General features: G+C 44.5%; 1 protein-coding gene across 1 annotated transcript; it reads left to right on the plus strand.

Annotated features, from left to right (window-relative positions):
- The first annotated feature begins 10,785 nt into the window (after window positions 1–10,785).
- On the plus strand, window positions 10,786–45,652 carry KLF5 (KLF transcription factor 5). The gene is made up of 4 exons (XM_070943225.1): window positions 10,786–11,063; window positions 14,809–15,670; window positions 16,496–16,555; window positions 45,427–45,652. Exons 1-4 carry the CDS (start codon window positions 10,854–10,856, stop codon window positions 45,603–45,605), a joined length of 1,311 nt encoding a protein of 436 aa, XP_070799326.1. The 5' UTR covers window positions 10,786–10,853; the 3' UTR covers window positions 45,606–45,652.
- Window positions 45,653–71,884: the final 26,232 nt, after the last annotated feature.

Genomic DNA, 71,884 nt, shown 5'->3' on the forward strand with positions numbered 1-71,884 from the left:
GCCCTACTAAGCAGGTATATACAAAAGTATGAAGGCTATTGCTTAACGCATTGTAAGCCGCCCTGAGTCTCCGGAGAAGGGCGGCATATAAATCAAACCAATAAATAAATAAATAAATTTATGAAGGTTGCAGTGTCTCAGAGTCATGAGCTCCCCTTTTGCAACCTTCCAACACGCAAAGTCAATGGGGGACCCAGATTCACTAAATAATTTTGCTACTAATTTAACAACTGCAGTGATTCACTTAACAAATGTGGCAAAAAAAAAAGTCGTAAAATGGGGCAAATCTTAACAAATTTCTCAATAACATAAATCTTGGGATCAATTGTGGCTGTGGGTTATTTGCTGTCCTCCTTGGTCCATACATTTCCAACCTTCAATATTTGTCCTGACAGTAGCATTTTTTTTAGGCATAAAAATCCCCATTTGATACTCTCTTGACCACAGCTGAATAATGTCCACCTCCTCTTTTTCATTTTCTTTAATGTTTTCCAGGAAAGGAATTCTACTGCAGGCTGATGTCCTCTTAACACTGGTTAGACCTAAACTCCCACGAAAAATACCAGTTGGGAAATTATTGGAGTTACAACCCAGAAATCTAAAAGGGCAGTCCCAGGTCAGACAATCCATCTGGAAGGTCAGCAGAACAATGCATTTTCGTATCAATTTGACCAAAGTTATTTATACCTCCCAAATATGGAATTTGGTTTTATCCAAACCAGTGCCAAGTTCTGAATATTGGCGCACTGTTGTAATAACTTGGAACTGAGATGGAATCATCCCACTGACTGCTTTGGAGTCACAGAAAATAAGGAAAAATTATGGGGGTTGTGCTCTCGAACTCATCTTGAATTTACGATATAAAATATACGCAGAGACTTCTGCGAAGACAAGTTTTTGCAAATTGTCTCTAACTGGGTCAAGTACAGTGCAAGCTGTACCTTGTTGGTTTTTATGGGTCGAGTCAAGCCAATTTTTACCTGCTGCAGAAAAGGAATCCTAAGAAGTTGCTTGTGTATGAGACTCACTTTCTCTTGTGCTTTTCATAACTGGCATCCAGCTGGGTTTGAATAGCGCTTCAGGAAAGGACAATCTATGTAAAGCAAATTGATTGGCCCCAGGATCGAAAACAAAGCGTGTTCAGGATATTGTTGTTGTGTTACCAACCAGCAGAATGTAGAGCACAGAGAAACGTTGCTGAGAGCAATGAATAAGAGATGTGCAAACTGGTTTATCAAAAGTTTACTTTATAGGGAAAAAACAATCTCATAGTCTTTAAATCAATCCAAGTCTTTGCCAATTAAATCAGTCCAGTGATACAACAATCTTCTTACCACACAAACAGTAGTTGGGTAGAATAACAAACTCACTCTTGGTCACAAACCACGATGGTAGCAGATCCATCCAATGATGATAGCACAATGATAGCACATCCACACACTATGGTAGCATATCGTCAACTGAATACTTTCCAGTACCTTTCTTAAATACGTTTACAACCAGTGATTATCTAATTACAGCATGACTCAGCATTACAATGAATCAGCAGTAAAACTTTAAAGTCACACAATACATATTCATATTAAAGTCACAGAACACATATATTGCCTGGACAACTTGTTAGGCTCAAACCATATCCTAACAAAGCGTCTTTTGAAATCGAAATTGGTCAAAACCAACTCACATGTTCGTGCAGATCACCTGTTTGCTCGTTGCAAGTTTCATGAATCGTGGACAAAAGTGATTTTGGACTGATAAGGGTAGATCACAGAACATAGAATGAACTGTCTGATCCTGTGCAGGAACAGAAGATTTGTTTGTTCCCCATCATCACTCAGTGCTATAAGAGTTCAGGCTTACCTTTGTATGTGTGAGAAACTTTTTAAGAATGGGAAGAAAATGCCCCCCCCCCCCATGTATTTCTTTTATCGACCATGAGAGGTACCATCTTTAAAAACTCCTAATTAAGGAGAGAAGCAACCTAGAACTAAGGAGAAATTTCCTAACAGTGAGAACAATTAACCAGTGGAACAACTTGCCACGAGAAGTTGTGAATGCTCCAACACTGGAAGTTTTTAAGAAGATGTTGGATTACCATTTGTTTGAAGTGGTGTAAGGTTTCCTGCCTAAGCAGGGGGTTGGACTAGAAGACCTCCAAGGTCCCTTCCATCTCTGTTATTCTATTCTATTCTATTCTATTCTATTCTATTCTATTCTATTCTATTCTATAGGATGTAAAATAAAAGCTGTCAACTTCCTAGAAGTGATCCTAAACTTGCAACACTTCATTTAGTGACGGCTCAAGGTTACAATGCTCCTGAACAAAGTGACTTATGACCGTTTTTCACACACTTATGATGCTTGCAGCATCCCCATGGTCACGTGATCAAAATTCAGATGCCTGGCAACTGACTCATATTTATGACGGTTGCAGTATCCCGAGGATCATGTGATCATCTTTTGTGACCTTCTGATAAACAAAGTTGATGGGGAAGCTTAACAACCGTGTGACTAACAATAACTGCAATGATTTGACTTAATAACTGTGACAAGAAATGTCATAAAACGGGGCAAGATTCACTGAACAACTGTTTCGCTTAGCAACAATTGTGGTCGTAAATCGAGGATTACCTGTAATATCATTCTACGCAGGAATAGGGTTTGACCTCTCTTGGAGCAGTGTCTCATTGCACCTCAAAGAGGATATTCTGGAGCCGGGGAAGATCAAGGAGAAAGCAATAGATGCTGGGAGCCTTTGAACTCAGAAAAACAGCGAATAAGGGATAATCAGGCAGCTTTCAAATTGTGGCTGCAAGGAGGAATTGACAGAGAAGGTTTCCGCATACTAACATCCTCCTAGTTGAGAGAGAGAAATTTGGAGCAGACAAAATAGCATAATTTCTCCTGGCCCACAGTTGTGAAATGGGTTCAACTCAAATAATCTCCAGAAAGGAACCTGTTCTGCCCCAGCTATGGACCCCGAAGAACGCAGCACACACAAAGTCTGTACAAACCTTAGTTTACTAAATTAAATCAGTCTTTTTCAAATAAAGGCTGTTAATTAACTTTCTTAACAGCCTACAAGAATCCAAAGAATAAATAATCTTAATCTTACTATGGTTGGCAGAAAGCCCAGAAGCAATTTGCAGAGAACTAAGATCAAGGCACGAAGGAGAGTGAACGAAGTTGTTCCCTGCAAATTGCCTCAGTCGTTGTCCTTCCTTAAATAGGCTAAGGGAGTGGCCAATTAGCCCCAAGCTTTACTCTTGAGGAGACCTTCTCCTGAGGAGCCACTCCTGCCTTTTGGCAGCTCTGCGCACCTGTGCATCGAGAAGAGACTCCTCCTCTTCTTCCTCTTCACCCATGGAAGCTTCTTGAGGTTCTGAAGGCCCTGGCTGAATCCCTGCCTCTGGCACCACATCTTCTTCAGCCTCCTCATTGTCTGACTCGAGTGCCAGCTGCACAGGCTGCTGGCGCAGCACCACACCAGCCTCCTCGCTGTCAGAATCAGCTACCAGCTGCACAGGCCGCTGATGGGCCACAACAGAAGCAGACATACAGGGGTGCTATTCAGCAGATTCTGGAGAACCGGTAGGGGAAATTTTGAATAGTTCGGAGAACTGGCAAATACCACTTCTGGCTGGCCCCAGAGTGGGGAGGGAATGGAGATTTTGCAATATCCTTCCCCCAGGAGTGGGGAGGAATGGGGATTTTGCAATATCCTTCCCCTGAGTGGGGTGGAAATCAGGGGTGGGTTCTACTTATCTTTACTACCGGTTCGCATCGCGCCCACCCCGGCGCACTCTTCTGCGCATACACAGATCATCTATGATGACGTTCGGGTCAGTGGGCGGAGCCTCCCGCCGGTTTTACTACCGGTTCTTGCGAACCAGTCTGAACCGGGGGGCAACCTACCACTGGTGGAATGGAGATTTTGCAGTATCCTTCCCCTGCCATGCCCACCAAGCCACCCCATCCCTGTTAAGCCATGTCCACAGAACCAGTAGTAAAAAGGATATGAATTCCACCCACTGTACAGCACCCTTGGAGGTAAATACTTGTTAAGGAAAGCCTCTGCACTGGGAGGTCTGCAAACTTTCAAATCAAAGTTTCAAAGTTAGCTTGATGTCTGGTTCTGCTTCTCCGTCCCCCCCCCCCCCCAGTCTCCTTCAAACCCTTCAGCTTTCATTGCAAAGAGCTTTTGAAGGGAAATGTATTTTTGTGTTGGCCTGAAATCCCTTTTGGACTTTTCAATGCCTGTGATCCGAGAGTGACTCTCCCAGAGGTGCTGCCTTACAAAGGCTGCTCTAGAGCACATCTGTATCCCTAACCATCAATTTTCGTAATCTCTTTGGATCAGTTTTCTTTTTTTTTTTTTTGTTGCTCCCCTGCTTCCATTCTCCTCCACAGATGTTCAGTACAAGGGCCATCCAATAATTGATTTTGCAAAAGGGAGTTACTTGCCTTTCACTTTTTTTTTTTTTTGGATCCAAGATGTTCAATAGGGTTAAATCATCTCTGTAGGAGAACATAAATATGTCAGCTGAACTTCAAAATGTTGGGTTGTGTTATGTTCGTAGCCTGACGAATCACTGATTTTTTTAAAAAAGTGTTATTGAAGGTCTACATATTAGTTTAAATTTTCAGGCAGGTTTCCAATCCACTCAGTATGGATGCTTTTAAAATGTTGACCTACAATATTACAAAATATTGCTCCAAAAATCCCCAATTCTTTTGTTGTTATGACAGCATCTTCTAAAGTTCCCTGTTATGATTCAAGTATAAGGAGGAACGCCAGTAAGAAAAATTCCAAATCACACTGTAGGTAGTTAGCACCCACCCCTTTCCTAGAAGAATGAAATATTTTAGGAAATATTAAAAAGGCAGAATATATTTCCCTGGATGAGAAATGGAGAAACATGTTTTAAAGACAAAGCAGCTCCCACCTTCCTGCTCCCCCCACCCTTTGTCAGTGGACCATCATCTGCAACACAATAGGACCCATCTAGCAACAGAAACTAACACAATAAGACCCATCTAGCAACAGAAACTCACCACATGGCACCTGGGAAGATTACATCAGCCAGCAAGGCCAGCTAAGACCCCCCATCCCCTGGGAGTCTGACAACCAATCAGGATACTCTTTTGAGGCCCCAGGAAGTTCAAAGCCAGAGAGGGCATAAAACCCGGGGACTCACTGCATCTCGGCCCTTTTTCTGTTCAGGAACTCAAACCATGTGATCCTGTCCACCATTAAACCATCTTTCCAAGCAGTCTCCATGTTTCCAGTGTCTTTTTCCCCACTTGGAGCTGAACCCAGAAGGATATTTCTTCTAACAACACAATATAGGTAGTCCTCGCCTTACGAGCACAATCGAGCCCAAAATTTCTCTTGCTAAAGTTGAGACCATTGTTAAGTGACTTTTGTCCCGTTTGACACCCTTTCTTGCCACCGTTGTTAAGTGAATCCCTGCAGTTGTTAAGTTAGTAACTCGGTTGTTAAGTGAATCCGGTTTCCCCATTGCCATTGCTTGTCAGAAGGTTGCAAAAGATGATCACATGACCCCGGGACATTGCAACCATCAGAAATACGAACCAGTTGACAAGCATCCAAATTTTGATCATGTGACCATGGGGATGTTGGAAGTGGTCGCAAGTGTAAAAAAATTGTCATAAGTCCCTTTTTTTCAATGCTGTCGTAACTTTGGACGGTCATTAACAAATGGTGGTGGGTTGACGAAAACCTGTATAGATTTGGCATCTCAGCTTCACTCCCTGATATTGTAATGATTGTAGGCCTCTTTGAAATAACTATCCATGCCTTCCTCTAGCAAGGATGTACCCTACAAGTATCACAGGGCGATATAATACACCACTTTTGCCCAACTCTATTAATCAATTATTTTAAATTGACCAATTTTATTTTTTTAAAAAAGTTTTTTATTTTGAATACATTAAAACAAGACACAAACACACAACATTTATATACATGTCACTTTTTCCTACAGCTATTTTGAAGTGATCCTTTCTTGCTATTTACTTCTATTTACACATATTTTAACTTTGTCTTATTCAACAATTATTTTCCATCTTTCTTTATTTCGTCTACATTGTAACTTGATCTTCAACATTTTTATTCTCCCTCTCTCCTTTATTCCTCTTTCTCATTTTTCCTATTCTCCAACCATTCATACCATCTACCCCACACTTTGTAATATTCTGTATCCTCTTTCTCCTTGAGTTCTTTTGTTAATTTGTCCATCTCTGCGCATTCTAAATTTTTTCTAATTAAATCTTCTTCTGATGGCAAATTTTCCTTCTTCCAATTTTGCGCATAGACTATGCACAATATATGTAATATTAAATAATGTATTTCCTTGGTATAGTTTTCTATGGAAATCCCTAGTAGAAACTGCTCAGGTTCTCCCTTTATTGAGTTCTGAATTATTTCCTCTATCCACTTTTTAACTTTAGCCCAGAATTTCTTTGCCACTGGGCAGGTCCACCAGAGGTGATAATATGTTCCATAGTTACTCTTACATTTCCAGCATTTCTAGGGAATTACTAGGGAACATCTTCGCTATTCTAGCTGGTGGAAAGTGCCATCTATGAAACATTTTCATCTGGTTTTCCTTGTATGCCGTTGATGTTGTAATTTGACCAATTTTAATTTACTTAATTTTTTTTTTAAAAAAATAGAGCAGGCAACTGTTTTTCTGCTATGTTCTCCCTCATTTTCCATGTTCATCTATGTCATTTGTGTTCTCCCTTATTTTCCTTGAGAGTCCCCTTGGACAGAAAGATTCAACAAAGAATAGCAAGGGGTTTCATTAACCAAACTAGGTAACATAATCAGTGCACTGATGATACGTGTTACCTAGTTTGGGTAATGAAACCTCTGCAAGAAAACAACCAAACTCAGAGACCACCAAGGACCCCTCATTTTAACCCTGAGCTACAAATATTCTCTTTTATTAGTACCAAGAATATTTTTGGCAAAGAGACCTGGTTCTACATGAAAACAGAACTGGCTGCCAATCAGATGCCACAAACACCCAAGGAGGAGGAAAGAGAGAGAGAGAGAATGTCTTCCCATGCTTCAATTTCTCAAGGAAGAAAGTTCAAAGCCAGACAGCAGAGCAACATTGCCAAAGGAGACTATCAGGATGCTGAGTTGCATCTCTCCAGGGCCTTGCAGGAACAACAGAGGACATTAGCATCATAAAGCAAGCTGTTAAATTAGCATAACAAATCCCTAATAATTAATTACTGCTAGCGCAGTTCTGCAGTTCACAGTTACTGCGAGTCCCTTGGACTGCAAGGCGATCAAACCGGCCAGTCCTAGAGGAGATCAACCCTGACTGCTCTTTAGAAGGCCAGATCCTGAAGATGAAACTCAAATACTTTGGCCACGGAATGAGAATGAAGGACTCGCTGGAGAAGAGCCTAATGCTGGAAAAGATTGAGGGCAAAAGAAAGAGGGGATGATAGAGAACGAGGTGGCCAGATGGAGTCACTGAAGCAATAGGCGTGAACTTAAATGGACTCCAGAGGATGGTAGAGGACAGGAAGGCCTGAAGGAACGCTGTCCATGGGGTCACGATGGGTCGGACACAACTTTGCAACTAATAACAACAAACAAGCACAGTTCAGCTTTCTATAGGAGAGACACAGACGAAATTTCAGGGGCTCCTTTTGGCTAAAATTAGGCTGCCAGCTCATGGTCAGGTGATGCAGCTTCTCTGATCCAGAGAAAAACACCCTCATGTGGTTTTGGGTTGGATCCTTGCAATTTTGTTGTCTTGATTGCATAACCAAGGTTTACAGAATGTCCATTGTCCCGACTAGGTTTCTTAAGCTTATATCTGTTCTCCAAAGAGGTCCTTGCCTCGGTTGCAATTGGAGGCTAAACATGTTTCTGGCTTCTCCCTCCATTGGTTGAATGTATTGATTGATGGTGAATTTTTTAACAGAATAACTTTTACCAGAATAACAATAACTTTGGCAAAGCCGGTCCCAGCTTGGATGGAGACTCTTTGGAAGGAAAATTCAGCCTCGGTGGAATACACACGTTATTCTGTTTCTAATGTGTAGGGAGCTGGCATTATACACCCATTTGGAAAGGGGCTTTTGAAATGTGCGATTATTACTTTCGGCTTTGTGTATAATTTTGCATCGTAGCCACCGGTTGTGCTTCTGAGAACATTACAGCGAAACAATAAAGCAAGAATGTGTGTGTGTGTGCATGTGTGTGTGTAAGTATGTATTTCTCTTTAGCCAGGTTCTTCCTATGCAAACCAAGATTTTTATGCAGCCCTAGTTCAGTGAAATCACAATCCACTAGTTTCTAGGCTAGAAAGTAGTGGATTGTGGTTTCCCTGAACTAGGGCTGCATAAAAATCTTGATTTACGTAGGAAGAACCTGGCTAAAGAGAAATACACATAAAAGCCTAAGAAAGGAAAAGAAAACATATATACACACACACACACACATGTACATATTATAAAATATGTACACATATTTTATATGTGTGTGTGTGTATATATATATGTATATGTATATGTGTGTATATATACAGGAAAATACATACATACATACATATATATATATATATACATATACATACACACACACACACAATTTGTTTTTCTTTCTTTTTCGTAGGTTTTATGTGTATTTCTCTTTAGCCAGGTTGTACCTATGTAAACCAAGATGTTATGCAGCCCTAGTTCAGTGAAATCAATAGTGAATTGTGATTTCACTGAACTAGGGCTGCATAATATCTTTGTTTACGTAGGTAGAACCTGGCTAAAGAGAAATACACACACACATATACATGTATACACACACACACACACACACACACACAAAATATGTGTACATATTTTATTTATATAAAAAATAAAACAATCCAAATGGAAACAGTCGACACCCTCTTGCTGTCTTCCCAGACTGCAAGGATGCAGCAGTTCCTCCTTAAGAACAGGCCACGAAAGGCGGGCAGCCGGCTACATTTGGAAGGCTGGCTTGTCCCGTGTTAAACTGACCGTGGTTAAAGCACTTGGGGTGGGGGGTGTCCCAAAAACTCCAGCCGAGCGCCAGAACTGCGGTCCCCGGAACTCCGCTCTGGGTAACTATTTAAGAGCCTCTTTGTGGGGGGGGGGGGGGAGAAAAAAAGCCAGCAGCCTCCTGGGACTTTCTTAACGGCAGAGGGTCCTTGTTTTCTGCAGGGTTCAACACTCCCGTTTCTTTCACATCTCACCTCCGCTACGGCAAAATAATAATAATAATAATAATAATAATAATAATAATAATAATAATAATAATACTCTACAAAAAACCACCTTACTCGGAACAGCTTACATCCTCTGACAATACCTTAACAATTCCTAGGTTCTTGGTTAGGACTCGAGCTGCTGAGCTATTAACCAGCCTCAAAGGCTGTGAATGTCACTAAAGATTAAATAATAATAATAATAATAGTAACAACAACAACAATAATAATAACAACAACAACAATGACGACGATGATGATGATGGAGTGAAACCCCCAGGGAACCTTCTGTCCCTTGGGCGAGGGGCTTCCTCTCTGCCTCCCCGTCCCGAGAGGGGGTCCCACACTCACACGGCGTGGGGCAGCCCAGCATCCCAGCGTTGCTCTCTCGCTTGGCACCCAGAAGCGCAACCTAGGGCCGGCCTGTCCCCTCCCCTTAACCCGGGGGATCCCAGCCCCAGCGCTCCCGGGATTCAGAAGCCAAAAAGAGGCGCCCCGTGACAGAAGAGGGCAAAGGAGAACGCCAGCCAGCGGGACCCAGCGATCTCTCCTGCAGCCTTGGCAGTGCCCGGCTCTGCCCGCGGAAAGTGGGACCGGGCGCTGCTGCTGGCGCTGCTGCCTCTGAGCGGCCTGCCTTGCCCGATTGCCGCTTCTCCCAGCGGAGGGCGGCCCGGCAACCGGAGAAGGCGGACTGCTGGCCCGAAGGACCGCCTTCTGCCGCCGACAGCCTCCCACCGACCAGTATGCTCCCACAGAGAGGGACTCCTCAGGGTGCCATCAGCCAGGCAATGTCGGCTGGCGACCCCCAAGGGGAGGGCCTTCTCTGTGGCAGCTCCTGCCCTCTGGAACGGTTTGCCCCCCTGGAGATACGAAGGATATCGGATCTCCGGGCCTTTCGCCGTGCCCTAAAAACTTTTCTTTTCCATCAAGCAGGGCTGGCGTGAAACCCCCCTCCCCCTTTTTTAGCTTTTTAAATTGTCAATGGGTTTTAGTTTGAATGTTTTAAATTCAGGGCCAAAGTCATGTAATTCTTTTCAAAATTTTAAATTTTGCACTGGGATGTGTTTTAGTTCTGGCTGCGCACCGCCCCGAGTCCACTAGGAGAAGGGCGGGATACCAATTGAATAAAATAAATAAATAAGAATAAATAAGGGAGGAGCCGCTGCCCAGCACTGAGGTGGCGGAGGGGAGGGGAGGGTGGCGGCCCGCCTGGCAAGAGGGGGCGCTCTTGGCCCCTCCTGCTGCCTGCCAGCCAGCCAGCCAGCCAGCCAAGCAAGCCTCCTCACCCCCCCTCCTCCTCCTCTTCTCTCCCCAGTGCAGGGCAGGGCGGGGCGCCGGGCGGGCCTCCTCCTGGGTGGAGGCGCTGAAATAGAGGCGGGCGGGCACGCGCCGGGGTCCGCCAAGAGGGAGGGAAGGAGGGAGGTGTCGGCCAGGTAGAGGAGCCCGATGCGCGGCGGCGGCGGCGGCAGCAGCGGCGGTTTCAGCAGCTTGGGCAGGAGCAGGAGGCGGAGGCGGAGGGCGTGAGCCGCGCAAAGGGCGGGCCAGGCGCCTTCTTCCCGCAGAGCTGCCCTTGGCCCCATGGCTACCCGGGTGTTGAGCATGAGCGTCCGCCTAGGGCCCGAGGAGCCCGTCTTCGCGCAGCTCAAGCCCGTGTTGGGCGGCCGGGAAGGCTCCATCTTCGCTCCGCCGGCTCCAGAAGATCTCAAGCCGCCGCCGGCTCCTCCTCCGCAGCAGCAGCAGCAGCAGCAGCCCAGCGCTGCCCGGATGCCCGGAGAGGAGATCGTGCAGGTGAGGATGGCGTCCGCCCGTAGGGATTGGCTTTGGCGGCGGCGACGGCGACGGCGGCGGCTCTGGGACAAGAGTTCCCCGGGGCATGGGCAAAGGGCGGGTGGCGGGACCCGGCCGCTGGGCTGTTTGGGTGTGTCCCGGCCTCGGCCGAAGCACGGGCTGGGGCTGGGTGGGGCAGGCAGGCAGGCGAGCTGAAAGGAAAGTGAAGGAGAAGGAAAGGAAAGAAGGAAAGGAAAGGAAAAGAAGGGAAAAGAGAAGGAAAGAAGGAAAGGAAAGGAAAAGAAGTGAAAAGAGAAGGAAAGAGAAGAGAAAGGGAAGGAAAGAAGGGAAAAGAGAAGGAAAGTGAAGGAGAAGGAAAGGAAAGAGGAAAGGAAAGAGGAAGGGAAAGGAAAAGAAGTGAAAAGAGAAGGAAAGAGAAGAGAAAGGGAAGGAAAGAAGGGAAAAGAGAAGGGAAAGGGAAGGGAAGAAGGAAAGGAAAGGAAAAGAAGGGAAAAGAGAAGGAAAGTGAAGGAGAAGGAAAGGAAAGAGAAAAGGAAAGGAAAGAGGAAGGGAAAGGAAAAGAAGTGAAAAGAGAAGTAAAGAGAAGAGAAAGGGAAGGAAAGAAGGGAAAAGAGAAGGGAAAGGGAAGGAAAAAAGGAAAGAAGGAAAGGGAAGGAAAGGAAAAGAAGGGAAAAGAGAAGGAAAGAGAAGGGGAGGGGAGGAAAGGAAAGGAGGAAAGGAAAGGAAAAGAAAAGAAAAGGGAAGAGAGAAGGAAAGGGAAGGGAAGAAGGAAAAAGAGAAGGGGAGGGAACGAAAGGAGGAAAGGAAAGGAAAAGAAAAGAAAAGTGTCCCGTCGGAGCCCCTCCGGTCTTCCGCGTGTACAAGAGGCTCATTCCGCCACGGAGTAACGGCTGCTTTCCAGGGGCTCGTCCCGAAAAGGGCTCTGCGCCTCCCCCCCCCCGGTTGGGCAGCCGCTTCGCCGGCCTCTCTTCTCGAGGATGACCGGACGGGGCTTTCCGTCTGTCCCACTCTAACCCCCCCCCCCCACCACCACAACAACCTCTCCGTTCCAGCCGCTTTCGGACCTGCGGGCCGGGCTCCGCGGCTCCTCTTTCCGCACGTGGCCGGGCGCACGGGGAGCTAGCTGGCTGGCGGGCGGGCCGGGTTTCCCCTCGGCTCGGCCCGGGCCGAGTGCCGGCGTTGGCTTCCCCGGCGCGCTGCCCCTCCCTGCGGCGGGCGCGGGCGGAGAGCGAGCGGCGGCAGCTGCCACCTTGTGTTTTGCCCGGCCTGGCCGAGCGAGGCGGCCCCGCGCGCCCACGCAAAAAAGTCACTTTAGACGGGGCCCGGGGGGGGGGGGGGCGAACTCGGCCGGCTGCCCTTTGCAAGCGGATCCCCGGCTCGACAGCTGGCCAGGCTAAAGTGGGAAAAGCCGCGCAACCCGCCAGGGACGCTCGCTTCCACTCGAAGCGCCTGTGGGGAGTTTTCCCCTCAGCTTTTTTTTTTTTTGGCGTGGGCGACGGGACCCCCTAAATGGTTGTGGATGAAAAAAAGCCGGTGGGTTCATGCAAAGCGGTGCCCCCGCGATGGCAAGCGAAGAGAGGCTGGAGACCCCTTTCCCTACCCCTAGGAAGATATAGGGAGAATCGTGCTCAGGGTGGGCCAGAGACTTTTCTTCTGTCGCCCCCCCCCCCAAGTCCCCCTCCCAGCAATTTTGCTGGTGCTAAGCAAGAGGGTGGAAGAATCATAGGTGGTTTTTTTTTTTTAAAAAAAAAAATTGATTTATATGCCGCCCTTCTCCGGAGACTCAGGGCGGCTTACAATGCGTTAAGCAATAGCCTTCATCCTTTTGTATATTTATACAAAGTCAGATTATTGCCCCCACAACTGGGTCCTCAATTTACCTACCTTAGAAAGGATGGAAGGCTGAGTCAACCTTGAGCCTTGGCGAGATTTGAACCTGCAGTAATTGCAGGCAGCTGGTCTTAATAACCAGCTTAATAACAGGGTGCCTTAGACCACTGTACTACCAAGTCTCAGGTGGGACAGACGGGCGGGCGAGCAGATGTGGGGGGCTGGCTTGGGGAACCCGCAAGGAAGCCCCTTCTCAGTCCTGGCCCTGCTGTAGGGGGCCGGAGGGGAATGCGGGGGTTCCTTCCTGAGGTAGAAGACCGATCTGGGTTCGTTCATCATTGCTGGCTCTCTGCGGGTCGCGTCGCTGTCCGTGGAATCTCTGGATCCGCGCAGCGCCTTGGGTGATTGAGGATAGGAACCTTCCCCGGGCAACAGAGGTGGGTGGGGGGTGGGGGGTGATCAGCATTGGGGGGCAGGCTCTGCCCCTCAAACGAAGGGAATGTAGGGTGCCCCCGCTGAAATCCCCCCTCTCTGAAAACCCCGGTCAGGTCAGGCTTCAGGATCTCTTCCGCCCCCTGCGCTTACCCTTTCTGGAAGTTGACCCCAACTTCCAAAAAGGTCTGGGAGGGAAGGTGGCGGTCTGAGGAAGGGGCCTCCCCGTCTATCCCGGTGGGTGGGTGGGAAAATCTCAAAAGAAGAAAGCCTGCCCCGGTACCCCTGGGCCATCCTGGGGAAAGCGAAAGCCTCCGGATCTTGGTGGCACGCAGTGACATTGTCAAAGCAAAATGTTTGGTGACTCGCAGTTCACTTGTTTCGCAAGATTTTCACGCCTGGCTGTTTGCCTTCTCCCTGTGGGAAAATTGAGGTCTTTTCTACAAGACCCCCCTCTCCCCTAAAAAGTGACACACAAGTAGTTCTACGATTTCCTATTTGATTTTATTTCTTCTTTCCTTCTCAGATATAAATCATTTTTGTCTGTCTGTCTGTCTCATCTATCTATCTATCTATCTATCTATCTATCTATCTATCTATCTATCTATCTATCTATCTATCTATCCATCCATCCATCCATCCATCCATCCATCCATCCATCCATCCATCTACCATATCTGTCTATCTACCTATCGTCTATCTATTTACGAAGAGGGGGACAACCCGAATAGCTTAAGATGCCAAAGAGTCCAAGCCAGCAGGGTGTCTGCGTTCTTGGAAGCCTTGATTAAAAAAAAAAAAAAAAAATCCTCCAGATGAAATGTAGAAAATGGCATGCAGTGCTTTTTTAGAGCTAAACTCTTTGCCACCCAGTTGTATCACTTGCTATATTTAGCCTTCCAAGATAACGTATCCAATAGTTTAATTTTCACTTTTGATTCTTGCACCGAACAGCTTTAATAGGTAGTTATTCTTATCGTTCGCTCTGCCTCTTCTTGAAGGTGTAGTCTGGGCAGGAAGGTGAAGCATGCATCTATCCATGTGAGATCCTTTTACCTCTGCTTGCTTTTCTTAAAAGTAACTAAATAAAAACTTTCCATTTGGACTGGATGATGGATCTCCTTTTTGGGGGGGAATGCAAAACTTAATTCAAGACCTGAACAATTCCCGAAAATGAGTCCTGCTGGTGAATTTTAATTTTAATCTTTGTTCCTGTTTAGGCTGCTATGTTCCCAAGGTTATAACTTAAGAGTTATCTAATTCAGGAATAGACTAGAGTTTCTTTGACTAGCTTCTGGGTAAATTTTCCCCATTCTTCGTACTTCTGAAGGTAGCTTTTCGAGAGGGTGGTGTAATTTGTAAGAAGTCTCATCCTGGGCTCGATTTTGGTAATGTGTTGGAGATTCGTAATGGTTCCAGTTTGTAAGCTTATGTCTCTCTCTTTCTTTGTTTCTCTTTTTGGGCTGATTTTGTTCTCATCCAGACCCGATGCGAGATGGAGAAATATTTGACCCAGCAGCTTCCTCCCTTGCCCCCCCTCCCCGAGCACAAAAAGTACAGGCGGGATAGTGCCTCGGTTGTGGATCAGTTCTTCACCAATGGTGACGGGGTGCCTTACAGCGTCAACATGAACCTCTACCTGCCGGATCTGTCCCAGCTGAGAACGGGCCTCTTCAAAGCCCCGAGAGGCCCCGCAACCCACATCAAGACAGAGCCGGTCGGTGCCTTCAACCACCAGAGTGAGGCACCTCCTGTAGTCCCCACCTCTGCCCAGGCTCTCCCCGAGTTTACAAGCATCTTCAGCCCCCACCAGGCGCCGGATGTGAACAGCCTCTTCATCAAGCAGGAGATGTCTGCCTCAGATCTAGGCCTCTCTGTGCCTGGGCCCCAGCAGGGCCAGCTGTACCAGCTCCTCAGCTCTCCCGATTTAGACCTGCCGAATGGAGCGGGGATGGACTCCCTTAGCAACGTCTCCCTGTCTTCCTCCATGACAGGCCTCAACACCCTCTCTCCAGCCATGCCTCAGAACTCCATGAAACAGTTCCATGGGGTGCCCCCCTGCACGTATGCCATGCCCAGCCAGTTTCTGCAGCAGCCAGCCACCTATTTCCCCCCTTCGCCCCCAAGCTCGGAACCTGGCAGCCCCGACCGGCAGGTGGAAATGATGCAAAATTTAACACCGCCTCCGTCTTACGCTGCCACCATCGCTTCCAAGTTGGCCATCCACAACCCGAACTTGACCGCGAGCATCCCCATGAATTCGCCGAGCATCCCAACCGTCAGATATAATCGGAGGAGTAACCCCGACTTGGAGAAGAGGCGGATTCATTACTGTGACTATCCTGGTAAGCTTGAGGAAGGCGGAGAGACAAACTCTCCGAGAAACGGGCCCGTTCGTCGCTAGCGTCTTTCTGGAAACCCTTCCAAATGTTTTCTTTCTCTTGTGCAACGTGCCAGCCGATCTGCTCGAATAGAGCATTTTGCATCTGGTGTCAAAAGAAGAAAACGTTTAATAAAATAATGCACCTTAAGCACATGCAAGGTTTGAATGTAAATGTAAGCCAACGTCATAAATCAGCATCCCACATCTTAAGACCTGAACATTCCTGTCAGCTTGTTGGCTCAGAATGATGGGAAATGTAGTTTGCTCACTAGGGTGGGGAAGACTAGCAGCCATAGCTACTTGAAGAAAAGTGCGTTCACCTTTTTCTTCATGTTTTGGCTGCTGCATTTCTGCTCCTTGATGTCTTTTTTCTGTGATTTAATTAGAAATAGGCTGAAATAAAGGGTGCGTGTCTTCCCAAATAGATAACAGATTCTGTTACGTGTTAATAACTGATTTTGCTGTTGAACACATAGCTTATAATAGAAGTGGATAAAACGTGAGATGCATAATTATAACACCCTTGATTGATTAACTCAACTTGCATGTTTAGGACGGTAAATGTATTGAGCTGAAAATTTAAGTGTGGTTGATTGTGATTTGTGTGCAACACTAGCAGCTCTCTTTTTGTTCTGGACAAAAGCTAGAAATTGGAATAAATTTCTTAAATATATTAGGCCCACCCATTAGAACTACCAGCCGTGTTACAGTTTTATGGTGAACGTTACCGTTTTCTACACATAAATGTGCTTGATACTTAATGTCTCTCTCTGATTTTCTATCTTAGGTTGCACTAAAGTGTACACGAAATCTTCCCACTTAAAAGCACACCTGCGAACTCACACTGGTATGTGTTTTTTGGTGTTTTTTTTTGCTGGTTATGATTTTTCTATAAGTTAGCCATCCTGTTTCCTTCTCTCTACTTTGCTTGAAAAGGTCTAACTAGATCTGCTTGAAACGGAGCGTTATAAATCAGCCACGCTGGTCACTAAAACGAAGGACGCTTTTAAGCTTCGGAAAATAAAGAGGGTGAATTTGAACAGTGTATAAATATGCTCTTTGAAGCGCTATTACTTTCCATTCACCCCGCCCCCCCTACCAGTCCTTTCCAGCTGAATTATGCCGTCACTTAATGCGTCCTGTCATCTTTGGATCGAATCTCTGTGCATCAAACCTTGGTTTAACTCCCATGAAAACCACGATTGCGGCCCCTGCTTAGGGTTACGCTGCAAATAAAGGGCTTGGTGGCTCAGCAGACTAATAGCATTGTGATTAACACCAGCTGTCTGCAATTACTGTAAGTTCGAATCTCACCAGGCTCAAGGTTGACTCAGCCTTCCATCCTTTCTAAGGTAGATAAATTGAGGACCCGGTTTGTGGGAGCAATAAGCTGACTTTGTATAAATATACAAAAGTATGAAGGCTATTGCTTAATGCATTGTAAGCCGCCCTGAGTCTCTGGAGAAGGGCGGCATATAAATCAAATTAAAAAAAAAAATCTCAAAGACCCTTACCCTCCACTCATTGCGTAAAAAACATAGTTCGAAAAAGTTGATTTCTTGCCCAGCGGCCTGCCTACTGCCTTCTGCTCAGCGATAAGGCCTACATCAAATTAAATAAACGAGAAAACATTCCTTTTAAGTTCCGTTCCACGATAAACTTGATTTTCTTTCTCGAGTTGACTGGCTGCACTCAGCAGGTGATAAACTTGATAAGTCTGTTGCGAGATTGCATGGATTGTCGAACAGGTATTGTCGGCTAGCTCCAAACACGATTTGGAAGCTTAGCAGCTCCCTGTCTCATGAGGGACTTTTTGTTCGGTGGAGGTGGAAGAATGATGAAGCCAGACAGTGTGGCCAGTTGATTCTGCATATTTAGGTTTTTCAGGGTTTATTGAATCAAGTCTCTAGGATAAAACGCTTTTCCAAATAGGCTGCCGTTAGGTGGGTGTCTTTTGCATGGAAAACAAAACCCAATTTAGTCTCTGAAACGTGGTCAGATCAACCTAGGAGAAGAAACCTCTGTCCGCTAATGACTCAGCACAGATTTGACATAACGCCTAAAATCATCTAAAAAAGGCTTTAAAATGTTTGAGTGACACTCCCGAAACTTTATGTTTCGGTGGCAAAGCAATTTTGAGTTGTCGGATCAGCTCGGTTGCTGCAGTTTTTTTTTTAAAAAAATACTGTGTTTTGCAACCTTTGAAATGGCTCCTTTCTTCGCCCTCCTCGTGAAGAGCTGAATCTGGTTTTTAAATGGGGAAAAGGATCTGTGAGTTGGGCTTCATCTGTAAAACAAGGGCCCGTATTCAGCGTTTGCTCATATGTGGAATGACTGAAATATCTCGAGGCAAAGAGTTACTATGGAAATGAAGTTTTTGATAAACGAAGTCCCCGTTCTCTCTCAAAAGGAACAGAGAAAAGGTTAAAAGCAACAGTCATAAAACAAAGTTTTCCAAACGGTTGGAAAAGGTTTTGCCGAGCCTCGATTTCCTCCCTGAATTTTATTCATCTAGGCCTGTCTCTCTTTTGCTGTGTAGTTTCGGGTGGGTTGCTGTTGGAAAATTTGGAATTATTTTTCGATGAGTGAAAATTCCTGGTGGGCCTAGACTTTTGGTGACACCCAGCAAAACATAATGTGGTCTCATTGTTGTATGGCACAATCTTACTTGGAGGCTTAACATGGCCTGCAGTTTATTTATTTATTTATTTATTATGAGATTTATATACCGCCTTTCTCCCGGAGGACTCAGGGCGGTGCACAGCCAAAGTGAAAACATAAATACAAACATTAAAATACAGTTAAAAAGATATATATGCGTTTGGCCCTATAATTAAAAAACAATAACAAACCTATTAAAAACATTTAAAAATGTGTTAAGCCAGTTGAGGCTAGTCCGAGTTCAATAAACCATGGTTTATTTATTTGTAAAATGTATTGGCCGTCCACTACAGAGTAACTCTGGGCGTCTTACAATATTATGGTTAAAAGTACCTGATCTGTCACTACTTATACTGTAATCCCAGGTCCCTGGAGGATATTGGCTAGAAGTCACTGATCTGTATGGGCCAGGGGTCAACAATCTGCGGCTCTGGAGCCGCATGTGGCTCTTTCATCCCTCTGCTGCGGCTCCCTATCGCTCAAAATATGCGTTACAACTGCCAATGTGTGATACCTGCCCACACGTGATTTATTGAGCTTTTCGACTCCCAGTAGGCTGACCATGGATAAATCCAAGAAAAGAAAAGTTTCAGAAGAAAACAGAACGTTTAATTCAATTACATATGCTGGTTCTGTGGCCACTCAGGAAATAGTCAGGCACGGGAAGGTTTTTGTGGCTCCCGGTATTTTCTTTTCTGTGGGAAACAGGTCCAAATGGCTCTTTGAGTGTTTAAGGTTGCTGACCCCTGGTGTGGGCCGTTCACTCTTGTCTCACATGAGTCGTCCAAGAGGATTCTGTCTCTTTCGGTTATGCCCAAATGAACAACTTCTGTCAATATGTAGGGAGGACTGAGAACGTTTCTCTCTGAAAAAATGGAAGAGCGAGGGTGTCTATGGCTTCCGTTTAACCTGCCTTGTGCAAGGTGCTGCCGTACCTGGGCCGTATTTGATTGCTGGAGGCTTCTAAAATTTGGGAATGATTTCACCCCTCCCTCCACGGCAACGACAGGGCTGAAGCTACAATCTTTGTCCTCATGACTCTAGCCCCCATCCCAGAATTATGGGAAATTCTGAATTATGTGCGAAATTCATACGTCTCTCCTTTTTTGCCGGACTGCAGATCCCATCATCCCTGGCCCAGAGCCCCCTTAGTTGGAGCAGGAACGATTTCATAATATGGATGCCCTGAATTAAAAGCGTCTACAAGTTATTTCCTTACCCGTGGGTACTATAAATATTTGGGTGCAACATGTAGTAGCGTTTTTTTTTTCTAAACTTGAAAGTCGTGTCCTGCGCTCTAGAAAACCTTGTTTATAAAGAGTTGGCTAAAAATAAACAAGAGTGTTGGGTTGTTCGGACAGCCTGGTAGACTAACTGTTGGAATGTTAAAAATGCCTTACAGGTAGTCCTCGGCTTACAACAGTTCATATAGTGACCATTCAAAGTTACAACGGAACTTTGAAAAAAAAGTGGTTTATGACCGTTTTTCATAGTTCTGACCCTTTGTAGCATCCCCATGGTCATGTGGTCAAACTTCATGTACTTGGCAACTGATTCCTACTTATGACGGTTGCAGTGTCCCAAGGTCATGCAATCCTCTTTTGTGACCTTCTGGCAAACAAAAATCCATGAAAAAGCCAGATTCGCTTAACAACCGGGTTACTAACATATCAACTGCAATGGTTCGCTTAACAACTGAGGCAAGGAAGGTCGTAAAATGGGGCAAAACTCACTTAACAAATGTCTCACTTAATAACAACAGAAATTTCAGTTGTGGTCATAAGTCGAGGACTGTCTGTATTTTACCCCAATTCGTTTTAACCATGCATTAGTTTTAAAGAACAGATGGTCCTTGAGTTATGACCACCGTAGGGATTGGAAAATTTGTTGTTAAGCGGTACGGCCATCATGTGAAACATCACGTAACCGTACCTGATTTTGCAACCTTTTTTGCTGTGGTTTTTGAAGAAATCACTGCAGTCGTTAAGCAAGACATCGCTTTGACTGGCTAGGAAGGTTGCAAATGATGATCATTGGATGTGGCGATCATCATAAATAGATGCCAAGCACCCAAATCATGATCAATTGACCGAGTGAATTTTGCAATGGTTGTAAATGCAAGGACTGGTTGTAAATAACTCTTCTCAGTGCCATCGTAACTTCAAAGGGTTGCTAGAAAAATAGCCATAATTCAAGGACTCTCTGTAACCCAAAACTGAAATGCTCAAGAAAAAAAGCTATGACTGAACTGATACTTTGTGTAAGAGACTATTTAGTTCAAGTCTGACTTTTAAAAGCAAGCCATAGTCTTTGGCGTTTTTTTTTCACACATCTAGTGCAATAAGCCAAAAAATTTTGATTTCCAAATTATTATGGCTCTGGTAGACACTACGCCCAAAACCAACTGCATTATAGATTAGGTGCGTGGGAATCCTGCCTCTTTGCTGTATAGTTTTTGTCTTCAGGATGTGGTTGCAGTGCAAATCATTTGCACGGTCCCGCTCTCACTGACCTGGGCTTTGAATGGCAATGATCGATTTAACAAAGGAGAATATTTGTAGCTCAGGGTTGAAATGAGGGCTCCTTGGTGCTCTCTGAGCTTGGTTGTTTCTTACAGACATTTCATTACCAAACTAGGTACCATCATCAGTGTTAGTACTAGTACCGATGATGTTATCTAGTTCGGATAGAGCAGAGGTCTGCAACCTTAAACACTCAAAGAGCCATTTGGGCCCGTTTCCCACAGAAAAGCAAACACCGGGAGCCACAAAACCCTTCCCGTGCCTGACTATTTCTTATGTAGTTGAATTTAACATTCTGTTTTCTTCTGAAACTTTTCTTTTCTTGGATTTATCCATTTATTGAAAAGCTCAATAAATCGTGTGCCGGCGGGTGTCGCACATTGGCAGTTGTGACGCATATTTTGAGTGACGGAGGGCCGCAGCAGAGGGGTGAAAAAGCCACATGCGGCTCCAGAGCCGCAGGTTGCTGACCCCTGAGAACCAACTGCAAAAGAAACAACCAAACTCAAATCTCTTTGCCCAAATGCGCTGCTGTTCCACAGGTCCCCATGGCTGACATTATAAAAAGGGAAATCATCATGCAGAAAAGGATGTTTTCTAATAGAGAGAATCGGAGCTTTCCAGAATAAAGCTTGGTTTCCTCGTTTCTACCAAATGCCAATTTGTCCGGCATATTTGCTTGGCTTAACTCGTTTTTTTTCCCCCTTTTCTTAACAGGGTTCTTAATGAACCCCTGCAACTTGAAAAGCTTTAATAAATGTAGGTCATGAAATACAGGTTATTAAAAGTTTTGTGTGATACTCTTTCCAATCTCCCGAGGGCTTTCGCAGACCTGTTTATCCGGCTCAACCTGTTCTGTAGTATCTGTGGAGGTCCATGGTTAATTCTCCGTCTTCCGAACAATTCCTCTTAAACCTACTGTTATCCGCCCTTCTTGGCAATCTGTCATTTGGGTTCTTTCTTTTTCTTTTTCTTTTTTTTAAAGAAAAAAAAAAAATTAAGCCCGCAGCCGTGACCGAAGACGTGTTTGGAAGTCGAAACGGAAAGTGTGCTGCTTTCTTTTGTGTATTAGAAAACCTGCCCCTCTCTCATGGTATTTATTTAGGAACCTGTCTCCACCTAGCAATAGCATTCAGAGACTTCAATGGCATTCTTTTGCACGAAGGAGGCTGAAGGGCCAAGCGGTGGGGTGGAGTTGGGGGGAGCAGGCGGACAGGGCAGGGGGGGGGGGGCTCCAGAACCTGAGGACCAGGCACCTTGCTTGGCTGGGTGGTGGTGGTCGCAGAGATGGGCTTTGAGATGGCACTTCCTGCATCGAGGCAGCCGGTCTGCAGATGTTGGCAGCTGATTTGTGTCTCCCAGGATTTAATCTCCCAGGAGTAGCAACCGGTGCCTTATCTTCAGCCTCTGAAAAACTTCGCTCTGATTCTTCTGCCCTTCAAAGGAAGGGATTACATTTCCTTCAGGGGTGAAATCCAGCAGGTTCTGACAGGTTCTGGAGAACCGGTAGCGGAAATTTTGAGCAGTTCGAAGAACTGGTAGCGGAAATTTTGAGTAGTTCAGAGAACCAGTAGCAGAAATTTTGAGCAGTTTGGAGAACCGGTAGCGGAAATTTTGAGTAGTTCAGAGAACTAGTAGCAGAAATTTTGAGCAGTTTGGAGAACCGGTAGCGGAAATTTTGAGTAGTTCGGAGAACTGGCAAATACCATCTCTGGCTGGCCCCAGAGTGGGGTGGGAATGGAGATTTTACAGTATCCTTCCCCTGCAACACCCACCAAGCCACACCATGCCCACCAAGCCACACCCACAGAACCGGTAGTAAAAAAAATTGGATTTCACCACTGATCTCCCCTCATCCTCAGCCATCAGAGTAGTGGCGGCTGGAGAGTGACAGGCATCCATCAGCATCTCTTATAAACGGCTCCAGACAGGGAAGGGCTGAGGAAGAGATTTGGTTTTGGAATCAGATCATCTGAGAAGGAAGTTGAAGAAATTTCGGTTCAGCGTATTGAGTGGGGCTGTTTGGGATTTATGGTGTGTTTCTAAAAAGTGTTTCCACGTAACTCACTGGAGCAAATACGTTTTCTTGTCCAAAAATGGGTCTCTTTGCTTAAGGCAAAATAGAGTAAACAGTATGGCTTCATCCTGCCTCAGAACTAGCAGCGCCGGATTCAGAAGTCACCCAAAGTTGTGACTCTCTTAACCCTGGTTTGAAGTCACACTCCCTCGGGTCACTTACTAGAGCACGCTAAGATAAAGCCTAGGAGAGCTTAGCGTGTGCTGTAAGCCAGCCATTTACAACTCTTGCATGACTCTTGGGCTTGAAGCATTTGATACAAAACCCCCAAATCCGCACTGAGACTCACAAGAGAAGAGTGCAAGGGATCAGCTGTGTCATTCTCTCCTTCCGTGCAATAGCCTTTCATTAAGAGCCACAAACTGCTTAAAGAAGGTCAGTTGAAAAGAGAATAGAAATTGAATCTGAAATTGTTATTATTATTGTTGGTTGCACAATCAGCCAGATGCTTCGACTGGATTTGGCCATTTTTATCCACATATTGAGTTGTTGTTGTTGTTGTTGTTGTTGTTATCTTTATTCATTAAACATGAATCTCAGTCAACTGAACATTCAAAAATGCATCACAAATACCATTGACTGGTGCTAATGGTTGATACGGGTTGCTGCCAGCGTCCTAGGTATCAACCAAGTACCTTCTGAAGATGTACGATGTTCCAAGTAGCGCAGTTTTTTGCAGTTCCACTGGTGTTATTGCAGGAAGCTGCAATTTGCTGATGCATCTTATAAAATTCTTGGACATGGTACCAAGTGCCCTGATGACAATGGGTATTATTATTATTATTATTGTTATTGTTATTGTTGTTGTTGTTGTTGTTAATCATTGGTGAGATTCACAGCCTTTGAGGCTGGTTAATAACTCAGCAGCTCGAGTCCTAACCAACTGTTAAGGTATCGTCGGAGAATTTAAGCCGTTCCGAATAAGGTGGTTTTTTGTAGAGTCAAAATGTTTAAGTCCGGTAGATTTAGAATTTCTAAATAGCGAGGTAGCCCTTTAGGTATTGCTCCAAGGGCTCCAATTACAATCGGGACAACACACAATTTCTTTTTCCACAGTCGCTCAACTTCAATTTGCAAGTCCCGGTACTTTGTGATTTTTTCTTGCTGTTTATCTTCAATCCGTGCATCACCAGGTATTGCAATGTCAATGAACCATACTTTTTTTCTTTTCAACTATTGTTATGTCAGGTGTGTTGTGGACCAAGTGCCTGTCAGTCTGAATCCTAAAGTCCCACAAGATCTTGAGTTTCTCATTCTCTAAAGCTTTCCTATTATTATTATTATTATTATTATTATTATTATTATTATTATTATTATTATTATTATTAAAATGTCTATACCACCCAATTCCTAGCAAAATGCATTGGCAAGAGAGAAAATCTTGTTGTGGGTTCTATTGTGTTCCCCACACTTGCCAGTACTCCATTTGGAGTGCTGCTTTTTAATCTGCCTGAGGACTTATAAATTATGGGACACATAATTTATAAGTCCTCTCTCCCCCATGCAATTTAAATAAACTAGATTGGAACCTTGGTCCAGGTAAGTTGACACTTAAGTCTACAATCGCGGGGAGCTGGTTTACAAATCCAAATTGAAACAAATCACCTCCTGGCTTAATGGCACTGTGTATGATCCATTAGCCTTTCTGAACATCTTATCCTCACTTTTGAAGTAGGCTTCTTTAAGTGAGGATAAGATGTCCATACGAAGCAATTAAGGTGATTAATTGAAGGTGTCCATACGAAGCAATTAAGGTTAGGAAGTGCCTGCTTTACATGAAATGAAATTCCTTCATTTCTTGCAGGAACCACCAGGACCAAAATTTTAGTCTTCCGAGCTTTCAGACTCTGCTGGAGCCCATCCTCAGGGAGCTTCTCTTTCACCAGGGAGAAGTTTCCTGAGGATGGACTCCAGCTGAGTGCAAAAGCTTGGAAGACTAAACCACTGGTCCTGGTGACCGACCCAGTCGGTTGCAGATTGGATCCTGCAGCATTATCCAAGGACACAGTGGTGGGTTTAAAATTTTTTTACTACCGGTTCTGTGGGCGTGGCATGGCTTGGTGGGCATGGCTTGGGCATGGCAGGGGAAGAATATTGTAAAATCTCCATTCCAACCCCACTTTAGGGGAAGGATACTGTAAAACCTCCATTCCCTTCCCAATCCAGGGGAAGGATACTGCAAAATCCCCATTTCCTCCCGATCAGCTGGGACTTGGGAGGCAGAGAATAGATGGGGGTGGGGCCAGTCAGAATTTTTACTACTAGTTCTCCAAACTACTCAAAATTTCCACTAAGGGTTCTCCAGAACTGGTCAGAACCTGCTGAAACCCGCCTCTGCCGGGACACGTATATTTGCCTTCCTTCTTCATTTCTTCTCCTGCTTCTTTCTCCTCCCAAATTCTTGTCTGATGTTTTGGATCAGGGACTGGTTTTCCCTCCCAGAGTCTTTTGACCATATGCTTGGCCATTGATAGTTACCCAGTTGAAGCCAGAAGCTCTTCTGATGTCTCTTTGTGGACACCAATTGGAAAACTGAAGCCTTGAGTTACTTCCAAGAGAGGTGGCATTCCTTGAAATGAGGTGTGAACCACTTTAAAGCTATTGCCAATGGTTTTGCATTAACAGTAACAGTAATAGAGTTAGAAGGGACCTTGGAGGTCATCTAGTCCAACCCCCTGCTCACGCAGGAGACCTAGACTAGGGATTTGAACCGCCAAACTGCTGACCTCTCTGATCGACAAGCTCAATGTCTTAGCCACTGAGCCACCTAACTGCCTGATATAAAGTCCCTCTGATCAATGCACCAGTATTGATTTTTGGAGGGGGCTAGCACCCTTTCAAGAAAACTGCAGTAGATTTTGAGAAGAAACAATGTGGTTGAATCATAGTTTATTACTTTGATTTTAAAACAGATGTAACCATACTTTTCTTTCTCTTGGTCCTCAGAGAGAGTTTGAACTACCAAGGTTCCAGGGGCTGCTAAGCAAAGTTAAACCTGGTTAATTTTTAATCCACGTTTGTGGTTTATATACCTCCCTTCAGTTGGCTAAATAGCTTGGTTGAATGGAGATTATTGCAGGGGATTTTTATGAGTAAAATCCTTGAATTCATGAGCGAAATGCAGGGGCGAATTTAAATACTGACTGGCATTGATGGGCTGGTTTTGAAATCTGGGTCCTTCTGCTTTCTTTTGACAACGCTTGATGAATTTTAGCCTTTCTGCTCTTAGTCATCTGCGGGGTGTCCCTTGGCCCAGTTCATAGGAGTTGCAGATGAATTAGTTTTGACTTTGTTGCAAACCTATTCCTCCCTGTTTGTTATCCATTCTTCCCTTACCCTGAGATGTATTCCGGGACCCTTACAAAGAAGGGGGAAGCCAGACCTACTGAGCCTACGAGGGGAAATCCCAACCCTTGATTGCAAATCTTAAGCTATAACAGGTCTTCCATAAAAGTTGGAAGTGACTTGCTTGAAGTTATTTTTGGAAGCGTACAGAAAAGGAAGAGAAGAAAACGGAGGCTTGCCTGGTAGTTTTCTGACAGTTTGGTGTTCCTGTGCAATTAAGTAAAAGAGGCCAATCTTAGAAAAGAGAGCTAAAGAACATAAAATCCTTATTCCAGCAGTAACCACTCTGCGGAGAGGTCAGTGTGCACAGGCCATCCCTTACTTTCCAGGCCAAAATGGTAACACACATGTATCTCACTTATTTTTAATCCAGAACAAGCAGTCCTCAGAAATAGTAGTTAATCTTAAAAAGGTTGCTATCACACGAACGGAAGATAGCTTTTTAAAACACCTCCTTCTGCTTTTCCTGACTTGCGAATAAATAATAACAATCACTTTATTGTCATTGTACGTGTATACACAGTATACCCATACAACGAAATTCACTTAACACCCAAACACCAGGTCCAACACACATAACAATCCCCTAATACACTCCCACCCACCACAATTCCCCTCCCCTAAACCACCCAAACATCCACACAACAGACCAAGTAATACTGTCCAACAGCTCACCGATGGTGGCCCTTTAGTTCATTGTTGAGTGCAATTATAGCTCTGGGATAAAAACTATTTGGAAAATGTGTGGTCCGAGTTTTAATTGTTCTGTATCTTCTGCCAGAAGGCAACAGTCCAAAAAGATTGTAAGCAGGATGGGAAGAATCTCTGAGAATGTTATGCAACTTTCTCAAACAATGAGATTCGAAGATGTCGTCCAGGGCTGGTAGCTGGAGCCCAATGATATTCTGAGCAGTTTTAATGATTCTCTGTAGAGCTTTTTTGTCCGCTACAAAGCTGGTCCCATACTATGCAAGAATGCCATATGTCAGGACACTCTCAATGGTGCTGCGATAGTAGGACAGAAGTAGATGCTGGGATAGATAGATCTCCCTGAGCATCTTCCTGAGCATAAATATTTGTGGAGAGCAGATGGAGATCATTTTAAAGATACTTGCGCTGTGTCGGTCAACCCTCACTTCTCTGGCAATTCCAGGCTTGACTTGTGCGTCTTTTGAGGTGTTGTGGAGAAGGTCTTGTGTCAGTTTGAGCAGTTCGGGCTTGTTTGACAGAGTTTTTTTGATCCAAGGCAGGATGGACATAGCTCAAGAAAGGGCACTGGATGCGACACAAAAGATAAATGCAAAATGAAGTTTCCCACCACTCGGGGCAACCCTGAAGGTTCCTTGGCTTCTTGACTTGCATCTTGGGGCCAACCTGTTCTGGCCTTCAAAAATTTTAGCAAGGGGTTTTCTGCCCGGTTGCTGGGTGGGCGTGGCCATGGTGGGTGTGGCCTAGTCAGCCTCCTGCACCATGGTGTAGGGGAGTCATTTTGCCCTCCCCAGGCTTTGGAGGCTTTTCTCGAGCCTCCGGGAGGGCGAAAACGGCCTCCCCAGGCTCCGGAGGGCCACTGGAGGCCAGAAATGGCCCCGTTTCTGGCCTTCCCAAACTTCCGATAGGCCCGTTTTTCACCTTCCCCGAGCCTCCGCGCACACCCTGCACTTACCTGCATCCAAGACGGGCCATGTGGGGACTCCTGGGAGGGGAAGAATAGGCGGGGCCAGCCAGGAGTGGGATTTGAGGGTTCTCCGAACTGCACAGAATCTTAGCTAGAGGTTCTCCCGAACCACTGCGAACCCCCAGCAGCCCACCCCTGGACAAGAGATCTCAGACTGTAAATGGTTCTTTAGGAGCATAGTGGTTCGAATGTCAGGCAGGAAGTTAGCAAGCCCACGTTCGAAACCCAGGAGCTACTGTGGGGCAGGGTTAAGCTCTTGTCCTTTACTCTAGCTTCTGCTGGGGACGTGAAAAGAGCCCCCAACTGGGCATCTCCGGGGCAATGGTGATGCCACCGGCTAATCCTTTCAACCCAGAATTGCCTTGATGCTTCTGATATCGAGTGCAAACATTCTTTCTTTCCTTTACACCCATATATACATGCCTGGGTGTTTGTTGTGCCCGTAATTGTACATATGTATCGTTACTTGTGTGTCAAAATCCGGATTCTCTAGCTCCATCTCCTAGATGATTTTCTTAGTCTCTTGAGTGCCTTGCAAAGGAGCAGGACGTGTTGCCAATCCCTTTCTGTCTTGGGGATGAAATGGCTTCCAAGAATTCAGTAGTTAACCATTGCTGTTGTTGGCTTCCCATAGAGGCAATCGTGCCAGCTCTGAAACATTTTTCAGTTCTTACAACTGACAAAATTTTGTTTTTAATTAAGTGCCCAATATATCTCCTGGAAGAATGTCCCTGGCTGCCCCAGAGGGATTAAAGTAAATTTCAGTTCAAGATATTTGATGTCTGATAAGGAAGACGATTCTTCGCTGTAAACAGAGCCACTTCTGAAAGATGCTGGGGTGCAGACATCTGGCTCTGGCGTTGCAACTCACCTTTTCCAAAGTTTGCTTACTTTGGCAATGGAAACTTTTCTTTCTTGAGCTCTTGTTTGAAAACAAGTGTTCCTTCCATGTTTTTTTTTTTTTTTTTTTGAGTTGGTACATTGCAGTGTAGTGATCCAAAACAACTCACATCCTAAGCATTGCCAGTTTCAGCCAAAGGATATGAAATAATCAGTCTTTAAACTTCAGTACCTTTTGCCAGGGATGCGGTGGCTCAGTGACTAAGATGTTGAGCTTGTCGATTGAAAGGTCGGGAGCTCAGCGGTTCGAATCCCTAGTGCTGCGTAATGGGGGGAGCTCCCGTTACTTGTCCCAGCTTCTGCCAACCTAGCAGTTCGAAAGCACGTAAAAAATGCAAGTAGAAAAAATAGGGACCACCTTTGGTGGGAAGGTAACAGCGTTCCGTGCACCTTTGGCGTTTAGTCATGCCGGCCACATGACCACGGAGACGTCTTCAGACAGTGCTGGCTCTTTGGCTTTGAAACAGAGATGAGCACTGCCCCCTAGAGTTGGGAACAACTAGCATATATGTGCAAGGGGAACCTTTACCTTTATCTTACCTTTTGCCAGACTCAAATCTTGGTTAAAGTTAAGTCTTGAAAAAGGTAGTCAGAATACTATGGCTGTCCCAAAGATGGAGTTTTAAAAGACAGAATTGGATTAATGTTGATCTGGCTTGACTTGTACATCTTCGTTAGACAAAGAAATGAAAAAGAAACATGCCAGTTCTTACCGGTAAAACTAAATTATTTTTTCCCAGGTTGAACTGAGTTGTTATTTTGTAGTCTCTTAGCTGGACCGCATACAATATCCCCCTGAAATTAGACTTAAAAAGCATGATTTGATTAAGCAGCCCTCCTGCATGGCTAATGATGCCTCCCAATGGACTGCTGTTGTCACTTTATAAGAGATGTTGTGGACCTGCTGTGTTAAATCAATGTGTTTCTTGATTGCAGGCTGCAGTCCACAGCTCAGCCTTAGCACTAAGTATCCATAGAGATCAGGGGTGGGTTCTAAAATTTTTTACTACCGGTTCTGTGGGGGTGGCTTGCTGGGGGGCAATGTGACTGGGTGGGTGTGGCCACCTTTTTTTTTTTTTTTACTTTTAAAAGCATTTTTTCTACAACCTTAAGAGGTTGCAGAAAAAAATGCTTTTAGAAGCCTCTCACGATCAGGCAACTCAGCTGGGATCGCCAGAGGCTTTTAAAGGCATTTTTTTCCCCTACAACCTCCTCGGCCAAAGAGGTTGCAGAAAAAAATGCTTTTAGAAGCCTCTGACGATCCCAGTTAAGCTGTGTGATCATCAGAGGCTTTTTTTTTTACTTTTAAAAGCATTTTTTCCGCCGAAGAGGTTGTAGAAAAAATGCTTTTAAAAGTAAATTTTTAAAAAGCCTCTGATGAGGTGGGTGGGGTAAGCGACCGGCAACTGGGCTGGTAACTGGTTTGGGGACGTGGCCAGCCAATGTTATTACCGGTTCTCCAAAGTACTACAAATTTTTATTACCGGTTCTTGCGAACCGGTGCAAATCGGGAGCAACCCACCATTGATAGAGATTCTCAATCATCCAGGTCATGGCTGTCCCAAAGATGCTTTTTCAAAAGTCAACTGGACTTTCTTTCTTGGGTTTTTTTTTCTCTTTGAAACTGTTTTGCTTCTCATCCAAGACAACTGAAGAAGCTTCTTGGATGAGAAGCGAAATGTTTTCAAAGAAAAAAGAAACCCCAAGAAAGTCCAGTTGCCTTTTGGAAAAGCACCTTTGGGACACAGCATCAAGTCTTTACCGTCCGCATCTTAAATCTGCGCATACTTTGTGGGCCCTGTGGCAGCCCACAACTCTAAAAGGAGCTCAGAGGTAGCTCTCAATCTGGAAGGGCCATCTTTAGAACCTGAAGTCCAAACGTGGTATGTGGTGGAACCATTTCCCAAATAGAAGAAAACCTCGCTCTCTATTCTGAGCTTGTAACGGGCAGGCCAGATGGTGTGGATTTGTGACAGATCCCTAAAAAAAAAACCCTGTCTCTTTCAGTGGGACGTCTCCAGGAATCATGGATGGTTCAATGCTAAATACAGCAGGAAATGACTTTTCATTGGCTTGTAGGATCCAAAGACTGCATTGCTGGAACTAGAAAGCCTGTGTTACCAAGGTCTGGAGGACCTCTTCTCATGTCCTGGAGTTCCTGAGGACTTCCTGTCGTGTCCTGGAGGTCTGAGGATCTCTTCCCATGTCCTGGAGGTCCTGAGGACTTCCTGTCGTGTCCTGGAGGTCTGAGGATCTCTTCCCATGTCCTGGAGGTCCTGAGGACTTCCTCTCATGTCCTGGAGGTCTGAGGACCTCTTCTCATGTCCTGGAGTTCCTGAGGACTTCCTGTCGTGTCCTGGAGGTCTGAGGATCTCTTCCCATGTCCTGGAGGTCCTGAGGACTTCCTGTCGTGTCCTGGAGGTCTGAGGATCTCTTCCCATGTCCTGGAGGTCCTGAGGACTTCCTCTCATGTCCTGGAGGTCTGAGGACCTCTTCTCATGTCCTGGAGGTCCTGAGGACTTCCTCTCATGTCCTGGAGGTTTCGAGGCCTCCTCTCATGTCCTGGAGGTCTGAGGACCTCTTCTCATGTCCTGGAGGTCCTAAGGACTTCCTCTCATGTCCTGGATCCCTGGTGGCTCAGTGGTTAAAGTGTAGCATTGCAGGCAAATTCTGCCCACAGCCTGGAGTTCGATCTTAATGGGGCTCAAGGTTGATTCATCCTTCCGAAGTCGGTAAAATGAAGATCCAGATTGTTGGGGGCAATGAGCAAATAATGCTTCTACATTGTATTGATAAACTACATTTGCATCCGGCCCTGTGCTGCTGCCGCTCGTATCCTCATCCCTAATCCTTCCAGTGGAGAGGAGGAAGTGGAAATAAGCTCCCTGAGCCACTCATGTTTTGCCTTTCCCTTTTCCGTTGCCAAATAACTGTAGTAAATGTTTTTATTTGCTTTTATGGGTGTGAAAGTGGCTTTACCAGATGGTCCTGATAAAAGTGCTTCCTCCTTATGTCTTAGGCCTGGTGCCTATTAACATTTTAACTCCGCGTCACATAACTTCCAGGATTTGTCGGCTTGGCCATTCTCCACGAGGACAGCCTGTTTCAAAGTTGAAAAAAAAACCCTACAGGACTGGATGCTGGGTTGAGCAAGGCTGACAACCTAGCCAGGAGCTTCAAGATAAGACCTTCTCCCTCGTTTAGTACCTGCCTTTGTGGGCTGCGTGGCCTCTAATAGCTTTGCCGGTAATGGAGACAGGAACTTCTCTGGTTAATAGTTCATATGCTCTCCATTATCAAAAGAAAATGGCTCAATGCCCTGTGTAGATTTCTATCTCTAAACCACAATTTAGAGCAGGGGTGTTAAACTCAAGGCCTGTGGGCCGGATCCGGCCCATGGAGTGCTTAGATCTGACCAGGGGTGGGCTTCAGATCCTTTAGCAACAGGTTTGCTGCCCCGTTGCTGGGTGGGCATGGCCTAGTCGGCCACCTGCACCACAGCTGGGGAGGGAGTGTTTTTTGCCCTCCCCAGGCTCCGGAGGCTTTCTTTGAGCCTCTGGGAGGGCGAAAACAGCTTCCCCCAAGGACTGGAGGCCCTCCAGAGGCTGGAAACAGGCCTGTTTCTGGACTTCCGGAACTTCCAATAGGACCATTTTTTGTCCTCCCAGACCCTCCGCGCAGCCCCTGCACTTACCTGGAATGATGAACGGGCCGCATGGAGACTCCTGGGAGGGACAGGTGGGTGTGGCCAGCCAAAGGTGGCATTTGGGGGTTTGACGAACCCTGGCGAACCTTGGCTAGAGGATCACCCGAACTCTGCCGAACCCCCAGGAGCCCACCCCTGGATCTGGCCCATGGGGCCACCCTGGAAACAGTGAGGGACTGGCCTGCGGTGCCTCTGCCAGTGAAATGGAGCTCAGGAGGGCTGCATGTGGCCCTCCCGAGCTCTGTTTTTGCTCATTGCAAGAGGCTGTCACAGCCGGAAACGGAGCTCGGGAGCCCGTTTTTGCTGGCAGAGTGCTTAGGCCACCACAGGTGCCCCGAACACGAGTGACATCAAGCTGGTCATGCCCACACTGGCCACACCCACACCAGCCCCCTCCCTGAGGTCAAACACAACCCTGATGTGGCCCTCAATGAAATCGAGTTTGACACCCCTGATTTAGCGCACATAAATATTTTCCTTAGCTTTTTCTCTTTTTTACTTGCTCATGACGAGTAAATCTGGACTTGCGTTCTTCTTGCGAAGAAGGTCTTGGAGGGTTTAGTGGTTGAGATGCCTGAAGTGATTTGCGAATGAGGGCAAAAATACGTGTCCCAGGATAATGTTGCAGTATCCAATCTGAGTTGGTCACCAGAACCGACTAGATTAGACTAGACTAGACTAGACTAGACTAGACTAGACTAGACTAGACTAGAATAGAATAGAATAGAATAGAATAGAATAGAATAGAATAGAATAGAATAGAATAGAATAGAATAGAATAGAATAGAATAATAGAATGAATTGGAAGGGACCTTGGAGGTCTTCTAGTCCAGTGGTCCCCAACCCCCGGTCCGCGGACCGGTGCCGGGCTGTGGAGTACATGGCACCGGGCCGCGCAGCGGCCGGGGGACATGAACGCTGCAGCGCAAAGGCTCCTGGGCCGTGCGCAAAAGCTCCTGGGCCGTGCGCAAAAGCTCCTGGGCCGTGCGCAAAGGCTCCAGGGAAGAGAGCCCCGCGCAGGTACGCACGTGTGGCCCAAAGCCCCCACCCCTGCGCGCGCTCAGCGGGCCACGGTAAAATTATCAAAGGCTGATTGGTCCGCGGCGATAAAAAGGTTGGGGACCACTGTTCTAGTCCAACCCCCTGCTTAGGCAGGAAACCCTACACCACTTCAGACAAACGGTTATCCAACCTCTTCTTAAAAACAGTGTTGGAGCATTTACAACTTCTGGAGGCAAGTTCTTCCATAGATTAATTGTTCTCACTGTCAGGGAATTTTTCCTTAGCTCTAGGTTGCTTCTCTCTGATTAGTTTCCATCCATTGCTTCTTGTTCTGCCTTCAGGTGCTTTGGAGAATAGCTTGACTCCCTCTTCTTTGTGGCAGCCCCTGAGATATTGGAACACTGCTATCATGTCTCCCCTAGTCCTTCTTTTCATAAGACTAGACATACCCAGTTCCTGCAACCGTTCTTCATATGTAATTTAGTATTATAACCCTAAAAGGATCTGCACATTCTCAAAAGATCCCAAAAGGAAGATTCAGAGGGGAGCCTGTGGTGTTGTGGGCTATTGGCCCTTCTTGTGAAGAAGAGTAGATCACAGCCTTGTCTCCTGGACCACATCAGGGTTAAGGGATCCTTAGGATGATGGGCAGTAGAGAAAATTTCCAGTTCGGAAAAGTATCCCAGGGACCCTCAAATCTCTGTAGTGGCACCGGCTCAGATCACTCCTCTTTTTCCCTTCTGGTGTTCACAGCAACATTGTTGGGGGGGATGGGGGGATTTTGGACAAAATCCAAGTGAAATCTGGAATTAGGGGTTGGAAAAGCTATAATAAAAGGAAGGCTGGGGTGGGGTGCAATGCAAAACTTGGGATGAAGCCATGCAGGTGATGTACAGGTAGTCCTTGACTTACAACAGCTTGTTTAGTGACCGTTCAAAGCTACAACAGCACTGAAAAAAAGTGAGTTAGGACCGTTTTTCGCACTTACGACTGTTGCCGCATCCCCACGATCGTGATCCGGCCGCTTAGCGACTGACTCATATTACGTGATGCCCCCCCCCCAGGATATGTATGTATTCTCATACATAGAGAACTACAAATCTTACCCCCCTCCCACCCTCTCAGTCTCTCTGTTAAGTAGATTAAACAGGTTTTATTTAATGGCTCTGTAACGGCCTCTATCAGATTTTACCAAGATGGGAACGTTCCTAGATCTGCAGGCTAAACTTCCCAGGGTATCCAATCATTGCTTATTACTGGTGGTCCCAGGTCCTTGGAGGATATTGGCTAGAAAATTCTGGCTCTCCCTGAATCTTTTCTCCTTTGGTGAGTTCACTGCCTTGAGTTGAGCAGGTTCCTCTGATGGCAAGAGAAGGGAGGGAGGGAGGGAGGGAGGGAGGGAGGGAGGAAGGAAGGAAGGAAGGAAGGAAGGAAGGAAGGCCGCCAGATTTTAGGAAATAGACCTCATTTCAAAGAGGAGGAAAGGTTTCCTTGTGGTAACCAATGGGCCTGGTCTTGAGTGGGTCTCTCTTCCAGGGAGCAACTCCACTTTTCTTCTGAGTCTCAGGAGGGCCAGCCAGGCTCTCCCCCCCACCCCAGCTGAGACCAGAATCTGCCCAGGAGTTCTATTCATACTTGGAGCCGATCTCTGCTTTTCTTGTTCCTCATTCATGCATGACGTTAAGCCGTAAAGTGGTTTGTTTGCAGCTGGCCATATGTGAGCCCCCACCTCTGGTATAAAGTGTGATTTATTTTTTTTCTGGGATGGGGTTGCACACCCCGTATGTGCCAAAAAACCCCAATTACAGAGACTGGTTTCCTTAGCGCTCGGTGAGATCCAGTGTCTGCCGACCTTTTGAAGCAGGTTCTTTGCTGCCCCCGGTTTTCATACATGTAAAATTTTTTTTTTTAAAAAAAAACAGCCCCACAAGTCAACTACTCCTACGAGAACGTCTCTCTTCTCGTCTCCCTACCCACCTCACTCCTTGCGTAGGGGGGTCAAAACTATATGCAGATCCCCTCAATCATAATCAAGCTGGAATTTCGGTGCAAGGAGCTTTCTTTTTTTAATTGGAGATTTCTAGCTCCCATGACAACATCCATTGTTGATAAAACAACATCCTAGCCGAAATTATGGTATAATTATAGGGCAAAGCATGTAACGTATTTTTAGTCTCCCTTGGCATGGTGCAGAAGCTGAAACCGAGCATAGTCAGTATCACAGCACCAAGGGGATATTTATGGGCTGGATAATGTTTGGCGAAGGAAGAGCTGCACGCAAGGCAAAGTAATCTGCGCTCTTCGTCCAAAGATACATTAAAAAAAGAAAGAAAGAAAAGAGTCGTGTTATTAGTAACTTCAGCATTTGCTTAATAAGTAGAAGACGGTTAAAGATAGCTTATTTTTTCTTCCTCCCAGTTTCCTTTTCTTATCGCGTTCGGTTCAGCCTTTGTTCTAAACTGCTTCCAAATAAAACGTTGGTCTTCCATCAAAAGCTATTCCTAAATGTATTCCACATGCTTTCTCGAAGAGTTGGTTTTGAAAATGAAAATAAAAATAAATCGACTTGCAAGTAAGGGATGCCTTACGAGCGATGTCAAAGGACTTGAAAATACATTCGTTGATTGACTCAAGCCTAACCAAATATTTGAAATCGGTGAGATTGGATGAAGATGATGCAAAAATCCAATTAATGTTGATGAAAAAAAACTTAAGTTCTGTTGAAACAGAACTTGAAAGCAGTTCTGTTTTCCCAGAAGTGATGTGTATAATATTTCTGGCGCGGGAAGAAAGCACTGAAGTCTTGCTGTTTCGCCAGAACTCGGTACCAGCTTCCTCCATGCTGTTTTATTTGAACAGTGTTGACATTTTAACAAACTCCAAAGCGTCCTGCTCTCGTGTTCCTCAGAAGTTTTTAGTAATCCTCTTACAGTGCAGTATCTGTTTGAACGCGAGACATCATGTTCCAGCGCGTTGCATTTAATGGCCAGTTGCATTCTTGGGTTTCGCGACCTCTCAATCCTCATTTTTCAATTTCTGGAGGAGAGTCAACTATTTTCTGAAAACTTTGCAGCTTCTGTATTTTCGTGCAAACGGTTAAAGTTAAGCCACGCTCTCGCGGCCCGTAGAAACAGAAATAAAGAATTCAGTGTCTCGTTGGCTTTTTGAGCAAATAAACGTCATTTCATCCGGAGTTCCTTCTGCCTTGTAAAAGCTCGGCATCGTGAATCAAGGGAAACGAGCTTTAAAATAACTTTAAAACAGTTCTTACGTTGGAACTTTGTGCCAAATATTTTTCTGAATCGAAATGACAAGGAAAAATATGTGGAAATGCAAGAAAGATACAAACAAGATACGTTTTCTGCTTCATCTCAAAAAGAGGCTTCATTTCTGCCTTTCCATTAAAGCCATCGTTCTGAAGTTCCTTTGAAGAAAATCCTCATGAGCATTATCCCTGCTTACCTAAAGGAACTTGGTACTAGCGGGATGATGGGAATGGTAGTTCAAGATAGGCAGAGGTGATCTTAGATGAAAGGCAGAGCAAGCAAAATTCACCACCATCATGGTGAATTTGCATGTCTCCAACCAATACGGTCCTGAGCTTTCTTTTGCCAATTGGGCCCACAATAGATCCATCTTGTTTTAGATCTGTTTCATGGATGCTTTGGTTCAAGTGGGATCCATTCTATGACTGCCTTGGTCCACCTGCCATCATCCATTCTTCTTGCTTTGTGACCAGCCCATTTCCATTTCCAATCTTGTATTCTCTTGACGGCATCGTATATTTTCCTTTGTTTTCTAATACATATGCAGGTCTTTCTATCTTGTCTTGTGATGCCGAGCGTGTATCTTTCCATGGCTCTTTGCGCCACTTGTAGCTTATGTATCGATTGTGAGGTTAGCGTCCATGTTTCACCGGCATATGCTAGAGCAGAAATTAAAAGCAAAATTATCCTCATATAGAGTGCAATTTTGAGAGACCGGTTCTTATGCCGAAGGTGGTGGTAGCTTGATTAACAATTGGGGATCTAATTCTTAGAAATCTTGATTTAGGGGAAGGGAGCTTACTTGCTGCAGCTTGTTCTAGATAGTTACATCTTGGGAAATGTCCACTGTTTTGTCTTTTTTTTTTTTTTTTTTTTTTTTACAGCTGTGGGCTGTGTCTTTTTTAAAAAAGAGTTTCCAGTATCAAAGGTCAAACAACATTTTATTATAACGTTATAAAGCCTTTTCCCTCCCTCTCTAGGAAAATGTATATATTTTATTGCAAAATCTTGCAGCCAGAATGTTAAAACCTGCATGAAAAGTTGGGGATGGGACATTAAAAAAAAAAATCAGTGAGAAGGTGATTTTGCAGAGCAGAAGAGTAAGGTGAGAAGAATTCCATTACCCGTGCAGAAAATAAGGCATGTTACTTCAGTTCCTTCTATTAAAACCAGAGATGGGTTTCAGCAGGTTCTGACCAGTTCTGGAGAACCGGTAGCGGAAATTTTGAGTAGTTCGGAGAACCAGTAGTAAAAATTCTGACTGGCCCCACCCCCATCTATTCTCTGCCTCCCGAGTCCCAGCTGATCGGGAGGAAATGGGGATTTTGCAGTATCCTTCCCCTGGATTGGGATGGTAATGGACATTTTACCTTTCCCTGCCACGCCCACCAAGCCATGCCACACCCACCGAGCCACACCCACAAAACCGGTAGTAAAATAATTTGAAACCCACCACTGGTTAAAACTCTTAAATATTCAATATTTGAGGATTATTCTCCTTTCTTAAAGAAAAGAAATTTCAACAGGCTAGTTCTGTTATTCTCCATCGGCCAAAACATTATGCAGTTTTCTTCCAGAAACCTCCTCCTGAAAACAGGAGGCAAAACAAAGATAAAAAGGTGCATTCTTACGGTTAGTGGGTGGTCGCACGCAATAGTTAGATTTACTCAATTCTTACTTCAGCTGAAATTTCCCCAGGAGAATATCTCAACCAGGGAGACAGACCAATTCTCCTCCTTAGCCCTAAATTAGAGAAGATTTTCTTTCTAACCCTCCAAGGAAAAAGCTGCGTTTTACTGTCCCAAGTTTTAAGAAACCTTTCTCCTAGAAAGGTAGACGCTGTACAGTAAATTCTCCTGGCTTGACGGTGGAAGTGTAGCGTGGGGTTTTTTTTGGCACGTATCCGCAACTGAATTAACAAATCCATTCAAATGGGCAGATTTTTGTCCATCGGCCGACAACTCCCTTTCATGAAACAATATAACTTCCTTTCAGATGCCAAGCTATAAAGGTGGCCACTCGTGTGTCAAGCGGATGTGATCGCTCCCGAAGATGCTGGTGGCTTTTTTGCTGTTTGGCTGATCCTATCACACCTTCTTCCCAGGGGTGGGATTCAAAAATTTTAGCAAGGGGTTGTCTGCCTGGTTGCTGGGTGGGCATGGCCTAGTTGGACTCCTGCACCATGGACGGGGGGAGGGGGGCTTTTTGCTCTCCCTGGGCTCCGGAGGCTTTCATCGAGCCTCCGGAAAGGTGAAAACGGCCTCCCCAGGCTCCAGAGGCCCTCTGGAGACCAGAAATGGGCCCGTTTCCAGCCTTCCTGAACTTCTGGTAGGCCCATTTTTTGCCCTCCCTGAGCCTCCACGCATACCCTGAACTTACCTGCATCCAAAACGGGCCACATGGGGACTCCTGAGAGGGGAGAGGTGGTGTGGGCGGGGCCAGCCAGGAGTGAGATTTGGGGGGTTCTTCAAATTGCACAGAATCTTAGCTAGAGGTTCTCCCGAACCCCTGCGAACCCCCAGCAGCCCACCCCTGCTTCTTCCAAAGTTTTAGGAAACCAGGATGAATTGTGACCTTAGAGAGGTGGTCTGAGTTGGCCATACCCTTGCCTGATCTTTTTGAACAAGGGTTGCACAGCTTCTTCTAGAAATTTACTTAGAAATTTCCTAAAAGTGTAAACCAGTGGAACAACTTGCCTTCAGAAGTTGTGGGTGCTCCATTGCCGGAGTCTATTAAGAAGACAGTCACTTGTCGTCTGAAATGGCATAAGGATCTCCTGCTTGAGCAGGAGGTTGGACGAGAAGACCTCCAAGGGTTAGGGTTTCAACCAGGGTGGATTTGATTTAAAACAAACTGATTTAAATCACAATTTAAATCACTAGTCAGTAAGGCTTGATTTAAATCATAGTTTTCTACATAAAGACTAATTCTTGCTGGTATAACTTTAATATGCAAGTAGATGAAGATTTTTAGAATAACAACTTTTCATATTAGTTTTTTTATCCCCAGTTTAATATGTTAATCATTCATATTTGGACAACTTTTCTGTTGTACTTAGGAAGGAGAAAAATAATCATTACCTTAATAATAACAATTTAAATAGATTTATTCAACTGAAACAATAACATTACAGCATATGTTATTTGCTTAAACAAACATCCATGTTTGTTAACTAATTTGGCTAAACAAAATATATATATTTTAAGAAACTTAGACTGTCAGCCCAGCCTACACATGAAAAACTTAAGTACTGTCCTCTGTAGCTCACTCGTCATCTTCATCTTCTTCTTTGTTCATAATCTGGAATGTATTTACCCAAAAAATTAAACATATACAGCCTTATTCTACATAATTAAAAAACTAATCTTTATTTCATGATGGAATAACCTTTGGATGGTAATATATTTTCCCCAAAAAGCATTTTATTTAAAAAAATCCGATTTAAATAAAAAAAATCCGATTTAAATCAAATCCGATTTAAATTAAAAAAATCTGATTTTTTTTATTTTTAAAAAAAAAATCATTGATTTTTATCTACCCTGGTTTCAACTCTGTTAGTCTATGTTCTATGTTCTCCAGAATTGTTCTCTATCCAGTTGGCTTATGGGGATGTAGAAAGAAAGTGGGCTTTTACTACTGAGAAAATGCCAGGTTGTGTGCCTGGTTATAATATCACTTCATTTATCCATTTTCATTCCCTGAAGCATCTATGGAGATTGTCAATCATCCAGGTCACGGTTGTCCCAAAGGTCCTTTTCGAAAAAGCAACTGGACTTCCTTGGGGTCCCCCCCCCCCTTTGAAACATTTTGCTTTTCATCCAAGATGCTTTTTCAATTCAGAATGGAAGAAGCTTCTTGGATGAGAAGCGAAACATTTTCAAAGGGAAAAAAACACAAAAACCAAGGAAGTCCAGATGCCTTTTTGGAAAAGTACCTTTGGGACACTCCTTGAAGCCCCTTTCTTCTCCACTTTTTCTCCTTTTGTAAATGCTGTAAGGCAGGAAGCCACTGCGTTGGCTGTTCCTGCTCTGAAATTAACCGTGCAGAGAAATCCCACCTGTATACGGAAAGCTTGTTTTTCTGTTTGTGCTACATAATACGGATGAATGATGTAGGCGTGTTACAAATGGTTTTGTGTACTTTGAACTCTGTGGTGGGGGCATTAATCCTGGGCTGTGTCTGCAGTTTTAACCTGTGGATCAGGGATGAAATCCAGCAGGTTCTGGAGAACCGGTAGCTGAAATTTTGAGTGGTTCGGAGAACCGGCAAATACCACCTCTGGATGGTCCCAGAATGAGGTGGAAATGGAGATTTTGCAGTATCTTTTCCTTGCCACGTCCACCAAGCCACACCATGCCCACCAAGCCATGCCCACAGAACCAGTAGTAAAAAAAAAGTTGAATTTCACCACTGCTGTGGATGGTAGATTTTCAATCAGAACACAGCTGGAAGGGACCTTGGAGGTCTTCTAGTCCAACCCCCTGCTTAAGCAAGAGACCCTGTACCATTTCAGACAAATGACTGTCCAGGCTCTTTTAAAAACCTCAAGTGATGAAGCACCCACAACTTCTGAAGGCAAAGCCATTCCACTGGTTAATTGTTCTCACTTGTTAGGAAGTTTCTCCTTAGTTCTAGGTTGCTTCTCTCCTTGATTAGTTTCCATCCATTATTTCTTGTCTTGCCTTCTAGGCTTTGCAAAATAGGCCGACCCCCCTCTTTGTAGGAGCCTCTCAAATATTGAAATACTTGTAAGTTGTGAGATGACCATCAATCCTGTGCCTGGAAAGCAAGCAGTATGCCAGGTTCTAATTTAGCCTTTTTTCTTTTTCTCCGAGTTTCTCAGTTTACAAGGAAATTGCTCCTGCAAACTTCCTACTTGCTGGCGTAGCTTAGAAAGATTTACCACCTCCTGCATTCTTTTTTTTTTCCTGAGAACTAAGTCCAAGTTCAGAGCCCTCTAACAGCTCCAGTTGACAGTTACAACTGATAAAAGAGGTTTGGGTGTGTTCAGGTTTTATGATAATGCACTTCGTAAACTGTGGAAGTGACCTGCGAGCATAAGATTTACGTGAATGAAGTTGGGCCACATAAATAACATTTTTTCGAGTCACACTGAACAGCGCCCTTCGTTCTTCAGAGCCGACATTTTATTCCCTGCCTCTAGTTTCTATGAATACCCTTCCATCATTTCAACGAACATAGTTACAAATTTTATAGGTATGTTTTAAAAATATCCCACTTAGGCTGCTAAATTAAATACTCATATATTTAGCTATCTGTGACAGTATGTTCCAAACGGACTGTGTAAAGCCATGCAATTAAATCTATATTGGGCAGTTACATAAATCGGTGGTCAAAATTTCCAAGGTGTTAAGTATCTCATGCGCCAATTGAAGCCACGGATAATTTCAGGTGTTGATCACCTTGGGACCCGTTTGGGCTGGAGAAATGTGCTAGCAGCCTGATACAATTGGGGCCTAATTTTTGCAAATGAGCCTAATGCTTGATAAATTAGTCGTGCCTGTCAACAGTTTCCAGAAACACTGGCTTTAAATGCAAAGGCTCTCTTGCACATGGAGAAAAGAATAATTTGAAAAGCTTGTCTAAGCTTTTAGACAAAAAAAAAGCTTTGGGGTGGGGCAACTAGGACCCCTTTACAGCTTGTGGACTCCCCCAACTCCCAGAATTCTGGGAGTTGAAGTCCACGGGTCATAAAGGGGCCATAGTTGTTTTCGCCTGTCTTTGAGGAATAAGAAGAGATTGTGATTTTTTTCCCTGTGGGGGCTAGGATTGCAATGTGCCCCCACGTGTCCCTGGCTTGGTTCGATGGGAAAAGACTATGAATCATGGCAGAATCATGGCATGACTGTGAATCCAGTTGCCTTTTGAAAAAAGTCCCTTTGAGATAACCATGGCCTGGATGACCTGAGAACCTCCCTACACTGGGGGTGTCAAACTCAAGGCCTGTGGGCCAGATCCGGCCAGCGGGGTGCTTAGATTTGGCCCACGGGGCTGCCCTGGAAACTGCGAAGGACTGGCCCACGGTGCCTCTGTCAGTGAAAATGGAGCTCGGGAGGGCTGCATGCGGCCCTCCCGAGCTCCGTTTTCACTGACAGAGGATTGCAGGAGGCCGTCACACGGCCTTCCCGAGCTCTGTTTTCACTGGCAGAGGGTTGCAGGAGGCCGTCACAGCTGGACACGGAGATCAGGAGCCTGTTTTCGCTGGCAGAGCGCTCGGGCCCCCACAGGCACCCCTGACACTTGTGACGTCAAGCTGGCCATGCCCACCCTGGCCCCTCGAAGTCAAATACAACCCTGATGTGGGCCTCAATGAAATTGAGTGTGATACCCCTGCCCTAGACAATCATGGCAGAAGGACCTGTCTTTTATCCTGGGCTTTTGAGGAGGCATAGTAGTGTTCCATGCTGGTTTTCTCCTGGTATTGAACAGGTTGAGGTTGCGCGAAGATCCTGAAGATGGGATGTGATTAGATAGAACTTCATCTGTAATTCCTGATCCCCTCTTCCACCCATGGTTCCTTTGCTTCCTTGATCAGATGCAAAGAGGGGTGCAGCTGGCAGAAGATGGCAGACCCATAAGCCCCCATCCTGATCCCACAGTTTATGGGAAATCCCACAAGAACCAATGAGATGAACTGACGTTATAACTGGTTGAAGCCCTGTTGCTTTGTATGGACTTGATGTTTCCTCTGTTTTAACTTGTTTTAACTTGGGGACTTAGTCACAACCAGTTTCAGTGAGGTTGTGACCTGTTCTGTTTACATTCTCTCCTTTGCTGGTTGTCTTTTCTTGTTAATATTACTTGAGATTCTGTGTCTGTTCACCCTTTGAGTCCTGCCTCCTTAGAGATCTTTCGATCTTAGTTGAATTTTCCACATTTGGTTGATATTTGTAGCATTGAAGAAAATCTGGGATGGGAAAGATAGAATATTCTTTGTGTCTCCATATAACATTCAATGTGGAGAGTAAAGCTTTGGTTGGTTAGACTTTGAGGCATCTTCTAGAATGGCTGCTACTGCATGTGTTGTACCAAAGGGAATCAGGAGTCTGCATTTGATGGGAGAACATGTAGTTCAGTTTCTGCTGAGTCCATAAGTGTGATTTCTTTCTGATTTGCCCATTAACCCATGTTTTATTGATTTTTATGATAAATGGCCCACAGTGTTTGGCCATTGGTTGGAGACAAATTTCTATAGGATTTGTTGAAGAATCTAAAAGCTACCAAATAAAAGACTGATGCCCCAACAGTACCCCAAATGGCCAGTTGAATTCACACAACACGTTGTACGTACAGAGGAGAATCTGAGGATCCATCTCAGTATTTCTGGCCTTCTAAGAGACGTTTGCTGGTGTCTGCATTTACTCATGAATCTGTTACCTGAACTAATGTGTCCATAATACACAAAGTAGCTGGAGCTCTGAAAGTGAGCAGAAATGCTGAAGAAAGTTCTTCAGGGTCCTTAAATGGTTCAGGTCTCCAAGTCTCCATTAGCCTGGTTTCTCATACTGAATGTCAGAGATTTCAGGCTGTGTAGAAAGACCATGTGGGGTAGCTCCTCATTGCAATTAATATGGCGGTCTGGAAGTTGGTGGTACTTTCTCAAAAAGTGTAGATAGAAACTCTGCTACTGTATCTCCTGTTCTGGGGAAACACCATCAGAAGGGGTTTGGGGCAGCCCTACGTGATACATACAATGGGACGGGTATGCAGAATGTGCTCAACTACAATGCAGTTTGTCTTAACACAATATGGCTCCTAAGTTTATAAATCTTGGTTATTGGCTTCATGTGTTATGTGAACCTAATCAATTGTGTCTTAGTCCACCAACCATAGTTTAGTGTAATAGATGAACTGAGTTTTATACAATCCCAGTTGCAGATTTCTGGCTGCAAGAAAGATTGTATATGGCACAGCATTCAAAAATATAATAATAATAATAATAATAATAATAATAATAATAATAATAATAATAATAATAATAATAATAATAATAATATAATTTTTGAATGCTGTGCCATATACAATCTTTCTTGCAGCCAGAAGAAAATGATATAAGGGAGTAATAGCATAGTACTTGTGTCAGGAGCACCAAAGTGCTTCCAGATTGAAAAGATTACCCAGTGCAAGGGTGGGTTCTACTTACTTTTACTACCGGTTCGCAACGGGATCGCCGTTGCGATCGTCAGCATGCGCAGATCACTGATGACGACATCTGGGGCGGTGGGCAGAGCCTCCTGCCGGTTTTACTACCAGTTCTTGCGAACCAGTCTGAACCGGGGGCAACCCACCACTGACCCAGTGATATCATCATTGCCCAGGGGACTTTTTTGTCCCCACAAGGAGCTGGAGCAAAGGAAGGGAGCTCAACCTTGGGTCTCGAACGTGGGCTTGCTAACATCCAACCCTATGCGAGCCACTGTGCTCCTAGGGAGCATTGATTAATCCAAAGAAATTCTCCTATGAAAGTGTGAATTGATTTTGAATTTTTGCCTGTCAAACCAAGGAATATTGACTGACTTTTTCTGCTTTTTCGATGTTTTCAGGAGAGAAGCCATACAAATGCACTTGGGAAGGATGTGACTGGAGATTTGCTCGCTCGGACGAGTTGACCCGCCACTACCGGAAGCACACGGGCGCCAAGCCCTTCCAGTGCGCTGTTTGCAGCCGCAGCTTCTCTCGCTCCGATCACCTGGCCCTGCACATGAAGCGCCACCAAAACTGAGCTGCATCGTCACGAGGCAGTGGGCACCTATGCAACATGTGGGCGACCCAAGTACCTACCCCCTTCCATTAGAAATAGCTAAGGGTTTGCCTGCGTATGAACTCTTCCTTTTTAGAAGCAGAAAAAATAATAATAATAATGAGGCTAGAAGAAACTGGAAATGTATATTTTGTATATTTATGAGGAAACAGGGAAGACACTGTCCAGAGAGACACGGATTGTTTTACTGCGTTAATGCCCTGTGATTTACTCTTTGTATCTTGGACTTAGTCCTACAGGTTTCATCTCAGGGCTGCCTGTCGTGACGTTTTGCAGATGGGGGTTGGTTGGGGGGTTCTGGGTAGGCAAAAAGGGGATCTCCGATTTGATCGTGTGACCCTAGGTCTCTCCGTGGCGGAGCAGCACCATGGGTCTCCAAGACACAGTTCTCAGCAGATCCATACATCAGTTTCAATCATAAATGTTGCCAGAATAAAATTGAATAAAAAAAATAATAAGCTGCAGTGCTTCACTGCTTCTTTCTCTCTCCTTGTCCCTCCTGCTCTAGGAGAGTAGAAACAAAGAGAAAAGAAAGACCATTTGACCCCCACAGTTGTGGTTTGGTGTGGCCACAGAAACCAGGATTGTCAGCCAGCTTTAAAACACTTTCAGTGGTTAGATTTCAGATCCTGGTTTCTTCGGCCATAAGAAGCTCTAAATTCTGGTTCAAGGACTCTCCATTCCCACTCTTCGCAAAAGGAGGGGAGAAGGAAGAGGAGATGGTCTCACTGGCCCACTGGCTCTCCATCTTCTGATCCTGGAAACCATGGATGACATGGGAGTATGGCCATCTGACCAATTGGCTCTTTTTGTCCATGAACCTCCAAAGGACAACGGAAGATTTCATCCCTTTGGACAAAGAGATTCTGATTCCCTGGGAATTTTGTGCACAGTAGTTTTGCACAAATTGTAATTATAATCTGGTGGTTAATTGATGTAAGGCAGATAAAAAAATATATTGCATAAGTATCAGAGGTGGGATTCACTTACCTTCCCTACTGGTTCACAAATGTGAGCACACGTGCTACCTCTGCGCATACACACAGCCTTCTGTGCATGCGCAGTAGTCACGCATTACATCCAGGCAGGTGGGCGGAGCCTCCCACAGTCACCGCTACCGGTTTGCGCGATCCAGAGAGAACCGGCTGAATTCCACCACTGATAAATATGCTCCACTCATGTTTCCAAAATACAACATGAAGTATTATGTCTGAAAAGCTGCGTTATCTGTAACCAAAACACTCTTAATCAGACGGTATTTTTCTAAAAAAAAAAAAAAAATTAATTTAATATGAACTGACAGCCAAATGAATCCCAGAGAACAACCCGCAATTTATTTTCTGTCAAAACTGTACTGGATGTTTTTTTAAATACTTGTTATATTTTATATTTTTTTTTCTGTGGAGATTAAATATATAGAGATGAAATTCATAAATAGCCATAGAACAAAATGTTCCATATGTTGCATGTCTACCGTGACAAAGATTTTGTAAATATGCAAATCAGCTCTTAATGTTTTATCACAAAAGGAATTTTCTACAAATCAGTTAGGATAAGTGCCAAGCATCTGGACTAGGGACAGCTCAGTCTGGCATGTCTATAATATTCAGCCATAAGCATTCATAAAGATCTGATCCGCCGAGTGTTTAAAGTTTAGAAATCCATATTTCTCCCCGTTGTGTCAAAGGACAACCATTTTCCACATCGCGAGCTACTCAGCAACTGTCAGAAGCTTTAAATAACAAGTGGCTCTAAGACTAATGTTAAACCTTTTACTATAAGCTAAACTTAGTCCTGCTTTAAAAAGAAGGATTTAGAACATGATTTTAGAATACCAGAATGCTAAGCTGGTGAAACACTAGTGTAATACCTTGTGAATTTTGCTCACCCTGATTCAGTGTGTGCCAGAGACCTTTAAGGTATTTTGGATTGCACTGAGGTTGGGAAAATAGAAAACAAAGCCAATCATCCTGAACTGGGCCACCTAATAGGGATAAGACTTTTGCTGTGTCTTGTTAACAAAAGGAAGTGTACCCCCAAATGTCCAGTCAGACAAATGTTGAAATTGTCTGGGCGTTCGTCTCTGTAAGGTACGTAGCTGGATCTGGGAGACTCAGCTTTTCACAAGATAAAAAGTACTGTAATTTTTAGAGGAAGAAGGTGTAATTAAAATGAAAACATCACAGCTGTGCAAATGTGTTGTAACACCAATGGAAAACCTGACACGGCAAAATGTCTTTTAGCTAAAGATGGGCCAAGGGATCTAATTCCAGGGTGACCAGATCTGGCCTGCAGAAATCCAGGTGACCACTAGGTGGCGGAGAACCCAGACTCTTGGTTGCCCTCTAGAGCAGGGGTGTCAAACTCAAGGCCCAGGCTCCAGATCCGGCCTGCAAGGTGCTTAGATCTGGCCTGCGGAACTGCCCTGGAAACAGCGAAGGACCGGCCCACAGTGCCTCTGCCAGGGAAAACGGAGCTCGGGAGGGCCACACGCGGCCCTCCCAAGCTCTGTTTTCGCTGGCAGAGAGCTTGGGCCACCACAGGTGCCCCCGACACAAGTGATGTCGAGCTGGCCATGCCCACTCTAGCCAGCCCCCCACTGCCCCCCGAGGTCAAACACAACTCTGATGCGGCCCTCAATGAAATTGAGTTTGACACACCTGCTCTAGAGGTTGTCAGCTTTGCTCAGGTTATACTTGGGAGCCCTGAACCTACTTGGGAGCCCTGGACAGCTCCACCATTATTCTTGCTTGATGTATCTTCATTTCATTCTGTGGAGATCCTCTTGTCCAGATACCCCCTTACTCTTCCCATAAAACCTATGAAAGCTGGGGAAAATGCCTGCAGGGACACCCAACTGTGGACCAGGAAGGGGCACCAAGATAGTGAGACAAGTCACATTTAGTACAAAAGAGTGCCAGCAGCGTTGGCACATCTGGAATGGAAGTTCTGTACAGTTTGACTACTTATCTTCAAGGGTAATGAAATTACCTGTTCTCTTGCTTCAAAACGATCCGTTGATTTTAAAATATAAGTGAAATGGTATCCTTTCATGCTCATTTAAATATAGCATTAGATTCACAGGCTATTGCTAACTTTTTCAGAGGCAGAAAAGGAAACAGCTGCCAGCAAAGAGCTGACGGGAGATTTAATCTCAATCCTTGATCATAGATGCAATTTACCAATTAGGTGAGAGAATCAATCAGTGTATTTATTGAGAAATAAATCTGTTCATTTCTTCATGGAGCAAGGAGTGAACAGATTTGGCTCATCCAGCACTTCCTGGTCCTTTGGACTTCAGAGGGGCAGAATCCAATATGTGCTTCCTGTCCTACCTGTGATTACTCAGAACCTAAATCCCACGGAGTTCCACAGGCCTATTTCCCCCCAAATTTACTTTTATCTGAACTAATAAGAGCAAACAGAATTATTCTGTAGCCTGGATTTACAAAAGCAAATCTTGGAATGGATTCTTATTTAAATTCCTTATATTGACTATGTTCATCTATTGCATAAGGTTTAGGATTTGTTCTCATTGTGGTTTGTTGAACAAGCTAGGAGGAAGCCTCAATCCATCCTGTGGTGCAGCAAAGTAACATTGACTTAATGGGACATTGCCTAGTTTCTTTTCTATGTTAATATTCAGAAGTGAAACACTAAAACAGTCCAGGAATAAGCTATCCTGACATAGCAAGCTAGGATTTGTGAGCCAGCCACCAACCATTGCAAGCAGTATTTTCTTTAATTAGTTTTGGAGTTTTGTTGTTATATTAAGCCGACAACAACTGACATGATGATCTAGAGCTGTGAGTTAATTAGCCTTCCCTCCGAGTAAAGTGTGTAGATAGGATAACAAATTCCTCATGGCTGATTTTGTTGTTGTTGTTGTTGTTGTCTATTAAAAATTATCTTTTTACCATTCAGTGCGGGTCAATTATTTGGCCAAGGAGTATTATCTGTGGACACTCTGCAAAACAGAGTAGCCTTCAAAGGAGCAAGGCTCTAAATATAATTTGTTTTTTAAAGCAGGAGAATGTGTCAATTCTTTGTCTTGAAGACTCACTCCCCAAAGATGTGGGGAATCTTAGTTCAGTCCTATAAACTCTTTGGAGGTTCACCAGCCAGATAGGCCCATTTGTTGTTGTTAGTTGCGAAGTCGTGTCCGACCCATCGTGACCCCATGGACAACGTTCCTCCAGGCCTTCCTGTCCTCTACCATCCCCCGGAGTCCATTTAAGCTCATGCCGACTGCTTCAGTGACTCTATCTGGCCACCTCATTCTCTGTCATCCCGTTCTTCTTTTGCCCTCAATCGTTCCCAGCATTAGGCTCTTCTCCAGTGAGTCCTTCCTTCTCATTAGGTGGCCAAAGTATTTGAGTTTCATCTTCAGGATCTGGCCTTCTAAAGCACAGTCAGGGTTGATCTCCTCTAGGACTGACCGGTTTGATCGCCTTGCAGTCCAAGGGACTCGCAGGAATCTTCTCCAGCACCATAGTTCAAAGGCCAGATAGGCCCATGCACACCTGAAGACAGAGAGAGGACAATCAGAATGGCTGCTTTCCAAGTTTTGAGTTGCACTTCTGGCAAGGTTGAACATTTTGAATGGAGAATTGAGGTTCTTTTCTGTGGACAAAGTCCACAAGGTAGAGAGGGATAGTTTGCATTTTTCACCCACTCGTCTGCTTCCATTGAGGAAGCCCTGCTCTTCTCTTTAAAAAAAACACACACACACACACACCCAAATTTCATTCTAGAAGATGTTTTGAGGTTAAAAATTATTTGACATGGAGTATTGTCCAACCCTGTTGAGTCACGTTGCTGCAACCTTCCTGAAGAAGAGCCAAAAGTCCTATGTTTCGTAGGAAAAAGTTAGCACTAATCTGCATGACTCTTAAATTGTTTTGATAACCATCTGATATTTTCTTCAGATTTCTTCAGAAAGAGTGAGAAATCCTCAAATTTTAAGCTTTACCCTTAGTTGGCCCAAATGTTTGGTTTGGTTGCTAGTATAGGATGAAGAGTGGAAAGGGAGAAGGTCCAACTGCACAATATTGTTAAAGGATTTAGATCTTAAATAAGCAATTCAGGTGGATCCTATGAGAGGATCCTTAGGATCGAGGCTGCTTATAAACAAATTTTCCCCCTTCCTGATGTCCGATCAACAAGCTGTTCCAGATCAGAAGAACACTCAGCCTGTGTTAATGGAATATTCCCAACCGTACTATAAAACAGAATGGCTGAGCCAAAACAATAGATTACATGGGTTGTATGAATGTAGCTCTTTGGTTCTGACTTAGCGTCTCCTGTGAACAGGACAGTAGTGCTTCAGGCTGCTAATTTGTTAACTCTGGCGTAACCCAATCTTTCTATCCGTGGTGCGGCAGATGATTTACAATTCAGCATTGCAGGCTAATTCTGCCGACTGCCAGCAGTTCGATTCTCACCGGCTCATGGTTGACTCAGCCTTCCATCTTCCGAGGTCGGTAAAATGAGAACCCAGCTTGGTTGGGGGCAAGATGCTGACTCTGTAAACCGCTTAGAGAGGGCTGTAAAGCACTGTGAAGCAGTATATAATCTCATAGGGTTGAAAGATTTTGAGAGCTGATCCACGCTTTGTTCCCAAGTTCAGTCTAAGGAATAGGATTCCTTCTTTTAGGCATAGCTATGGTGCAGGGGGTGAAGTCAGCACAGGTTGTAACTTGCACAGCTCTCAAAAGTCATCACATGGGTGTAGATGGGACTTTTTGGATTACAGCTATTAAAACAGTAATACCATGCTGTCAACCAAAGGGTAAAAAAATATATTAAATAACTGACATGCCAAAAAAAAAAAAAAAAGAAAGAAAAGAAAAAAAAAGCTCACAGCAAAACTTTGTTCAAACTAGTGTTTGCATCTTTTTATTTATTTTTGTGGCATACGGTAGAAATTTTTTAGGAAACAATTTTCCATACACTTGATAAATTAAAAAAAAAAAAAGGTTTGTTATAGGTTTTTTTAAGTGTTCCTCTGAACTGTAAATAGATGATGTACATATTTTTTTTTTGTAAGGCTTCAAATGTTTAATCTTGAAAAAAAAATACCTGCAGAAACTCGAGCATATTGGTTGCTGTTTTGCTGCTTCCCTTCAGGCCTTTCTTTTTCCTTCCCTCTCCTTTTTTTTTTTTTTTTTTTTGTATGGTGACATATCCTATGCAAATGATCGAGCAAACAGCGATATTATTGTTGAAAGATATTGAAATGGTTTATATATAAAAAGACAAACAATTTTTGACAATAAAAAGTGCCTAAAAAATTTGTGGTGTGGAGCTTTTTGTACCCAATGTGAGAAGATTACTCTGTGTTTGTGTTTGTGTGTGTATGTGTACGAATGTATGTTGTGTTTAAGGATTTTGAAAGAACTAGGTTCATCAGGTGAGAGTCATTCTTCTACTCTTATCCCAAAGCTGCTTTTCCAAAAAGCAATTGGACTTTCTTGGTTTTTTCCTTTTTTTTTTTTTTTTTTTTTGCTTTCCATCAAAACAGCTTCTTCAGTGAAGTGAAATGAAATGAACAGCAGAAGCTTCTTGGATGAGAAAATAATAGGATAGAATAGAATAGAATAGAATAGAATAGAATAGAATAGAATAGAATAGAATAGAATAGAATAGAATAGAATAGAATAGAATAGAATAGAATAGAATAGAATAGAATAGAATTCTTTATTGGCCAAATGTGATGAGACACACAAGGAATTTGTCTGGTGCATACACTCTCAGTGTACATAAAAAGAAAAGATACATTCGTCAAGAATCATAAGGTACATATGAGTCATAGAGTACAAATAAGCAATCAAATCATACTAGGAAACAATCAATATAAATTGTAAGGATACAAGCAACAAAGTTACAGTCATAAGTGGGAGGAGATGGATGATAGGAACAATGAGAAGATTAATAGTAATTCAGACTTAGTGAATAGTTTGACAGTGTTGAGGGAATTATTTGTTTAGCAGGGTGATGGTGTTGGGGAAAAAACTGTCCTTGTGTCTAGTTGTTCTGGGGTGCAGTGCTCTATAGCATCGTTTTGAGGGTAGGAGTTGAAACAATTGATGTCCAGGATGTGGGGGGGTCTGTAGATACTTTCATAGCCCTCTTTTTGACTCGGTATACAGTATACAGGTCCTCAATGGAAGGCACGTTGGTAGCCATTGTTTTTTCTGCAGTTCTAATTATCCTCTGAAGTCTGTGTCTGTATTGTTGGGTTGCAGAACCAAACCAGACAGTTATAGAAGTGCAGATACAGACTCAAAAAAAAAAAAAAAAAAAGCAAAAGAAAAAGCAAAAGAAAAACCAAGAAAGACAAATTGCCTTTTGGAAAAGCACCTTTGAGACAACCATGACTTGGATGATTGAGAATCTCCATAGACATTTAACTGGACTCTAAACAACAGTAATTTCTGAACTTATGGGCACATGATTTAGTAGAGTCAAGTCTTCTTCAAATTTAATCAGATTCCAGACAAATTTAGGAGCACAACTCTGAGGTTTCTGCAGCAAGAGGATGGAAATGATCTCCTACTGCTAGCTTCCAGAACGTTTCTTCAACTTCCTGGTCCTAAACTAGAGCTCTGAGTTTCTGGTGGTTTCCCATGCAACGATTAACCTAGGTTCCAAAACAATGTGAAATTGAGCCATGCCATTTTGCTTGTTTAGTTGTGAAGACATCCTGTGTTGTGTGAAGGCAGTTCAGCAACACAACCTTTTCTTGGTTGCGAGTCCAAAACTGGGGGGCAAAAACTTCAGCTGTAGATTCTAAGTTTCTGAATCTCCTTGTCTCACGGTATATATTTTGTTTGTTATTATTTTTACTCAAGGTGGCAAACATATCCAACATTCCTTCTCCTATTTCCCCCACAACAACAGCTCTGTGAGATGAGATGGATGGGATAGATTGACAGGCCCAAGATCACCCAGCCGGCTTTCATGCCTAAAGTGGGACTAGAATTCCCAATCTCCTCCTTTCGTAACCTGGTGCCTTAAACACTAGACCGATTCTAATAAAATACAAATAAGTATGATAGAGATTATAAATAATATAAATGAAGTCTTTTAGGGAGTCTTGGGATTTTAACTGTTTTGCTACCAGCCCACCCAGCAATTGTTTTGATGTGAACCTTAGAAGGATAAATGGTTTTTCCACATTTGGGAATGCTATAATTGGCTTTGGATCTGTCATGTTTTTCATGCATTCTTCCACAAACAGCAGAACATACCATATTTTTCAGAGTATAAGACGCATCGGACTATAAGACACACCTATCTTTTTTGGTGAGGAAAACAAGAAAAAGAAATCTGCCTCTCCCTTTCAGCAATTTTGCTTCGTTGCAGCAAACAGCCTGCTTTACTTTCATTTTCGTTTTCAGCATAGCTTGATTAGCACAAGGGGAAAAAATCTGCTCCCAGCAATTAACCTCCTTGCAGCAAGCAGCAGAGGCCTGCACAAAGCAGCTGAGTGCAAACAGCTGAGAGTCGGGAGGCCGATCCAATCAACTTGTGCTAATTAGGCTGTGCTGAAGCTGAAAGGAGCTGTTTTTTCTTGCTGCTTGCTGCAAGAAGGTAACTGCTGGGAGGCAGAGCCAAAGAGTAGGGGCCAGTGGGTGGGTGGGGCTACATTCGGTGTGTAAGACACACCTAAATTTTCACCCCCTTTTGGGGGGAAAAAGGTGCATCTTATACTCCGAAAAATACGGTATGTTGGATATCTTCAGTAAAAAGTGGCCATTTTTAGTAAGGACATACCGCGTCACCCTGAAAATAAGATTAAGTCTTATATTAATTTTTGCTCCAAAACATGCATTAGGGCTTCTGGTTAGGTCTTATTTTGGGGGAAATATGGAACTAAATGCATCCATCTGGTTGATGATCTTAACTGGGGCTTATTTTTGGAGTAGGGCTGATATTACAAGCATCCTGAAAAATCATGCTAGGGCTTATTTTCCGCTTGGGATTTATTTTCGGAGAAACACAGTATTATTTTCAGATCAGGAGTTTCCGGATCTGAGCAAGTTTCATCAACCTATCAGGAAGAGTCCTGAATGAGGGCCTCTTACCACTGAGCTAAGTCAGAGCAGCCAGGAAATTGAGGGTATCTATCGGAGCAGACCCCTTAGTTTTGTTCTTTTAACCAAAAATGATCCTGGCTAAGAATAAAGAACTACTTGAAGCACACCAAGTGAGATCTGAAGACAGGATCCTCTGCACATCCATGCCACAACAGATTAGCTTTATCGATTTAGCACTCACAGCCCTTCCATGCAAGGAAACTGGTAAGCTTCCTTCGGACAGTAGCAGACAGACTTCAGACTCATAGGTTACGTCTTTATTAGAAACCCAATTTGAATTGAGTGCTCAAGAATTGGACTATAGATGGTCTGTGCTCACAGAACACACATTAGACCTCAGTGCCTTCCGCCGTGCCCTTAAAACCCATTTTTTCCAGCAAGCCGGGCTGGCTTAGGAAGAAATTTTTAAATTTTTTAAATGTTTTAATTGGTTTGTGATTTCTAAATTTTTGGGCCAAATTTATATATATATTAATTGTTCTTAATATTAGTAGTTCATGTTCTTAATTCTGGCTGTGCACCGCCCTGAGTCCTCAGGGAGAAGGGCGGTATATAAATTGAAAAATAAAATAAAAAATAAAATAAAAATTAGCTTATGACTTATCTATCATGATTTACCCTGATTTTCTGAATTCAAAAATGACAGGAACCAGTCAATTAACCATATGATGGCTGTGGCAGGATAGTTTCACAACAAGGCAGCCTCAGGCTGAAGAAAACATGAATGTGGGAACTAGAATTTTGTTTATTATTGTATCATTATAAACCACGCCTAACTGATAGACACATACACTATACCAATGATGACTAGCCTTTTTGCCGTCACGTGCCAAAAGTGTGGTGAGCGTGGGGGGGAGGTCGTGCACGTGTGCCCACACTCATAATTGAATACCCCCCATTGCCACCGCGCATGCACGCACGACCTTTCCCCGCTTTTGGCACATGACACCCAAAAGCTTAGCGGTGGGCCCAGTAGGCCTGTTTTTTGCCCTCCCCAGGCTCCAGAGGCTTTCTTAGAGCCTGGGGAGGGTGAAAAGAGCCTCCCACCCTGGGAGGCCCTTCGGAGGCCAGAAACGGTCCGTTTCCCCGCTTCCGGTGGGACTGGAAGGCCCGAAAATCAGCCGGTCGGCATGTGCATGCATGGTGGAGCTGAATTAGGGCAATGCTCGCATGCCCACAGATATGGGTCCGCTTGCCACCTGTGGCATGTGTGCCATAGGTTCACTATCATGGCACTATACCATTGGTGGGTTGCCCCCGGTTCGGACCGATTCTATAGAACCGGTAGTAAAATCGGCAGGAAGCTCCGCCCACCAACCCCGACGTCACCAGAATGCTTTTGTGCGTGCGCAGAAGCTTCTGCACATGCACAGAAGAGCACACATATGCGAGCGAAGGGAGCACGCGCATGCGGCCCCACTGCGAACCGGTAGTAAAGGTAAGTAGAACCCACCCCTGCACTATACTATAACTCTATGCATGGTAGAACTTACCTCCAAAGGAAGAGAATGAGATTGCTTGATAGGACAGGTAATCCTTGAGCTGTATGGCCCAGACATTGGCTTCTCATATGGACCTGTAGCTTTTTCTGGCAACAAAACAGAAGTGTTTGGTTTCTGCCTTCTACTGAGATATTGGTGGTGGCACATGGTTAGAAAGCAGTATTGCAGACTGCCAACAGCCTGGAGTTCGATCCTGACTGGCTCAAGATTTACTTCCATCTTTCTGAGACTGATAAAACGTGTACCCAGATTGTTGGGGGAAATATGCTGACTCTATAAACCTTTTAGAGCACTATGTAAAAGCACTATGAAACAATATATAAGTCTAAGGGCTATTGCTGTTGTTATTTCCCACTGTATCGCATGTAAACCTTAACCAGTCTGATCCTGCTTAGTTGTAGTTGTAAACACCATTCAAAGAAACAAGTGTCAAAGCATAGCAGGTCTTCTCTTCTCTGTTGCTTATTACTCCCCAGATAAATAAGATGCATAAACAGAGAAGCAGACTTCCATTAAAGAACAACAGGGGTTATCGATGAACCCAATTTATCAATAACCCCCTTTAAAGAAATACGAACACCAGGTAATAATGGAATTAAAATTGCCTGGATATGAGCACACATGGACCTCAGATTAGTCAACCACATTTTAGTCACCTTGATGAGAGATTTGCTAGGATTCTTGGTGGATGTTAGTCTGACCCCATCCACAAAGAATAGAAAAGGCAGCTCCTGATAGGCCTATTAAAAAGATAGGAAATCTTTGCTAGGTGTGTGATCCCCAGGCGGAGAAAAGTTTAACCTTGCTGTTTGTTTTGTGTTCGTGTGTTAATTCTCTGTACAGAAAACAGGAAAGGAATTTGATTAGGTCTCTACTGAGGAAGAAAGGTTAAACTCTCTGCCACCAGTTGCCATTTCAGTCAAGATCTGCAGAGAGAGAGAGAGAGAGAGAGAGGGAGGGAGGGAGAGAGAGAGAGAGAGAGAGAGAGAGAGAAGGAGGAGGAGAAGGAGGAGGGGAGGAGGGGGAGGGGGAGGAGGGGGAGGGGAGGAGGGGGAAGAGGAGGAGGAGAAGGAGGAGGAGGAGAAGAAGAGGAGGAGGAGAAGAGGGGGAGGAGGAGGAGGGGAGGAGGAGGAGAAGGAGAAGAAGAGGAGGAGGAGGAGAGGGGGAGGAGGAGGAGGGGAGGAGGAGAAGGAAAAGAAGAGGAGGAGGAGGAGGAGGAGGAGGAGGAGGAGGAGGAGGAGGAGGAGGAGGAGGAGGAGGAGGAGGAGGACGTGGTTAGTGCAAAACTGCATCTGAGCCAAGGTCTACTTGAGCCTTGGCAGAGACTTAATGCGATTTTCCACACTGAATAATAGGCTTTTCTCTGCAACAAATCTCGTTTTTCCAAACTCTGTTCAGTATCCTGAGATTCACCCACCCCTCCTTTTCCATCAAAAAATAAAAACAAAAACCCAAACTTAGATCCACTCAGTCTTGCTGGGGGTGGGGAGTTCACACAAAATGCTAAAGCCCCCTCAGAAGGGGAAGGGCCTTGCTTCATCTTTGAAATATTAACAGCCGCAATCAAATGAAATGTGAGCGTTTCAAGAGGACGCAGCATGCCTCCGGATGTTTCAGCTAATTTCTGTGATATAAAAGGGCTTTTCAGCCGTCTCAAAGAAGCCAGTCCTCGCAAAGAGGAGAGAAACTTGATTATCAAATGATGTTAGCCAGGGCCATCTGTAAATACATCAGTCACGGTGATGGCAAATGTTGTTTTGCCTAAGCTGAAAGGCAGAGACTGCCCACAAAAGGGCCCGAGTCAAGCTCTTGCACCCTGGCTTCTGAAGGGGGAAATGGGACAACTGGGCACAGCTAACTTGCTGTGACCAACTCGCCATGGCTAACTCACTGCGGGACAATTTACTGTAACAATTCTATTTAATTCTATTTAATTGTATTAAATAAATAAAAATTATTTTAATTTTTGCCACCCACATTTCATTCTGTCCCTCCTTTCGCATCCTTTCTTTAATGATTCTGTTCCACCATTTCTTTGATATTAGTGTAACTCTTATCCCACAGCAAGTTGTCCTATGGCGAGATGGACGTGGCAAGTTGGCTCTGGCGAGTTGGCCATGATGAGTTAGTCATGATGAATTAGTCATGGTGAGTTGGCCATGGCAAGTTGGCCACGGTGAGTTGGCCATGTCAAATTGGCCATGGCGAGTTGGCCATGGTGAGTTGGCCATGATGAGTTAGCCATGGTGAGTTGGCCATGGCGAGTTGGCCATCGTGAGTTGGCTATGTCAAATTGGCCATGGCGAGTTGGCCATGGTGAGTTAGCCATGGTGAGTTGGCCATGTCAAATTGGCCATGGCGAGTTGGCCATGGTGAGTTAGCCATGGTGAGTTGGCCATGGTGAGTTGGCTATGTCAAATTGGCCATGGTGAGTTGGCCATGGTGAGTTAGCCATGGTGAGTTGGCCATGGTGAGTTGGCTATGTCAAATTGGCCATGGCGAGTTGGCCATGGTGAGTTAGCCATGGTGAGTTGGCCATGGCGAGCTGGCCATGGTGAGTTGGCCATGTCAAATTGGCCATGGCGAGTTGGCCATGGTGAGTTGGCCATGGTGAGTTGGCCATGGCAAGTTGGCCATGGCGAGTTGGCCATGGTGAGTTAGCCATGGTGAATTGTACCTGAAACTTTGTGGAGTCCCAGTCCAGGAGGCATCCCAAGCCACCTTAAGGTTGGATGCTATTCCTTCTGCAAGAAAGAGACCCTCTCATTGCACTACTTAAGTATCCGGAGACAGGAGCTGGACCCCAAAAGCAAGCAACTGAGCCCAACACCCATTCACACAGAAGAAAATCTCACCCAATTCAGTGTGACTCCCTTCTGAATGGGCACATCCTGGAGGGTGGTGGAGGCCTCAGTCCATTCCTGTTGTCAATGAGGGCAAACAACTGATCTTCGTGGATTTGCATCTTATGGAAGATGGTCATATTGAGAAGCAGGACTTTGGCAAACTAAATAGCAATAGCAATAGCACGTAGACTTATATACCGCTTCACAGTGCTTTTGCAGCCCTCTCTAAGCAGTTTAGAGTCAGCCTAATTGCCCCCAAGAATCTGGGTCTTCAGTTACAGATATTCCAGATAAATAGGCACAATATGTTCATTAATGAAAACCTGAACTGTGGGCTGGTGCCCCTTCAATCAGTGAGGCCAATCAGTTTCAAGGTAGGCCCATTTTATTGGTTAAGGGCATTCCCTTAGGCATTGTGGCCCCCAATGTCAGTCCTTCTCACAATATATATCCTGTATGTGCAATATGGAATAACTGTCTCTCTTTCTCACTGCAAATTATTTTCTACTTTGGCATGAAGCCAGATTCTGTCTTGGCTTGATTTTGAAATTAGGATTTGACACAGGTTCACAACCACATTAAGAGAGAACTGTGACAACGTTAGCCATGACATGTACAGTAGCCAAGGCGAAGAGCTATAGTGTAGTGCAGGGGTCGGCAACCTTAAACACTCAAAGAGCCACAAAGGTCCTAAAAAGAAGCCCCCCCATTCAATTCTGGAGCCGACTGGAAGTCTGGTTCCCCCCACCATAGAGTTTCCTCCTAGAGTGGCGTCCTTTTTCCTCTATTGTCCTAATAGAAAGCCCTATCAATTGTGGAGCCGACTGGCGACAAGGAGCCGCAGCAAAGGGATGAAAGAGCCACATGCGGCTCCAGAGCCGCGGGTTGCTGACCCCTGGTCTAATGCTAAGGTGCCTGCAAAAGATTTGGCGTTTTGATCAGGCCACCTTTGGGAAGCTCATTCTGAGTGGACAGAATGGATGATGAGAATCAATGACCACGCGAAGATCAAGAATCTTCCTGTGGTTCCATGTATCTAATCGTAACCAGACTTCATTTCTTTCTCTCACACACACGTACTTTATGGATATCTATCATCATATTTAGATCTAGCCAGCCTTTTGCAACTCAATCCCTTTCGGATGTGCCTGCAAACATGGACAATTGCAAGAATGACTGGGAGTTGTTAGAGCTGTAATCAGCCCAGTGAGAGAAGATCACACAAAACCATGTGTAAGACTGACAGAAGGAATAAGGAGGGATGTTGTGCAGAGAAAAAAAAGCAAACGCAGACAAAGCCATACAAAGCCATGGCGGTGCAGTGGTTAGAATGTAGTATTGCAGGTTAACTCTGCCCACTGCCAGGAATTCGATCCTGACTGACTTTTTTTTTTATATTTGATTTATATGCCGCCCTTCTCCGGAGACTCAGGGCGGCTTACAGCGCGTTAAGCAATAGCCTTCATACTTTTGTATATTTATACAAAGTCAGCTTATTGCCCCCACAAACTGGGTCCTCAATTTACCTATCTTAGAAAGGATGGAAGGCTGAGTCAACCTTGAGCCTGGTGAGATTCGAATTTACAGTAATTGCAGACAGCTGGTGTTAATCACAATGCTTTTAGTCTGCTGAGCCACCAGACTTGAGGTTGACTCAACCTTCCATCCTTCCTGAGGTTAAATGAGGATCCAGATTGTTGGGGGGCAATATGCTGACATTGTAAACTCCTCAGAGAGTGCTGTAAAGCACTGTGGAGCAGTATATAAGTCTGTTGCTATTTTGTTGGTCCACTTTCAGTCATTTAGCCATGATCCCATGATCATTTAGCCATGAACCATGGTGGCACAGTGGTTAGAATGCGGTACTGCAGGCTACTACTGCTGACTGCCGGCTGCCAGCAGCTTGGCAGTTCGAATCTCACTGGCTCAAGATTGACTCAACCTTCCATCCTTCCGAGGCCAGTAAAATGAGGACCCAGATTGTTAGGGGTAAATATGCTGACTCTGTAAACCGCTTACAGAGGTCCGAAAAGCACTGTGAAGTGGTATATAAATCTAAGTGCTATTGCTATCGCTATCCCTGCATTTGGAGGGATTAATGTCATTCACTGAAACCAAAAAATGCTGTTGCTCATATCTAGCATTGCCCTTCCTTGGTTCCAGCACTTTTGCCTCGTGGATCATATTGCTGAATGAGAAACACAACACATAGAGGATCAGCTGGGGCTAAACCTCGAGAAGCAAAGATGTTTATTTACTTGCAGGACCGCCTACTACCACCAATAGCCTCCCACTGGCCGGTACACTCTCATAGAGAGGGGCTCCTCCGGGTGCCGTCGGCCAAACAATATCGACTGGCGGCCCCCAGGGGGAGAGCCTTCTCTGTGGGGGCACCCACTATCTGGAAGGAGCTCCCCCCCGGAGATACGGAGGATCCCGGATCTGTGCACCTTCTGCCGCGCTCGAAAGACCTTTTTATTTCACCAGGCGGGCCTGGCCTAACTTTCTCCCTCTTTTTAAACAATTTTAATATTTTAATATTTTTAATATTTTTTAATTTTCAAAGTTTAAATCGGTTTTAAATTGATTGGGGTTTTAATCTGTCTAGGCCAAATTATTTAATTCGATTTTATTTCTGTTTTTTTGAATTTTGTATGTATGTATTTTATTGTTGGCTGTTCACCGCCCTGAGTCCTTCAGGAGAAGGGTGGTATACAAATTAAATAAAAGTAAAGTAAAGTAAGTAAAGTTTATTGAATGTGTGAGGATTTAGGTTCACAGTTGTACTAAGAGTGAACCTGGGAGCACCAGCCACTTGGCCAAAGTGAGAACCTGCAGGAGGGAGGTGTCCTCCCTGTTTGTAAAAGATGAGGCAAGTCAACTGATCAACTCTGGCCAAGTCCTGATCCTGGTCTGAACCACAGAAGACCAGGCCCTGCTCTTCCAGCCTCCATGCCTGCACACATCTTCATCTCAAAGATTGCCATTGTAGTTACCACATTGATTATCTGCAGCTCATCACTGAGGATAATGGGAAGATGGATCAAATGGACAACATGCATCTTTCGTGGAACGCTGACCGTTTCACTCTGCATGTGCCCAAGAGGTATCAAAGTTGGGCCTTGGTCAGGCATGAGACAGACAATGGAAACTTTTTTTCATTGCTAACACTGGGTCTAGTTAAATGGCGGCTGAGGGCTTGCGATGACTTGAAGAGCAGGTGGAAAATGGGAGGAGGGCCCTGAATTGTGTCACCTCCCCATAGAATAGAGAAGACGTTTCCTTTTAAGAAGGAGAAGAAAAGGAGCAGTTTCTTTGAAGCCCACAGTTTTATGACATCTTCGTCCTTGGGAACTGAACAGTAAAGATGACTCGGGAGCCGCTTCAGGCTTCATTGCAAAATTATTGCCAATGAAAGGTGGAGGAGATTTATCATGAAGCTGGAGTGGCCATTAAAACATCAAAGGCAATGTGTGACTTGAGCTTTACTTGTCACCATGAAGATTATTTACTATAGGATGATTTGGGTCCTTTTATAGTTAACAGGATGATATTAATAGGAAAGCTTGAATATTTTGAGGTACCTTCTCTTCTGCCTCTCCAGTACTACAATAAACCTGTGATTTCACGACTTAACTTCCCTGAAGAAACACAAAACACAGAAAATACTTCCGTAAGGAGGAATCTCACCTCTGGCTTCTTGAGCTGGTGGGCCAGGATCAGGCCTAAGTTCCCTTGCTGAATATGCCCTGATCTGAATATCTATGGAGATTCTCAATCATGTCATGATTGTCCCAACTGGACATTCTTGGTAAACCCAGTTGCCTTTTGAAAAGCACCTCTGCGGCAGTGGTGGGATTCAAAATTTTTTACTACCAGTTCTGTGGGTGTTGCTTGGTGGGCATGGCTTGGTGGGCATGGCAGGGGAAAAGGATACTGTAAAATCTCCATTTCCTCCCCACTCCAGCGAAAGGATACTATAAAATCTCCATTCCCTCCCCACTCCAGGGGAAGGATACTGTAAAATCTCCATTCCCTCCCCACTCCAGCGAAAGGATACTGTAAAATCTCCATTCCCTCCCCACTCCAGGGGAAGGATACTGTAAAATCTCCATTCCCTCCCCACTCTGGGGGAGTGTTACTGCAAAATCCCCATTTCTTCCCGGGACTTGGAAGGCAGAGAATAGATGGGGGTGGGGCCAGCCAGAGGTGGTATTTACCAGTTCTCTGAACTACTCAAAATTTCCGCTACCAGTTCTCCAGAACTGGTCAGAACCTACTGAATACCACCTCTGCTCTGGGGTCTCCTGGACTGATCTACTCATCCCATCCCAAGTGTGGAACCTGAGAACATGAAAAGTTGCCCCACGTTTAGCATCAAGAGATCTCCTGCCCTTCTGTCCTGCCTCCTCTATGGTGCAGCTAACTTTCTTCCATTAAAAGCAAATTTGTTTTTCAGGGCATCATTTTTATTATCTTTTTAAATGTCAGCCATGAGCATTTAACACATGTCCCAATTTATTATTTGTTTTAAAGTATCAGCATGCAACTAAAAGAATTCACCTCACATTACAGGCTTAACAATGCTGTAATGTGATTTTCTTTTTTTAAAAAAATAGGATTCCCCCCCCCCCGACCTCCCTACAACCAAACCTGTTTAAGCAAGATGGTGAATGTGGGTGTCACGAGGATTTTACGGCTGAGCAAGATGGTGACACAATGCAATGCCCTCCTTCCATTTTACTCATTTCCAACCATCTCGTCTTCCTGAAAGGTTTTTTTTTTTTTTTTTTGGAAGTGGGATTTTCCAAACGTAGGGAAAAGGCTGACAAGAAGCTCAGAAGGGACCTCGGTTGGAAGATAGACTTCCTGAAAAAAAGGGAGTCATTTCTAATCTTTGAGGAATCAGAGTTGCTGAGATATGCCTTGTCCTCAAAAGGTCAGTCAAAACATCTCTACATTTCTGGAGGATATGCTGGTATTTTTAACGACAGGGGACCAGACATGAGCTTGTGTTTACAGGAGGTAGAAAATAAATACTTTAAATAAGTAGAATGCCTATGGAGATTCTCAGCCATCCAGATCATGGTTGTCCCAAAGGTGCTTTTTTCAAGAGACAACTGGACTTTCTTTGTTTTTCCTTGAAGACATTTCACTTCTCAGCCAAGAAGCTTCTTCAGTTCTGAATTGAAACAAAGAAAAGTTCAGTTGCCTCTTGAAAAAAGCACCTTTGGCATGTCAATAAATAGCATTACAATGGATGTGGCTTTGAAGGGTTTGGTTGTATTGCTTAATCATTACCAGTTTACAATGGCATTGTTATTACTTGTTGTGGTCCACCAGCAACCTGCAGAGCTGGCAGTGGAGTCGGACAGTGAGGTGGCTGGGGAGGAACATGGGCCAGTCCTGGAGACTGGGGAAGGAGGGCTCTGCATTGGAGGCAGAGATGGGGCCAGGGCCATCTGGGAGTGATGCGTAGACTCCGGAGCCCCCAGAGTCGGACAGCAGAGAGGCAGAGGAACAGGAGGAGCCTCTTTTTAGTGCGCGCATGCGCAGAGCTGCCAGAAAACAAGAGCAGCTAAAGCAAAAGGGACGATTCGGGAGTAAGGCCAGGAGATGATTGGCCCCCTCCCATAAGACTTAAAAGAGAAACAGAAGCACTTGGGGCCTTTTTGCAGGAAAGCAACATTGCTAACTCTGTTTCCAGTCAGCATCTCTTGTTTGTTTCTGAACTTTGTGGGGCTTCGCCAAGTAAGGCCTTTGGCAGGGTGTGAAAGAAGATAAAGATTGGCGATAATCCCGAAGGACTTCTTCTGAAGGACTTGTTTTGCAACTAATTGAGACTCAGCTGGGAATGAACGTAATTCTCAGCTGTTACAATAAAATAGGTTTGTTTGGGACTAATTGTGTATTGTAATTAGTCAGTAAGCCTAGATCACAACATTACTCAGAGAAAACATAGGTCTCTATCAGAAGTGTCCCCAGGGAGCAGGTCAAAACAGTCAACATCACAGCGATAACCAGATGGTCAAATCATGTGACTGTAGCCACCATCTTCATTTTTGACCTTTTTGTGGATGCCTCTCTTCTCTAGGACTGGCAGCATAAAAAGACTTTTCTTCTCTCAGTTTCTCTGGCATTATGTGTGCAGTTTGCATGGTTTTTATTACCGTATATTGAACTGTTGTGGTCCGCCAGCAGCCTGCGGAGCTGGCAGTGGAGTCGGACAGCAATGAGGCTGAGGAAGAACATGGGCCAGTCCTGGAGGCTGGGGAAGGCCCGGATGAGGGCTCTGCGTCAGAGGCAGAGATGGGGCCAGGGCCATCGGGGAGTCTTTGGAACCTCCAGAGGCTGACAGTAGAGAGGCAGAGGAACAGGAGGAGCCTGTTCCTAGTGCACGTATGAGAAGAGCTGCCAGAAGGCAGGAGCAGCTAAAGCAGAGAGGACGACTTGGGAGTAAGGCCAAGAGATGATTGGCCCCTCCCATAAGGCTTAAAAGACCAGCAACGGCTCTTGGCCTCTTTGCCATAAAGCAATTGAGAGAATTGCTTCTTGTTTGGCTGTAGTTATTTCTTCTGTTCCTGAACTGTTGCCAAGAAAAGCCTTTGGCAGTTTGCCTAATTATCCCAAGGTTAGAGATAAATTAAAGGCTGGTGTTTTAAGGACTTTGCTTTCATTTCATTTAGAATACGCTGAGAATGAGTTAATTCTCAGCTGTTTTAATAAAATCTGTTTGTTTTTTGGAACTGTTTTGCATTTAATATCAACTACGTGGGCCTGGGTCACAACATGAACACTGGTTTTTGTACAAACAAGCCTGAAATCCTTTTTCTCAAGAACCTTAATATAAATAAGCACCAGCGGGTTTTTTTTGCGGTGGGGGAGAAATAGAAGGTTATTTCCTTTTGTACCCAGTTGGCTTCCAGTGGGATATTGTTTCCTTCAAGAGATGTGCCCACAGATGTATCTGCTCCTGCTGGTAACAATTTAATAGCTCTAAATAATATCAATTAGTTCACATGCATGCCGATTTCCTAAACTGGGTTCAAGCATACTGCAAACCTCTGCATGACCTCTGGAGGGCTGCCAAGAGCCCCTCGCTATTATGGGTTTGTCTCAGTGGTGAAATTCAAATTTTTTTACTACTGGTTCTGTGGGCGGGACTTGGTGGCCAGGGCAGGACTTGGTGGGCGTGGCAGGGGAAGGATACTGCAAAATCTCCATTTCCACCCCACTCCAGGGGAAGGATACCACAAAATCTCCATTTCCACCCCACTCCAGGGGAAGGATACCGCAAAATCCCTATTCCCTCCCCACTCCTGGGGAAGGATACTGCAAAATCCCCATTCCCACCCCACTCCAGGGGAAGGATACTGCAAAATCTCAGTTTTCACCCCACTCCAGGGGAAGGATACTGCAAAATCCCCATTCCCACCCCACTCCAGGGGAAGGATACTGCAAAATCCCCATTCCCTCCCCACTCCAGGGGAAGGATACTGCAAAATCTCCGTTCCCACCCCACTCCAGGGGAAGGATACTGCAAAATCCCCATTCCCTCCCCACTCCTTGGGAAAGGATACCACAAAATCCCCATTCCCACCCCACTCCAGGGGAAGGATATTGCAAAATCCCCATTCCCTCCCCACTCCAGGGGAAGGATACTGCAAAATCTCCATTCCCACCCCACTCCAGGAGAAGGATACTGCAAAATCCCCATTCCCTCCCCACTCCTGGGGAAAGGATACTGCAAAATCCCCATTCTCTCCCTACTCCAGGGGAAGGATACTGCAAAATCCCCATTCCCTCCCCGCTCCTGGGGAAAGGATACTGCAAAATCCCCATTCCCACCACATTCCAGGGGAAGGATACTGCAAAATCCCCACTCCAGGGCCAGCCAGCCGGTTCTCTGAACTACTCAAAATTTCCGCTACCGGTTCTCCAGAACCTGTCAGAACCTGCTGTCTTTCATCCCTGGTATGCCTGCCTGCCATCTAGTGCTGGGTTAGGTTTCTGCAACCCGGCTCTTCTGACCCTCTTCATTATCAGCTGGGTCTGGAGTCTTAGCAGATAAAGAGTAACTAATTGCCCTCTGAGCATTTCTTCAAACCTAGCAACCCCTTTCAACAGCTCCTTATGATACCAATAAATCACAGATGATAAGCAGAGCTGCCTTTCTAAGCTCTGGCTGCAAAAGAATCAATAGACGTTCCTATTACAAGCTCAATTTACAATGGAAATCAGTGGGGCCTGCACCGAAATAAATCAAACACGGAGGATGAATAGGCTGTAATTTTTCTGATTAACAAATGTTTTGCTTGTCATAAGTTCTTAAGAGCTGCTCTTAGCTTTCTAAAGGACTGAAACAGGTTTCAGAAAGTCTATATTGACATTGGAGAGTTAGGCACGCATGCACGCACGCATGCACACACACACACATACAGAAACCCCTGCAGCTATTCCTCCTGCCACAGAGGGGATATTGTCTCGAAATGCCTTTTGTGTTCTACTTTTTAAAGCAGGGACAACCACAAAACCAAGCAAAGCCAAGCTTGCAGAAAGTTCAGCGTGTTGCCGTAGAAACTTACTCAGGACAACAAATAAAACAAATTGTTTTATTTTTTTTTATTTTTTTTTTAAAAAATGGAAGTCAGGTTTTATTCCCGGAAATAAAAATTAAAAAAAAAAAAATTCTACCAAAAGATTTAGCCAGCAACCCCTGGCTAAAATCCAAAGCAAACTCCCCCAATGAAATGGTAAAAACTCCGTGGTATGCGTTGCTTCCTGCTGCAGAAGATTCAGGGACCTTGCAGGAGAATCAAGGAAGTCAACGGTGGCCACCATGATATGGTTGTGTTGGAAGAAATGTCCTTCTGAGTTCAGTTCCAAGTGGGGAAAAAGACACTGGATTCTTGGAAGTTGCTTGGAAAGAAGGTTCATTGATGAACAGGATCCACATGACTTGAGCTCCTGAGCAGAAAAGGGCCGAGATGCTGAGAGTGCCTTGGTTTTATGCCCTCTCCGGGCCCCACCCTAGAACTTCCTGTTCCTGTATAAGAAATGAACTTTGATTGGTGGTCAGACTTCCAGGGGGTGGGGGTCTACCATATCTCAAAACTTAAAATGGACACCTAACATCAAAAACGTCATCAAAAAAGCACAACAAAGAATGTTCTTTCTGCGCCAACTCAGAAAGCTCAAACTGCCCAAGGAGCTGCTGATCCAGTTCTACAGAGGAATTATTGAGTGTGTCATCTTCACCTCCATAACTGTCCGGTTTGGTTCTGCAACCCAACAAGACAGACACAGATTTCAGAGGATAATTAGAACTGCAGAAAAAACAATTGCTACCAACCTGCCTTCCATTGAGGACCTGTATACTGCACGAGTCAAACCTAACTGACCTAACTGTAGTACACAAAATTATCTGCTACAACATCCTACCTGTCAATGACTACTTCAGCTTCAACCACAATCATATACGAGCACACAATAGATACAAACATAAGGTAAAGCGCTCCAAACTCGATTGCAGAAAATACGACTTCAGCAACAGAGTGGTCAATGCTTGGAATGCACTACCTGACTCTGTGGTTACATCCCCAAACCCCCATAACTTTAACCTTAGACTGTCTACCGTTGACCTCACCCGGTGGTGAAATGTAAAATTTGTTACTACCGGTTCTGTGGGCGTGGGTTGGTGGTGGTGGGGGTAATGTGACTGGGTGGGCATGGCCAACTTTTTTCTTTTTCTTTTTATTTTTAAAAGCATTTTTTCTACAACCTCTTCGGCCGAAAAAAAAAAAGCATTTTTTTCTTCTTTACTTTTAAAAGAAAAAAAAAAGCCTCTGACAATCAGGCAACTCAGCTGGGATCGTCAGAGCCTTTTAAAAGCATTTTTTTCTACCACCTCTTCGGCTGAAGAGGTTGTAGAAAAAAATGCTTTTAAAAGGCTCTGAGGATCCCGGCTGAGCCGCATGATCGTCAGAGGCTTTTTTTTTTACTTTTAAAAGCATTTGTAGAAAAAAATGCTTTTAAAAGTTAAAAAAAAAAGCCTCTGATGATTGCGCTGCTCAGCTGGGCATTGGGGGGGGTGGGGCTCAGGGATTTCTGCTACCGGTTCTCCGAACCACCCACCGCCATTGCTACCAGACCGAACCGGGAGAATTTCACCCCTGATCTCACCCCATTCCTAAGAGATCAGTAAGGTGTGTGCATAAGCACACCTACATGCCTACCATCCCTATCCTACTGTCCCCATTTATTTGTATCCATTTCCTGTATTCATATTCATGTTTATAGAAAGGGCGCGCAATCTAGGCGTCCTCCTGGATTCACGGTTGACTCTGGACTACCATATTACGACCGTGACCAGGGGGGCATTTGCTCAGATTCATCTGGTGCGCCAGTTGCGCCCCTGCCTGGACCGTGATGACCTGCGCACAGTCACTCATGCACTCGTCACCTCCCGGATCGACTACTGCAATGCTCTCTACATGAGGCTGCCCTTGAAGACCACCCGAAGGCTTCAGCTGGTGCAGAATGCGGCCGCGCGGGTAGTGATGGGAGTGTCCCGACACTCTCATGTTACACCCCTCCTGCGGGACCTGCATTGGCTACCGGTTGCCCTCCAGGTGAGATTCAAGGTGCTGGTAATTACCTATAAAGCCCTACATGGCTTAGGCCTGGGGTACCTGGCAGACCATCTGCGGCCAGTGATAGCTCCCCATTGCCTGGTGCGCTCTCACAGGGAGGGCCTCCTTGGGGTCCTGTCGGCCAGACAGTGTCGGCTGGCGACTCCCAGGGAGTGGGTCTTCTCTGTGGGCGTGCCTACTCTGTGGAATCAGCTCCCCCTGGAGCTCCGGATGGCCCCTGACCTTCGCTTTTTCCACTGTGACCTCAAAACATGGCTATTTGGCCTGGCCGGATTGGACTGAAGGGGTTTTTAAAGGGGATTGTATTGGTTTTTATAGTTGAATACTGAATTTTATGTGTTTTTTATCGTTGTGAGCCACCCTGAGTCCTTTAGGAGAGAGGGTGGCATACAAGTTTAATAAAATAAATAAATAAATAAATAAATAAATAAATAAATAAATAAATAAATAAATAAATAAATAAATAAATAAATAAATAAATAAAACTTCTGGGGAAATAATATATGTATCCTAATAATTCTTGCTTGCTTTATTATATTGAAACTGCACCCCAAACCTTCTCAAAACTCCAGTTAGTAGGCAAGACCAAAAAACCATAACTCAATCAATAAACAAGCAACCAAGTGATGAGTTGGGTTATCAGCTTGGCCTCTTTTTGAGCATGATGTCACCATCCTGCCTAAAATTAGATCAAAATAGTTTTGGATAAACATGCAGCTGTTTTCATTTACAAACAGTTTTGCCAGCTTGACAAAGTACAGCAGCACGTAGTAAATTATAGGTGTTGTGGATTACTTCTAAGAGACCTTTAAGGTTTGTGATTCACTTCAGTCCTGGTCATCGGAGGGGAAATATTTATCTTCTAGAGATTGTTTTTTTAGCTCTCCAGGTATTAAAGCAATCTCATGTTTGATTGTGAGCTGCTTAATTTTTACATCCCTATCAACAAAAACATCCCGTTAGAAATTGTGCAAGCAGGAATTGCAAGTCCATAACAGGGGCTCCTGGGGTTATTAACAGAATAACAGAGTTGGAAGGGACCTTGGAGGTCTTCTAGTCAATCCCCTGTTCAAGCAGGAAACTCCAATACCATTTCAGGCAAATGTGTCGTGGAGGAAATAAATCAATTTACCGTAAACCTTTATCTCTATTAAGATCTACTTTAACAATTGAGCCTCTGAAGCAGTTAACAATAAATATTTTTATTTATAACCCACATTAGATGAGGAATGGTATTTAATGAGAAATTTATATTATATAGGATAAGTGTGGTCGGATAGACCTAAGTGATGTATTAAGAAATATAAGCTGTTCTGTCTTCTCCGGAATATAATTTAGAGCTATAGTACCAAATATTTGTTCATTAAGGTACTATATGGAAGTACGTATGTTTATTGTTGTATTGTTTTGTGTGTGTCACTTTATGTTGTGTTGTTTTTTCTTTTTAACTGAAATGTAAATAAAGATTTATATATATATATATATATATATATATATATATATATATATATATATATATATATATATATATATATATATATATATATTATTTCTAGCTATTCTTCCTCAGAAGAAATGGTCTTGTAAACCATCAGAACTGCATCAGAACTGCCCTTCTAACTGACTTCCAAACTGCCCACAGTTTTCTAACAGAAGAGCTGAACAGAACTCTCCAAACTGCTGACTGCCTTCTGGACTACCAACGGTTTTCTATCAAGAATCTCCTTTTATACTGTCAACTGTGACAGTTAGGGGCGGGAACATAAAAACCCTGGAGATTCAAACCCATCAGCTGCCTTCTGATTGGCTTACCCACTTGTCCATTCCAAAAGCCATTAATAGGCACAGCAATTGAGAAATAACTTTTCTCTCACAAAATGGTTGTCCAATCCTTTCTTTAAAATCTCCAGTGATGGAGCATCCACAACTTCTATAGGCAAGCTGTTCTACTGAGTAATTGTTCTCACTATCAGAAAATCTCTCCTTAGTTCTAGTTTGCTTCTCTCCTTGGTTAGTTTCCATCCTATGCTGCTTCTTGGAGGTGCTTTGGAGAATACATTGACCTCCTCTTCTTTGTGGCAGCCCCTTAGATAGTGGCACCTTGCTATCATGTACCTCTAGTCCTTCTTTTCTTTCTTT

The sequence above is a fragment of the Pituophis catenifer genome, unplaced genomic scaffold (assembly GCF_029215685.1).
Source record: "Pituophis catenifer annectens isolate HBS135680 unplaced genomic scaffold, rPitCat1.0.hap2 SCAF_4, whole genome shotgun sequence".
Lineage (NCBI taxonomy): Eukaryota > Metazoa > Chordata > Lepidosauria > Squamata > Colubridae > Pituophis > Pituophis catenifer.

Excerpts from the sequence above, each read along its gene's own strand:
- KLF5 (XM_070943225.1), top strand. The coding sequence starts at position 10,854 with ATGGCTACCCGGGTGTTGAGCATGAGCGTCCGCCTAGGGCCCGAGGAG. Across the intron at positions 11,064-14,808 it reads CCGGAGAGGAGATCGTGCAG|ACCCGATGCGAGATGGAGAA; the intron begins GTGAGGATGGCG and ends GTTCTCATCCAG. Across the intron at positions 16,556-45,426 it reads ACACCTGCGAACTCACACTG|GAGAGAAGCCATACAAATGC; the intron begins GTATGTGTTTTT and ends CGATGTTTTCAG.